The 72,089-nt window shown below is 37.9% G+C and overlaps 3 protein-coding genes and 1 pseudogene across 4 annotated transcripts; all 4 read right to left on the bottom strand.

The window, feature by feature from the left end:
* Positions 1 to 7,660: 7,660 nt before the first annotated feature.
* On the bottom strand, positions 7,661 to 8,551 carry LOC104233624 (uncharacterized). Its single transcript, XM_009787049.2, has one exon. It carries the CDS (start codon positions 8,549 to 8,551, stop codon positions 7,661 to 7,663), a length of 891 nt encoding a protein of 296 aa, XP_009785351.1.
* Positions 8,552 to 11,889: 3,338 nt separating this feature from the next.
* Positions 11,890 to 13,718, bottom strand: LOC104233625 (pentatricopeptide repeat-containing protein At2g17670). The gene has a single exon (XM_009787050.2). The coding sequence runs from the start codon at positions 13,592 to 13,594 to the stop codon at positions 12,167 to 12,169; it is 1,428 nt and encodes a 475-aa protein (XP_009785352.1). The 5' UTR covers positions 13,595 to 13,718; the 3' UTR covers positions 11,890 to 12,166.
* A 3,233-nt stretch (positions 13,719 to 16,951) lies between these two features.
* LOC104233627 (basic endochitinase-like) lies at positions 16,952 to 33,350 on the bottom strand (annotated as a pseudogene).
* Positions 33,351 to 53,082: 19,732 nt separating this feature from the next.
* Positions 53,083 to 55,585, bottom strand: LOC104233628 (protein trichome birefringence-like 34). 2 transcript variants are annotated; one of them, XM_070167421.1, is made up of 6 exons: positions 55,339 to 55,585; positions 55,159 to 55,269; positions 54,890 to 55,061; positions 54,596 to 54,786; positions 54,327 to 54,485; positions 53,083 to 53,644 (listed from the first exon to the last, which is right to left on the bottom strand). In XM_070167421.1, the coding sequence occupies exons 1-6, from the start codon at positions 55,509 to 55,511 to the stop codon at positions 53,293 to 53,295; spliced, it is 1,158 nt and encodes a 385-aa protein (XP_070023522.1). In that variant the 5' UTR covers positions 55,512 to 55,585; the 3' UTR covers positions 53,083 to 53,292. The 2 variants fall into 2 exon arrangements, with proteins under 2 accessions (XP_070023522.1, XP_009785353.1); XM_009787051.2 differs by having other exon boundaries at positions 55,159 to 55,585.
* Between the last annotated feature and the right edge of the window lie 16,504 nt (positions 55,586 to 72,089).

Raw genomic sequence — 72,089 nt, 5'->3', positions numbered from 1 at the left:
TAAGTTTTTACTTAGTCTTTTTAATTATATTAAGAAGTTTTGTTAGTACTTCAATGTGTTCTATTCCTGCCTTTTCCTTACTTATTTAGGACTTATAGAATAGTTTAGAATTTTTATCCTTTGAAAATGCTTTATGATTCTTCTCATGACTTATTAACATGAGGTTTATAAAAGAGGACCCTTTTATTTTATCGACACTTAATGAAGAAGACGTCTCAACTTCACAATGGTGTTATAATACGATGAAAGAAATAAGAATACACATGTTTTGTATGAAACAACTTTGACAAGTTTTATTCATGAACTTTAACAAGTTTTTTTTGACTATTACATGTATTAAAATCCATCTATGACTTTCTCATAACTGTTTTTTCTTGTAACAGATTTTTACATAATATAAAATAAACAAGGTTTTTCTTCATAACCTGTTTTAGTACATAGCCAAGACCCTATCTTTATATATTAAGAAGGATTTGAGAGGTGACTTCGTTTATGAGTTTGAGAGATGACTCTGTTGTTCTCATGGGAAAAACATTATGATGAATGTCTTGTGTTTGTTGAACACGATGATGAATGTTGAAGACTTCGTAACTTTTTCTCAACACTTGTCTCTTTGTGGATGACTTTTGTTCGATATTCGTATCTGTTTATCTACACATATCTGTGTATAATATGTAGTCCCCCAAGTATTTGAGCGTTGAAGTATGAAGCCTCGAGCACTTGTTTATTTCTTTCTATTTGGTCCTTTTCCTGAAACAGAAAAAGATACGGGACTCGGAGGTGTGATTATAGATGAAGACTGCCTAACTCGTGTGTATTTCCATCAGATTAATTGTAACCCTGGGCTGGGAATTTTAGAACACTCCATTTTGCCTTGCAGGTCATGACTCATCATTTGGCACGAGTTAGGGTTTTTGCCTAGCATCTAAAATCGTTAGTAAAACCTTAATAATTCAAAATAAAATATTTTAACATGGCGATACCTGACCGTGGGTACTTTCTCAGAAGTAATACCTCTTTAAATGGACGACATTCCAATGTGGGTAAAACTTTGCCGTCCATTGTCTCCAACTCGTATGCTCCTTTTCCCGCAATGTCACGAACTTTGTATGGTCCTTCCCACGTTGGACTTAGCTTTCCTGAATTAGCAGCCTTTGCAGATTGGAACACCTTTTTAAGCACGAAGTCCCCAATTTTGAAAAATCTGAGGCGTGCTTTCCTATTGTAATATCGTTCAATTACTTGCTTTTGTGTTGCCATTCTTATCAATGCAGCTTCTCTTCTTCCTTCAAGCAAATCAAGGTTGACCCGCATCTCTTCATCATTAGATTCCTCTGTTGCCCTAACGTACCGTGTGCTTGGTTCACCTATTTCAACCGGAATTAAGGCTTCCGCACCATAAACCATTGAAAATGGTGTTTCTCCAGTTCTTGTTTTTGTCGTTGTACGATAAGCCCATAATACTTCAGGTAATACCTCAGGCCAATTACCTTTTGAATCCTGTAACCTCTTCTTCAAGTTGTTGAAAATGACTTTGTTAGTGGATTCCGCTTGTCCATTACCCACTGGATGGAATGGCGTAGACGTTATCCTTTTAATCTGCCAACTTTGAAGAAATTCTGTGATTTGAGCTCCTATGAATTGTGGTCCATTTTCACACATGATCTCCTTTGGTGCTCCAAAACGGCATATTATATTTCGCCATATGAAGTCTTTAACTTCCTTTTCTCGTACCTGTTTAAATGCTCCTGCTTCTACCCATTTAGTGAAATAATCTGTGAGTACAAGTAGAAACTTTACCTGACCTTTTGCTTGTGGAAGTGGACCTACGATATCCATTCCCCATTTCATAAAGGGCCACGGGGCTATAACAGGGTGTAGTAACTCAGCTGGTCTATGCATATTATTGTCGTATCTTTGACATTTATCACATTTGGACACGAAACTGTTTGCCTCTTCTTCCATCTTAGGCCAATAATATCCTGCTACAATTAATGTTCTTACCAGCGACCTTCCCCCTGCGTGATTTCCACAATGTCCTTCGTGCACTTCCCTCATCACATATTCTGTTTGAGAGGATCCGAGACACCGTGCTAGTGGTCCACCGAACATCTTTCGATAAAGATTTCCTTGATAAAAACAATATCGAGCGGCTTTTTTGCGAAGCGCGTGAGCCTTCCCTTTGTCAATAGGCACGGTTCCGTGCTGTAACAAAGCAATAATTTCGTTTCTCCAATCCCATGTTAGATGATTAAAATTTACCTCATTCTTATCAGGTTCGAGAACGGAATGAAATAAATGTATGACTGAAGCATTTGCGTCGTTTGCTACGTCAGCTGCAGATGCGAGATTAGCTAAAGCATCTGCTTCCATATTCTCATCTCTTGGGATCTGCATTACCTTCCAAGTTTGGAATTGCTTAATTAGTTCCCGTACCTTTTCTAGATATTCTTGCATTCGAGTTTCCCTGGCTGTATAAGTCCCCAACATTTGATTGACCACGAGTTGAGAATCACTCTTGATTATAATTTGTGTTATGCCGAGTTCTCTTGCCAATTCCAAACCTGCAATTACAGCTTCGTACTCTGCTTCATTGTTAGTTATAGAATGACATTTTATAGCTTGCCTAATAATTTCACCCGTAGGTGGTATGAGAACTATACCCAGACCTGCTCCTTTTATATTAGATGAACCATCAGTGAATAAAACCCAAGTCCCCGGGTTTGCACCATTAAAAACTTGTAATTCTTTTTCTGCTTCTAAATGCATCCCCTGACTAAAATCAGCCACGAAATCAGCTAGTACTTGAGATTTTATAGCGGTCCTGGGTTGATAAATGATTTCGTATTCACTTAGTTCTATAGCCCATTTTGCTAATCTTCCTGACAGTTCGTGTTTATGCAAAATATTTCGAAGCGGAAAAGCAGTAACTACAATAATGGGATGACATTGAAAATAAGGTCTTAATTTTCTAGATTCCATGATCAAAGCTAATGCTAACTTTTCTAGTTGTGGGTATCGTGTCTCAGCATCTAATAAGGACTTACTTACATAATAAATAGGAGATTGTTTACCTTGGTCCTCACGGACTAAAACAGCACTTACCGCAACTTCAGATACAGCCAGATAGATGAGAAGCTTTTCTCCCACCTTTGGTTTTGCCAATAACGGTGGTTTTGACAAATAAACTTTCAAATTTCTAAGTGCTTGTTGACAATCTTCATTCCATTCAAAATGATCTTGCTTTTTGAGTGCAGAAAAAAATTTAAAACACTTTTCTGAGGATTTGGAAATAAATCTCCCCAAAGCTGCAATTCTTCCCGTTAATCTTTGAACTTCCTTTTTATTAGTAAGGATATCAGGAATTTCTTCTATTGCTTTGATCTGAGAAGGATTTACCTCAATACCACGGTTAGAAACAAGAAAACCCAAAAACTTACCTGATGCAACTCCAAATGCACATTTTTCTGGGTTGAGTTTCATATTAAATTTTCGCAAAATTTCAAATGTAACAGATAAATGAGAAATATGATCATGAGACTGATGGGTTTTGACGAGCATATCGTCTATATATACCTCCATTGTCTTTCCTAAATATTCTTGGAACATTTTGGTGACCAACCTTTGATAGGTTGCCCCAGCATTTTTGAGACCAAAGGGCATTACTTTATAATAGTAAGTACCCCTGTCTGTAATGAAAGAAGTTTTTTCTTCATCACTAGGGTCCATTTTAATTTGGTTGTACCCTGAATATGCATCTAAAAAACTTAGAAGTTCATGTCCTGCAGTTGCATCAATTAACTGATCTATATGTGGTAAAGGAAAAGAATCTTTTGGACAAGCTTTATTAAGATCTGTATAATCTACACAAACTCGCCACTTACCATTTTTCTTAGGTACAACAACTGTATTGGCTAACCAATTGGGGTACTTTACCTCGCGGATTGACCCAATTTTTAATAGCTTTTGGACCTCATCTTGAATCACCTGGTTTTTAAAAGCCCCTTGCTTTCTTTTCTTTTGCTTTATTGGTGTAAAGGATGGATCTTCATTTAATTTGTGAGTCATCACATCCGGTGGTATCCCTGTCATGTCAGCATGGGACCAAGCAAAACAGTCCACGTTAGCTTTTAAAAATTTAATCAACATACCTCGCATATCTGAGCTTAAATTGGCTCCAATGTAAACCTTCCGTTCAGGCCACTGTTCGAATAATATCACAGCCTTCGAGTTCTTCAATTGTTGTTTTGATATTTTCATTCTCTTCAGGTTCTTGAATTGTATCAGGTCTCGAGTCTAAATCCGTCTTTTCTTGTTCAACTGAGGTTTGATCCTTGAATCCTTCAACTGTTTCCTGTAATTGCTATTTTTTTTATTTACAGTGCTCGTACCTGTTACAGCGTTGATACTCCTAGCTGTCTGCTGATCCCCACGAATTTGGCAAATTCCCCATGGTGATGGGAATTTAATAACTTGATGTAGAGTTGATGGGACAACATCCATATCATGTATCCACGGTCTCCCCATGATCATATTGTAAGCCATTTCCATATCTACCACCTGAAATTTAGTTTCTTTAACAACACCTGCAGCAAAGGTTGTTAGAATTACCTCTCCTTTTGTTACCACACGTGAATTGTCGAAGCCTGACAAGGTATGCGTCTTGGGTATCATTTTATCTTCAGCTTGCATTTCACGCAATACCCTTAGTAGTATAATATTTACGGAACTCCCTAGATCAATCAAAACTCGTTTTACATTAGTATCATGTACAAGTAAAGATATTACCAGTGCGTCATTATGTAGAGTTATCACTCCTTCGGTATCTACATCATCGAATGAAATACTTTCATTTTCTAAAACCTGCCTTACCCGTTTCCCGTGTGTAATTGTTACTTTAGAAACCTTGTTGGAGGCTGTGTAGGTTATGCCGTGAATATCTTCTCCCCCACTTATCACATTCACTGTTCTCTTGGGTGAAGGAGGCTTTGGTGGCTCTTGCCTATTTTTCATATAGGCTTGTTTACCTTTTTCACTAAATAACTCAGTGAGGTACCCTTGCTTCAATAGATGGTCCACTTCACTCTGCAAGAATCTACATTCTGAAGTTTTGTGCCCGTGATCATTGTGGAATTCGCACCAATGATCTGGATTGCGTCTATTTGGATTTGACCGCATCTCTTTTGGCCACCGCACCTTATCTCTCATACTTCTCAAAACATCCACGAGCTCAGAGGTAGTGACATTAAAGTTATATCCGCCGAACCGTGCCTTTAAACTTCTGTCATCATCTCGTGACTCTTGTTTGTTCCGATCATTTCTGAATTTCGATGAAGAACCAGAGTTCCTATTCCTCGATTTTTTATCATATTGCTGGCTATCTTGTTTTGACCGTGGGTCTTTTCCTACAGGTCCCATATATGGATCGTACCTGTTTTTACCTGATCTTTTTTCGGTTTCTGATCTTCTGGAACCACCCCTTTCTTCATGATGAAACTTAGGTACGGTATCTTCTTCAATTTGCAGCTTCGTACTATACCTGTTGTAAACATCATTCCACGTGATTGCAGGGAATTCTCGAAGGCTTTCTTTGAGTCTTCTCGTGGCTTCAGAACTTTTGTCATTTAAATTACTTGCAAAAGCTATTGCAGTCCAGTTGTCAGGCACACGGGGTAGAGTCATTCTTTCACGCTGGAATCTATCAACAAAGTCTCTGAGCAACTCTGAATCTCCTTGTTTGATTTTGAAAATATCTTCCATTCTTTTCTCAACCTTTTGTGCTCCCGAATGTGCTTTAATAAAAGAATCTGCAAGCTCAGCAAAAGAATTTATAGAATTTTCAGATAAAAGAGAATACCAGGTTAATGCACCCTTGGTGAGTGTTTCTCCAAATTTCTTGACCAGTACTGATTCAATTTCTTGTTTGGTCAAGTCGTTGCCTTTTACGCCTGTTGTAAATGCAGCACGTGGTCACGTGGTCACGTGGGTCTGTAGTACAATCATATTTCGAGATGTCAGGCATTTTGAACTTTTTCAGAATTGGAAGGGGAGCAACACTTGGCTTCCAAGGTTGTTGTGAGTATTTGTCCATGTCAGCTCCTTTTATTACAGGCGGAACTCCAGAGATTTGCTCAATACGTTCATTTTGTTCCTTAATCTGTTTCTGCAAGGTTAGTACTAAATTTTGCAAATATGAATTATTTGAATTACCTGGTCCCCCTTCCTGTGGTTCACTGGTGGTTCTTCCATTTCCAGAATTAACAAGACCAGAACGGGGATTCTCTAATGTATTATTATTAGGAGTTGGTGTGGGTGGTGCAGCAGGCAATCGACTAACTAGAGCCTGAAGAGCTTTGCCGACCTGTGCATCAATTAGCTTTTGTAAAGCTTCATTTGCACCTCCTTCAAAATGTTCAGATTGTTCTTGTTGATCAGCACGGGATTCAGGAGTGCCTTCACGAGATTGACGTGGTGAATTTTGAGGGGAGGGAACCACTTCAATCTTATGTAAATCTCCTTGATTTTGATGGATTTGATTTTCAGGGTTTCCCAAAGTGTTTACATTGTTATTGTTGGTGTTGTTGTTTGACATGGTGATAACAATGAACAAGATGTAGCTTAAAAGAAAAGATTATCAGAGTCCCGACGACGGAACCAATTTGTTTAACCAAAAATCTGAGTCTTTGGTCAAAGCTATAAAGAAATTCGGGTTACTGATAATCAGGAGACGAAAATTAAATATTTTTGAGAATGATGATAAAGCAGTAAATAGTTTTATATTTCAGTAAGATCTCAATAGTATTTCGTGTCCTTACAGATGTTGAGTCTTTCCCCTTTTATAGTTGATTCTAGGAGAAGATATAATGTCTTTGTCTTAATGAGGCAATTATGAGCAATAAATGATATTTAAAAGAAATGTTACACAATCATTTCTATTTAATTCAGATTCTCTAACGTATTTGACATTTAATGCTGTATTTAGACTCTTTTACGTCATCAGATTCGTGTTTTCAACTTCTTCTGATCTTTGATCTTTAAACGACTCGAATAGGTACGAGACTCGTACCTATTTTAGTAACGGTCCACACCTATGTTGCTTTCTTTTTCCCCTCGCCCGTGCCTCTTGGCTATTTATTGCGTTTTGACCTTTTGACCAGTCCACGTGTCATGACACGTCATCTTCAATATTCTGACTCAGTTTTTTCCCAATACAATCATGAGCACTAACTTTGTTTTTTAAGAACATTGTTATCAATTTCTAATCATACGTACAGCTAAATAAAAAAGAGTGATATTAATCTCATTTTTTATGTTTTTAGTACTACACTAATTATTTCAGACATGATATTCAAAAAGACGTCCGTACTACTACTAGTCAGATCTCAAAGTAAAGATCAAAGAGGAAATTAAAATGGAAGGATCTCACAATTACATCTCTTGGAAAAACACGTACACTAAGTCCATTATATTCATAGATCAGTGCTGCCAAACATTAAATTCTGTTGGACTACAATGATTAACAAGAATGGTGCAAAAATTTAAGCTAAGATTTAATTAATATAACTTCATCGTGTCAACTATACTTCTTCACTATAACAAAATTTTGGTGTTTGACCTATATATAGCCAAATCCTTGTATATTTACAAGATTGTGTTATAATTAAAGTGCCAGAACATTAAGAAACGAAACTCTACTTTGGATCAATTTCTTGTACAAGCTTTGTAATCCAGCCTCAAATCCCTCGATGCTCATATCAAGCGTCTGTAATCTCCTTCGTGCAACGTTGCCATCAACCTTGGTTTCATTGTTCTTAATATGTTGGCGAAGAGAGTCAAGAGCTATATCAACACTGCCCATGTCACTGAAAATTTGGCCACCTTGAGAAGAAGCTGATGATTTGGTGATCATCAACTTTGAAATCATTAACCACCCTCTAGGCTTTATTTTTGTATCTTGGTATGACAAAAATACCAACAGGGCCTTAAACACAGATGTAGTAACAACTGTTACTTCTCTTAGCACTCGAATTACCATCGATAAGTGTTGTTCAATGTCCCAGAAAACAGAAGATCCAACTCTGTTTTCCATTTGCTTCAATCTCCTCAAGTTCTTTACTATCTCCTTCTTCATGTTCTTCCTGAAGTTAAGATAATTGCTAATATCCTTCTCAATGCTTGAATCTGCACCTTTTCGTCGTAAAGCTGACTGAAGATGTTGCATTTGTTCCTTAATCATACAAAATAAGTTTCTAATAGTGTCACATGACTCAAGTAACTCAAGAGATCCCTCTAGTGCCTCTTCTACTATGGCCCCATTTTGATGTTGGGCAAGAGCTTTTTGTGTGTTTGAACACTGAATTAGTTCCTGCACACAATTGTATAATTGTACAAGCCCAAGAACTCCAGCCTGAATTGTCTCTGCACTATGGGACGACGTTTCGAGGTTTTTCAGCTTGTCTAATTCAGCTTCAATTTTTAGTCCATTAGGATTTAACCTGGAAGGCAAGCTAATGGACCTAACAGGACAAGGTAAATTTTTAGACTTAGCCATTGGTTTTTTGAAGAAAGGTTTAGTTGATTTTTGAGGTGAAGCTTGGATGTAACAATGATTCAAGAATGTACTTATAGGGACATGACCTTTTTGTATAATTAATTTGCATGTGACAACAACGTAGGCAATCAAATATTTTTTTAGTAATCTTGTTACATCATTTACCAACAATATGCAATTATTTTACAATTTTATATCCTGCATCTTATGGCCTCAGAATTAGCAACGTTTTCGCATTCATTACTAAATTGAACGAATTCTGAATTCAATCATTGACTACAGAGTGCGCTAGAGCTGCATATGCCTTGGTTCCTCACAACAATTTTCTGCAAGATTCCCTTCTTTTGGATTTTAATCGTATCTTTGAAATAAGCCTTTTTTAACATACATAGGGAAAGGTTGATGTTTCTAGACATTATTAATCCATAGAGAATCAGGAAAATGCATTGAACCCATTGTCGTTTCTTAATTTCTAACAAATTTGGATTGGTTAAACAGCCTAGGGTTGAATTGAGAAAGAGCTAGACGTAGGGTTTTAGGTGAACAAGAATCATTTAATTAGCTGGAAAACATTTTGATTACAAGAATTACTCTATATATTTTGAATGGGTAATCGGTTGTGTTTTGGGTAGACAAAGAATAACTTTAGGTTGTATGTACGTAATTATCGTATCTTGAAAATTGAGCTAGGTTTAAAAAGATTATGGAGCACATGAATAAATAAAGATTTGGTATGGAGGAGGGCAGCGACTTGTTGGGTAACAAATGCAACAGAGAAAGATTAAACATTTGTTTTTTAATTCATGCTTCTGTGAGTGAATTAATTTGCCATTAATTCAGCTTTACCTCACTAGAGTACATCAAATTAGTGTTACTTCTAAATTTAGAGTTAGTGAATGAATTAGAATGAATGAGATCCAATATATAAACAACAACAACAAAAATAAAAAATAAAAAATCCAATTTGCAAATAGAGAAGGTGTTTTCGATAGACCCCGACTTAGGTCAGCAAACTCGCAACAATAAAGCAAAAGAAATATAGTGATGAAAAAATCATGAAAAAAGCAGTAACAAAACCGAAACAGAAGCAACACCAGATAGTAATATATATTTATATATTTAAATTTCTTTTGCATGCATATCGGTGATTCGAGCTGAGAGTAATATCTTTAGTTAAATACTTGAATTTGCTTAACTGTTCTTAAATTTGCGTCTAGTAAGAAATAAGATGAGAGGGACCAAGACACCCCATTGGCACAGAGGTACACTGAAACCTAGGATAATTAACAAAACATGTGATAACAGTGTCAGAAAATACAGAGAATAGAACCTTATCCATGAATGTACATACTGCAGTTTTGAATTTCTACAGAATTCTGCAAAGGAAACCAAGAGACAATCAAGCAGATTTCTTGTTCGCAATTTCTATCAAGGCAAGAGACATTAACATGTGACTGAGAGTCATAAGCACTCTCCCACTAAAGTGGAAATCTCAATCGGAAATTCATGAAATGGAGCAATACAGGATAATGTAGCCTATTCTGTAACCCGGCTCAATCTAATCGATTTACAAAATGTGGGCCATTTTTGTCATTTTACGGACATAATTCAACTTTCATTGAAAATCTCGTCAATAAAATGATCAAAAACCGTTTGCATCTACTTTAAAATTGATGTAAACTTAGTTGAGACCATTTTTGTTGGCCGGCCCGTTCTATTAATTTGACTTATATGTTACTTAAGGTAATAGTCAGAAGTTAAGTTTAGACATAAAATATCATGTCAAAACTTAGTTTAATCAGCCAAATCATTTTGGTTTCCAAGAAACTTGTACAAAATAATATTGCAAGTAAAATGGCTCTGAAATTGCTAAGCTTGTGCCTGGTAAACTGAGAAGGATATAGTAAATGTGCTATAGGAGCAAGCTCAATCATGTTTTAGTTTGCTCCTAGGGAAAATGCTGAGGGTTTCCATTTGTATGTCATCCCTTCAAATCTACTTACCTTCTGATCCATATGGCTACATACTGTGAACATTCAATTGAAACAAGCAACTCGCAGATACGATATCTTGTCTCACCCAAGTAATATATAAGACAGGGAGAAGCAGGAAATTTCAGACACAAAGAGCTACAACAATGCAATTTTGCAAGCAACATCCACAATTATCCTAAGCAACAGAGATCCAAATTGGACAATTTAACAGAGCTAAAATCGACTCCCCTGCTTCATTTCAGAAATGACACGGAGCATACAGAAACTGATGATGGTCTGTCGATCTATTCAATCAGCTTCATATCAGGATCCTTCTCAGGATAAAGGTTGTTTGTGGTTTCAATCTCTGATAGCACATATTCAAAAACAAGATGGTTTCTGAATTTAGTGTGCTAGGTGTACTCAGATTTCGACACAATTAGCAAAGTCAATATTGAAAAAGTTAATTAAGTTTCAAGTCAGATAAGCTGAGGCCTTGTGCCTTAAAATGTTGGTTCAACATCTTGGGATCACTTCCAGCAACTCTAACTCTTTCCATAATTAATCAGCTCCTTACTAACCCAGCTATTAACCTCATTAGACTATGAAGGAACCAGCTTACATTTGAAAGCACATCTCTTGAATGCCTATAGTGTATACCCAACTTCCGTTCATATGCTTCTAAAATCTAAACAAGTGCACAAGTGGCTAAGGTGTAAGTAAAAGCTATGAAATGCTTCCGAAAAACACAGGGAGAACAGAATGCTGGCAGATAATCTAAGCTTTAACGGCTGAGAAGTCATTCATTCAATCAATCGCTCTGCGTTTATGCCAGGCCAAAACTAATTGACACAGAGAGCCACTGTTCACATAATTCAAATGATTATTAAACCAGCATGGCTGACATGAAAGAGTAAAGATACAGAGTGTTTCAAAAGAATAAACTTTTGCTGGTTAAAAACTAGCACAATTCAGGTAAACACGAAAACTATGAAGAGGCAAAAGGATAGGAAAATCATGTTAAAAAAGGTATAAAAAGGCCAAAAAGACTTTTACTTCAGTGTTTGAGAAATTTCAGGACCCAAACTACTAATGACATATGTCAAGAGCCAGATCCCTAGGAACATAACAGTCTTGGGTACACAACTACATGTGTTTATATTGGCCTCTATTTCTTTCCCACACAAACAGAAAACAACATCATGTTGAAGTTTGCCTTTTTCATCTTCGTAGCTGCAAGGATAAAGCACCAAACATTTCTAGATGCTAAGATGGCCTTAGATTTTACAAACTGATGACAATATGGGTTTCAGCTCAGCAGTATACTGTATACAAAGAGAAATTTAGTGTAAATTTTCTAAATAATTTGGAAAATAGTAAATGTTCCATCACTCTCCCAGCTTGATAAATCCTAGTGATATGTAAAATTAGTTCCAACACATAACTCCAGCCATATGAACAACTAATTTTTTTTATTGGTGCCATATGTACAATTAATTCAAACGCTCTCCTGTGTATTTCTTAATATGAAAAAAGTACATAAAAGGGATCAAATGACAACACGTAAATTCTCTAAGAAAGAACAAAAATGCCCATGAATAAGTAAAACACTTCATATGAATCAGGATACCAGCAATGGGGGTCAAATGACAAGTCCCTGTTCTCTAGCTTTCTTAAGCCACTTCAACGTGCTCTCCAACGTAGTATAAGCAGCAACATCTGTCAAACTCTTGCTCTCTACTGCATAATCAAAAACTTCATAAGCTTCTGCTACTCTGCCATTCCTACAGAGCGCTCTGAGAAACGTCCCATATGACCCTGTCTCAAGCTTCATACCATTCTTCTTCATAACATCATACAGTTCCATCCCCTTATCCAACAACCTTGCCTTACATAACCCATGAAGCAACGTATTATATGTACACGAATTAGGAGCACAGCCCCGTGCTTCCATTCTCTCCAACAAAGCCAGCGCTCCTAATGGATCTCCTTCCCTACACATCCCATTCATTAACGAAGTATACGTTACTGCATCCGGAATATGGCCCTCCTCCATCATAACACTCAAAAACTTCTTAGCATCTTTCACCCTTCCCGACTTCGACAATCCATAGATCAATGTATTATATGTCACAAGGTCAGGCTTCACTCCTTCCTCCTGCATTTTCTTGTATACACTTAACACTTCACCCCCTTGACTTAACATACAATAACCCTTCATGATTGTATTAAAAACATAGCAATCAGGCTTATATCCTTCCTCACTCAACACCCCCAACAATCGAGTCGCCTCCCTGAGATTCTTACTGTTACATACATTATCGATCATAATAGTATAAGTAACAAGATCAGGCTTTATATCAAAACCCTCCCTCATTTCTTTAATAAAGCTATTCATATTACTCAAAGACCTGTTCTTGCATAGGTGCCTGACAATAAAATTGTAAGTATAGGTATCAGGTGGAGAGTCTTTAGAGGAAAGTTCTTTCACCAGCTCAATGGCTTGCTCTTCACGGTTCGAAGAGCAAAGGGTCCTCACAGCAATGTCTGTGGAGACCTTATTTGGTGGGAAACCATTGGAAGTCATGAGATTGAGAACCTGATGAACAGGGGATAAAGAATTGTCAACTGACTTGCAAGATTGGATGAGGAGAACATGGTATGTATATCTGTCTGGAGAAAAGGGTGGGTGAGTCTTGATCATGTGATTGAGGAAAAAGATTGAATCTTGGAGAGTAGAATTGGAGGAAAATGATTGGAGTATTGAATTATAAAACTTAGTGTCTGAAGGTACATTTTGGGGATTGGAAATGAGGGAATTGAAAAGGGTTTTAGCATCAGAAAGAGTTGTTGAATCAAAGGCTACAATAGATGGAAGCTGGGGTTGTTGAGTAATTGATGTGGGTTTTTTCTTGGGTGAATGTGATTTTTTGGGGAAATAATGGGGTTTTGAGGTAGGGGGTTGGGATGGAGATGGGATTTTTTGGTGAGGAACAGAAGAAGATGGAGTTTTAATGAGAGTGTTTACAGCAAAGTTAGCTGACCTTAAGGAAGGTGGTAGTTTCCCCATCTTCTCTGAGCTTGTTGTTCAGATTCTTTCAGTTTTTTCCTTCTGGTAAAGGACTAGATTAGGGTTCTGCAAGGGTTTAGCATTTTGAGCTTCTGTCGGTACAGTATGTATGCCAAGGGAGAGAACTACGCACTCACGCAGTACAGATTTGGGTGTCTTTCTTGGGAGACAAAAGAAGCCCAGAGATTAGAAAAGGCCCTTTGGACTGCAAACAGCCCATTTCGACTAAGAAGCCTGCAAAAGGGCCTCCTGGACATGGGAGATTTGCGCAAATAGCATACTTTGATGCCACTATTTATTTGTAAAAATTGCACGGGACGTCCTATTTCGTCGCCCTCATTTAACCTATATCCATTTTTTTAAAATTTTTTAACTTGTACCCACTTTTTAAACAACTTCAGCTCTCTTTCTCCTCCTCCTTCTCCTCCTTCATTTTCTTTTTTCTTCTTCTACAACGATGACTTCAACATTGCTTTCTTTGATTAATAAAGCTAAAGCAAATATACTGAGGACTTCCATTTGGATTATTACAACATTAAAAACCAGTTTCCTCATTGTCTGGAAACACAACTCCGTCATGAAGAAGTGAACGTTGTAAAAGGTTTGGAACTCCTTATCCATGTTCTAGAATTGTCAAAGTAACTGGTAGTACTAGTTTTTCTTTCTTTCTTTTGTGGGATTTTGTAAAATTCTTTTTAGCTATCACAGAATTTTCATATGGACTACCATTTTCAGTGCAGGTGCAAAAGTTCTCTTCTTTTTGTCCATTTCGAAGTTTTCGATAACTCCAAATTCCAATAAATGGATTGAATTGGGATTCCCAAGTTACAAAGACAAAAACTTCAGCTCTACAACTGAAGTTTCCCAGTTACAACACAAAAGCTTCAACTCTAGAGCTGAAGTCCCAGTTACAACACAAAAATTTTAGCTCTAGAGGTAAAGTTCGCCAGTTACAAAACAAAAACTTCAGCTTTAGAGCTGAACTTCAGGCCCGACTACTAGATTGCTGAAGTTTTGCGTGATTGTCTTTGCTACTTCAGCCCCGTGTGTTGAAGTTATGCGAAAAAGCGGGTACGTTTGCAATTTTTTTTGCAAAGCGGGCACAAGTTAAAATGTGACACAAAAAGCGGGTATAGATGCAAATGCCCCTATTTATTTTTGGAATTTTTACCTCCTATAGCAAAGGCTACCACCTTATCTATTTTAAATAAATACTATTTAAAAAAATTATATTCTATAGATACCTTTTAAGGTTTATAGCAAAATATTTAATTTTGGTTACCTCTTAACCCTAAGCCACTAAATACGCTATTCAGTCATACTATTTCTTTCTCTCTCTACTTTGATACATCCCATTCTCTTCCCCCATTCCCTGAAAATATGATGCTCAATCTCAAAATTCTCTCACCCACACTATTTTCTTTTCATTCCGATCAATTCTTGCACCGAATATTGAATTGCGATTTAAAAGCAAATCAAATCCCTAACCAAACAAAGAAACAACCGATGTCATGAACTATGAAGCACCTTAGATAGCAAAGAGAAGAAAGAGAATTAATTCAATCTGAGCACCGACAAAATATAAAGCCTTGGATAGAAATAGAGAAACAGAGAACTATGAAGAACCTTAGATAGCAAAGAGAAGAAAGAGAATTAATTCAATCTGACCACCGACAAAATATAAAGCCTTGGATACAACGACCGATGGAGCAGCGGCGATGGAACAGCGGACGACCGAGATTGAATCTGTTGGGTAGCAGGTAATGAAAAAAGGTGTCGCGTGTTGTACCTTCAAATCTTAAAGGTGTCGCGTGTTGTACCTTCAAACGTTGCTACGACGGATTCGCCGGAAATTAGGGTTTGTTCTTGAACAAAGACGACAGAGCTTGGGGTTGAGCAACTTGATTTTCTGTTAATATATTTCAATGTATTTTCATGTATTTCATTATATTCATTGTCTTTTTTTCCGTTGTAATTCAATGTATCTCGTTGTATTCTATGTATTTCATTGTATTCACTATCTTTTTTCCATTGTATTTCAATGTATCTCGCTGTATTCTATGTATTTCATTGTATTCACTATCTCGCTATATACCATGAATGTATTCATATTTTTTTTAATTAATATAATTTATGTATTCAAATGTATTATATAATTTCTCTGAAGATTGCTATGTTTTTGGGGTATTTTTCGGTTGAGAATCTTTTTTATAACTGAAAATACAAATTTTGTGTGTTATAATTGAGTTATATTAGGAGTCTATTATGTTAGTTGATTCACTTTCCGTTTTAAAAACAGTATAATCCCCTATTTCACGCCGTGAATACAGTCGAATACAATAATCTGTCCAGCTGTAATCCCATGTTTCACTCCATGAATGCAGTTGAATACGCTCGAATACAACAACTGATTAGCTGGACTTCCATGATTCACGCCTATTTTTGCTATTGTATTCATGAATACAATAGATTAAATATATCAAATACATCTTATAACCACAAAAAATGTATCTATAATCTGTAATATAGCAAATGATATCTATAGATGACTAATTACTACTAAAAAAATAGTATTTTATGAAAATTTCCCTTTATTTTTTGACCTTGATAAGAAAACATTGGGAAAAGAACCTCTACTCGAATTTTGGAAACCGCTTCTAGACAAAAAGATTATATAGTGATCATCAAGATTTGCTATAAAACATGGTAAATTGCCATAACTTTTCATATGGTGGTCACTAGAATTTGCCACAAAACATGATAATCGCCGGAAACTTTCATCGTAATCATTAGGGTCCGCAAAACATTGCATTCTCCAAAATAATTCTGGTGACATGCTTTAAAATTTTGGCAGCGGGTAGTTACCAACGCATTTCTTAACAGTGTCAAAGTATAAAAGGTTGTACTTTATATCTGTCGTCCATGTAATTAAAAGGATTCCGTTTTATGGTCATTGTGGATATATACTTGTGCTCTTATTAGATTGCTTTTCATAGCGAAATAAAAGAAATAGTACTGATGATTAATTTTGATAATACATTTCTCACCATTCACCAGGCCGCATTGATGATTAACTCATTCTCATATGCAAGACAAGAAACAGGAAGAGAACATGCATGAAACACAAAATACACTGGAGAGTATATATATATTATTCACCACCACGAACTCTTTTTTACGTTTACTCTTAGCTTGGATGAGCCAAACTTTATTATTTATATTTATACCTCATGATGCCACACACGATAGACGGTAGTAGTACATAGATAGACGGTTGGAACTTATTTCTATATATATATATATATATATATATATATATATATATATACTATAACTTATTAGCAGACTTTAAGGTATCTACTGCCCAAAAGGCCTTTGTTTAGCACAGTCCAAATTGTTGCCAGCGTCTCCAAGAATCTCACAGTATCTCCTGTAGAACCCAATTCTGTTTTCCATATTTTGATTAGAACCTTTTCCACATTCAATTCCTCCATTGATGGTGTTGGTGATTAAACCATAGCCAGGGACACGACCAGCAGATGAATCAGCTCCTGATGGTCTCCATTTACCAGTAATGACGTCGTGGGCCGATGGCTTTGGTTGCTGCGGTGTCATCCAGAACCACAACGCTGTCTTGAATGAAACCACGGCGTTATTTGCAACTGCATCTGGATTCTTTAACAAATCCACTCCTATGGCTTTTCCAGCTGGTCCATAGTTGTAGTTACTACATGTCATAATATTGATAGTTGACTACAAAATCATGTATTACATGGGAATTTTGTTGGGATTACGTAAGAAAGTTAGTAGGAAAGTAAGTTTCATGCGAATTTTCCTTCTGAAAAAATTTCGATGGAAAAACCTTTGTAGGTAACTATTATCTACTAATTGTAGAAATCCCTGGTAGTTTACTTGGGATTTTAAGTCCGCATAAAAATTAACTGGGTTTTAAATTCAAATATAAATTACCTACGAATTTTTCCATACGAAATTCTAGATATTCGCATGAAAGTTTTGGTAAAAAATTACTGGAACTTGGGGTTTTTCTTGCGGAGTTTTGTAGGGAAATAACTGCAAGTCCATCCCCATGAAAATTCCCCAGTGCATGTGCCGAAATTTTTAGACGAAAAATTTAGAATTGCTATATTTTTATATAAAGTCAACTCTCCTATATATGTATATTTTATATATAATATATAAGATATTCCCCACCTACAGACAAGATATATACTACAGTATCCAATCATATCATTTATGATGAAAAAGTAAAGTACTAAAAAACCTTCCCTAAATATATATAGTAACCCACCCTGCATATTTGAGGTTTTCTCAAGCCTTACCTGGGAAGTTATTTCTAGATGCTTAGCATATAAAGTGCAAACATTTACAATTCTTGGGCGATGTGGGACAAGAATATCCCACTACCGCTTCCCCATGTAGTACCATTTACTTACTAATGCTTACCTCTTATTTATTTATTTTGTTTTGTAAGAGGATGCATTAAGTAAGGAATCCATAAATCAAATGACTCTTTTCCAAGTAATAGCAAAATATATTTATATTACTTTCAAATTTAGGTATCCTTAGTTATTTTTCAAATTTTCATTTATATTTTTCGAATGACATATTAGTTTTTTTTAATATAAAAAATACATTAATTAACAAGAATTAAATACATTATACATGATAATTAGTAAGAATTATTTCACTAATCCTAATAAAATATATGTGATTAAATTATTTTAATAATGGTAGAATTTGATCAAGAGATGTTGTTAGAAAGTAGAGTTATAAGATCATTCGATATTAAGTTTCAATACTAACATTCTCAAACTATATCATTTTATATATGCTATAATTGAATTTTATGTAATCAAATACATGTGAAAAAATGACACAATAAAACTTAGTTGAATTATGCTTAGAAATTAAACTTAAATCACTACTAGAAATTTGGCAAAAATCGATCACAGTCGATCGACCAAAGTTGGTCGGTTTTTCAAAATATATTTTTTTTACGAAACCGATCAACTTTTCTTTGGCGCAAAAATGCGGGAAACTATTATTAAGTCCCACAAAATTTATTTTTCAAAAAATCGACCAACTTTGGCTGATTTTTCATTTAAAAGAAATTAAAATTAAAAATTAAAAATTAAAAAACCCGATCGAAATCGGTCGGTTAATTAGACCGATTATTTTAAAAAACCGACCAACTTTGGTCGGTAATTCTATTTTTTAATAAAATCGGCAAACTTTGGTCAGTTATTTTGGTGCGAAAATACAATTAAAGAGTATAAATGAAATAAAAGAAAGTCTTAAAACAAAATGCACCAACGGTCTAGTGGTAGAATAGTATCCTACCACAGTATAAACCCCGATTCGATTCTCAGATGGTGCATTTTTTAATTTCATAATTAAATACCGACCAACTTTGGTCGGTTTTTTCGTCAACTTTTTTTTGAATTTAATTGACCGACTAAAGTTGGTCGGTAATTTTCAACCTACTTTGGTCGGTATGCCCTTCCGACCTTCAAAATAAAGTCCACACATAAATGGTCGCGTTTTGGAAGGTTATTTGCCATTATCGAACAACTTTGGTCGGTTTTTTTGGTCGGTTTTGCCCGAATTTCTAGTAGTGAATAGGTGTCAATCATTTTGTTACACTTAGTATATTTTCTGATGATATTAGTTGAAATATGTCAAATGTAGTAGTATCATAGCTTTATTATGTCCTTTATGTTAACCATATTTAATTTTTAATTCTTAAAATAATTTACTTTGTGGTAATTATTTTGTTATTGAATTTACTGAAAAAAATAATAACCGACTACGTTAAGCTTAATGACTTATAATGCCCAATCCAAATATATATAAATCATTAAATTTTATATAGGATCAACAATTTACATTTACCTACACATAGATCGGGAACAAATTATAATAGATAAAATTAGTTCATATGGATATTTTTCACATATCAAGTTTTTGTAACTTTCAGAAAAAGATAGTTTTTAATGTAAAAGGTAACATCTTCTTAGAAATTTAAATAATATTTTAAAAGTATTTAAAGAATTTTAAACTTAAATATATAGTTATAAAATCCTCGGGTAAATTCCCAAATATTATTTATCAAATTAAAACAACAATAATAAAATTTCTATATAAATCCTAAGAACAAATCCCCAATCAAAACCGCATAATGAAATACTCAAAAAATAATTTTTGTTTAAAACCACACAAATAATCTCTAGTTAATTTCGTAGGTAATAAAATTTCTAGGTAAATCCCAAGCTATATTACCAAAAATAAATTTCTAGCAAAAATTACAATAATATAATCCCCATATAATTCCACCAAATAAGTAAATCCAAAGAAAAATAATTTAGAACTAAATTCGCATCAACCAAATCTCTAGGTAATTACCAAGGTAAGAAAATTCACACGTAAATCTCCAAGAAAATATCCCTAACTAAATTTGTAGTAATAATATCCCCAGGTAATTCTCCAGTTAAGATAATCCCAAGATAAATCTCCAAGAAACAATCTCCAGCTAAATCCGCAGCAACAATATCCCCAGATAATTTCCCAAATAAGCAAATCTCCAAGAAAATATCCCCAACTAAATTCACATGTAAAGTTACCTAGGGATTTTCCTTCCGATTAATATAGGATTTATTTTCCATTTTCTTTATTTTTTTTACCTGCGGATTTTCCTACGAAAATGTACTTGCCAATTTATTTCCGTTCGTAATTTCCCAGGTAATATTTTGGTGCATAATGGCGCCAAAGTTACCTATGGATTTTCCCAGGAAAATATTTATCGCAAGTAATATTTAACCAAAAAGTGAAATTTCGGTTAAAGCCTTAATTTAGAAGAACTCGGGTTACTGATAATCAAAGAATGAATAATGGAAAGTGATTTTTGCCAACAGTAAGATAACAAAGTAAAACCAATGTATTCAGATTGTATTTTTTGTGTGTTTACAATTGACCCATTCTTTCCCTTTTATAGCTATCTTGGAAATATGCGTTTTGCCTTTGTCATAATAAGGTCATTATAGACAATTTTAAAGACATTAAATGCTACGTTACATAATTATTGTATTTTAATACAGATTTTTTAACGTTTTTAGTATTTAATGCTCATTAAATACTGTATCTGTACTCTCTTGTGCTGTCAGATTCATTCTCCTTAATTCTTGGACTTAAATAGGTACGCGCGTTGAATCTTTTGAGTATCCGCTCGTGTCTCCTCTTATGCCTCTGCTCGTATATGTTGCAACTCGTGTCTCTTTGCCAATCATAACTCTTTGACCAGTCTACGTGTCATGACATGTCATCTTCCAATCACTTTAATATGTAAACTCAATTTTTCCCAATACAGATAGTCCCTCCCTACTTGCCATTTATTCATCAATTGAATATTTGGGAAGTGGAAATCATTAAACGGGAATTTTTGTCACCATTAATGCTATAGCAGAATCAACGCTTCATTTGTCACTTCCATTTAATGCTCTTCACGCGTGGAACCCCTTTTACTGGTTCTGCAACTTTGCAGCGCTTTTTAAGGTTTTTTACGGCTTCACTAACCACGAAGTGTCAGTTCTCATTACTACTTTTCCATCATTGCACTTTTTTCCTTTGACGGTTGCTTCACAGTATAAATGTAGTTTTCTTCTTTGTCTTTATCACATAAAGTTCTCAAAATATTCAGTTCTTGAATCTTTGTTTGTTTCTTCCTCGTACTATCATGTCTTCATCAAACCCTAACCCAAGAAGGGTCCCCATAGTTGATAACTTCTCTAATGCCCTCAGTAGGAGCAGAAAAGAAGGTAGGCTTCGTAATTTAGGATCTTCATCCTTGCATGGTTCTTCTCTTCCTTCGCCTAGTTCTGACCCTTCTTCTAGAACTAGAGGTTCTCTTTCACACATATCTTCTTCTAGATGTAAAGAATCTTCTGAACCTCTTCGTGAACCTCTAGTAGAGGAGATAGTTCCTGCGAAACTATCTTTCTATAAGGACAGAGAATCTCTTAGAAATCAAGTATCTTCTTTAGATCGTGCTGATATCTATCCCACTCAAATTACTAAAGGTTTGATTTCTTTAGTCCGTAGATACTTCCATTGGAATCATGACTTTCCTATCATTATTCCTAATCCGAATCAAAGAATTACCTCTTACTTAACCAATTTTTCCTTTGTCTATACGTACCCTTTCACATTAGGATTCAAACCTGCTATTGATCTTGTTATTCTCGTGTTCTGTCATTTCTTTGATATTTGCTTAGGTCAATTGGCCCAATAATATGGAGGGTTGTTTCCTGTTTGAGGCACTTGACCAACATATCCAGTGTGCTTTTTTACTTTCCCACATCTAATTCATCTTTACTCCCCTAGACTCTTTCGTAATGGTGTTTTTACACTAGTAGCCAGGAGCAAAAGAGTTCTAGTTAGCCCTAAAGATGACAAAGATCGTGGCTGTTATGCCAGGTTTGTTGCTGCCCCCACTGTTGGTTTAGTGGGTGATAAAAACGTTCCCTTCCCTGAGAAGTGGAATTTTGCACGTGAATCTTCTAACTTTCTCGTATCTTTTTCTTCAATTTTGTTGATTTTTCTAATTTTACTTTTCTTTTCTAGCAACCATGAGAGTTGTGGAAGATGTTCCCAGTTTCCGTGATTGGGTAGGAAGGTTGTTGAGTATTGCACCAATGGATGGTAGATCTTGGAAGACCCTTTCTCAACGTTTTGGTTGGAAAGTAAAAACTCATGGTAAGAGCTTTTATTTTATTTTACATATTGTTTTTTTCCGATACTTATCTCAATCCTTCTTTCTATCAGGATTTGCTATTCGAGGAGTTACTGCTGAGGCGGTTGCGGATTCTCGTATCTCTTTGGAAAGGGCTCAAGAAATAATTCTGGTCTCTTCATCGAAAAGAAAAGCCGTTGATGACCAAGATTCCAACGAAGAGGAAGACGGGGGTTCCTTGGTAGCAAGGCCACGGGCTCGTAGACGCATTATTTCTGATGATGAAGCAGAAGCATCCCCCCGTTGTTCTATTCCTCTTACCAAATCTATTGAATTCTTGGTAGTGATCCCTGATGATGTTGATGATGCTCCCGCTGCTGCTCATGATTCTGTTGAGCAACTTTTTGACCGCGGGTTTGGTAGTGAAAGTTTAGGTCCCGTTTCTGATGAAGCTCCCTTGGCTTCTTTTTCTTCTCCCGTGCATGTGACTCATACTTTGTCGATTATGGCTGCTTTCGTTCCTCCCCAGGCTATTTTTACTACTTCTACTATTCCTCCTTCGACAATTCCTCCTCCATCTGCTCACCGTACTGAGGTTGGCTGCTCAAGTAGGAGTGGTGCTATGAGGCAGGTGATTATTAAAGTCCCCGCTGACGGTAACCTTTTAAGGAAATCCGGTCAAGCAGATGTGTGGCTAAAGCCTTTAATTGGTCCTGTTGAGAGAGCTAAGCTAGAGAGCCATAGTTCTTTGACTTTGATGAATGACATTGTGCATGCTTCTTTAAAGGTATTCCTTTTTTCTAACTCTTACTTTGTCATTTTTCTACCTTTGGGATTCTCATTTCCTTCCCTTTCCCCCATTTTAGGCCAATCTCATCGGCACGAAGATGATGAAAAGGGTTACCCTCTCAGAGCAGTTAGTGCGTGATTATCAATTGGAGTCATATAATTGGAAAAAACAGTATGAAAGTCTTCAGATCGACGTGAAGTACTTAGAAGAAAGTAAAAGTACCTTGGAGAAGCAGGTGCGGGCTTTGACTTCGAAATTGGCAGTTGAAAAAGTCTTCCTCCAGTCAAGCAGACAAGGAAAAGGCTCATCTTGAAACTTCTTTTTCCGAGAAGCTTTCCAAGGCAAGTGAAGATATTAGAGAGTTGAAGGCTCTCTTGGATGCAAAAGAAGCCTATGCTGGTGAACCCGTGCAGAATTTGACTCAAGCCCAAGAAGACCTCTGGGTTTCTTCTGATAAGGTTTGCTCCTTAGAAAATTCCCACGCTTCTTTTCAAGCTATGAATCTGCCTTGGCTGAAAATGAAAAGCTAAGAACGAAATCGCTGACTGGGAAAGAGATTATGAGATCTTTGAAGATAAGTCTGCCATTGAAGTGAGTTGGGCGTTTTTGAATTCTCGCCGTGATAAACTTGTTAAAGCTAGCCAAGAGAATTTTAACTTGGAATCTGAGTTAGCTAAGATAAATGAAACTATTGAGAACACTCAGCAGAACCAAGATTTTCCTTCTCTTGTGGTCGACGCTTCTGCAAATGTTGAAGATGATACATATATCCTCACTCTTTCAAGCCAAGTTGAACCCGTTGTTGTTGATGTACCTACTTCAGTTCCTTCATCTACTCAGTGACAAGTTTAAGTTGTTTGAATTCCTTTGTGCCTTTTTTTTTCTTTTTGGAAAATTGTGGTTAAAACCCTTGGTCTTATTTGAGGGTTTGTTTTGGAAACTTAAGTCCCCAGACCTTTTATGGAGCAATATGTATAAACAATTTTTAGTTTATGACTAAGTTCATACTTAGTCTAAACTTTTAATATTAATAAGTTTTTCGTTACTATTTGAACTTCTGTTTTGTTTATTCTTGCCTTTATTTCTAAGGACTTACTGAATAACTTGCATTTTTACTCTTCAAAAAATGCTTCTGTTAACTTCATGAATACTTAAATTAATCATGAATTTTATAAAAGAGGGCCCTTTTATATTCGACACTTAATGAAGAAGACGTCTCAACTTCATAACGGTGTTAATATACGATAAAAGAAATAGGGATACACATGTTTCTTGAAATAACTTTGACAAGTTTTTATTTGAACTTTGTCTAGTTTTGAATAACACTTTACATGTATTTGAATTACATCTATAACTTTCTCGTAACTGTTTTCCTCATAACAGATTTAAAAAAGAAAAATAAACACGAGGTTTTTATTTATAACCCGTTTCAATACATTGCCTTTACCCTAGCTATGGTAAGGTCTTTCTTTAGGCTTAGATCGTGACTTTGCTCTGTACTTGACTCATTCATTGAGTGAACTTTTCAGGCTTGATCTTTGATTATTTCCCAATCTTCTTTGCCTTTTTTATACACATGCATGTGTATATTATATAGTCCTCCACGTGTTTGAGCGTTGAAGTATGAAGCCTCGAGCACTTGATTGTTCATCTCATTTGGTCCTTTCCCTGAAAAGGAAAAAACATATGGGACTCGGAGGTGCGATTATAGATGAAGACTGCTTAGCCCGTTTGAATTTCTATCAAAATAATTGTAACCCTAGACCGGGAAGTTTAATTTATTCCACGTGCCTTGCAGGTCGTGACTCATCATTTAGTACGGGCTAGCTTTTTGCATATCATTTAAAATCATTAGTAAAATTTAACAATTCAAAAATTAAATTTTAAAATACGGATACCTAACCGTGGGTATTCCTTAGAAATAGTATCTCTTCAGGTGAACAACATTCCAATGTGAAGGTAGTATCTTGCTATCCTTTGTTTCCAGCTCGTATGCTCCTTTACCTGCAATATCATAAATCCTATAGGGTCCTTCCCATGTTAGACTTAATTTCCCTGCATTAGCTGCCTTCATAGATTGAAAACCTTTTTAAGCACAAAGTCCCCAATTTTAAAGAATCTTAGGCGTGCTTTTCGGTTGTAGTATCGTTCTATGACCTGCTTTTGTGCTGCCATTCTTATTAGTGCAGCTTCCCTTTTCCCTTCAAGTATATCAAGATTTATGCGCATTTCTTCGTTATTAGACTCATCTGACGCTTGTGTAAATCTTGTACTTGGCTCTCCTATCTCTACTGGAATTAAAGCTTCAGCTTCGTAAACCAATGAAAATGGTGTTTCTCTTGTACTTGTTTTTGCTGTTGTGCGGTATGCCCATAAAACACCAGGTAACACTTCTGGACAATTACCTTTGGACTCCTCTAAACGTTTCTTTAAATTATTGATAATGATTTTGTTTGTTAACTCAGCTTGCCCATTACCCACTGGATGATAAGGTGTGGATGTAATTCTTTTGATCTGTCAACTTTGAAAGAACTTTGTGATTTGCATGCCTATAAATTGAGGGCCATTGTCGCATATGATTTCCTTTGGTACACCAAATTGGCATATGATATTCCGCCAAATGAAATCTTTAACTTTTTTTTCACGCACTTGTTTGAATGCTCCTGCTTCTACTCATTTAGTAAAATAGTCAGTGAGTACGAGCAAAAATTTTACCTGTCCTTTTGCTTGTGGTAGTGGACCCACGATATCTATCCCCCATTTCATAAACGACCACGGTGCAGTGACCGGATATAGCAACTCTACAGGTCTATGCATATTATTACCGTACCTTTGGCATTTATCACATTTAGCCACGAAACTTTCCGCTTCTTCTTCCATTTTGGGTCAATAATAACCTGGCCTGATTAGGGTTCTTACCAGTGATCTTCCTCCTGCGTGATTCCCACAATGCCCCTCGTGTATTTCTCTCATCATGTATTCTGTCTGAGAAGGTCCGAGGCATCTTGCTAAGGGACCACCGAACATTTTCTAATAAAGATTGCCTTGCTTTAAGCAATATCGAGCAGCCTTTTTTTGAAGCGCGTGAGCTTTCCTCTTGTCTTCATGAACGATTCCATTCTGCAAAAAGGCAACAATCTCGTTCCTCCAATCCTAGGTTAGGTTATTAAAATTTACCTTATTTTTATCTGGATCGAGCACTGAATGAAACAAATGTATTACTGAAGCATTTTCATTGCTTGCCACGTCTGCTGCAAATGCGAGATTAGCTATGGCATCCGCCTCAACATTTTCATCTCTTGGTATTAGCGTAACCTTCCAGGTTTGGAATTGCCTGATTAGATCCCGTACCTTCTCTAAATATTGTTGCATTCGTGCTTCCCTGGCGGTATAAGCCCCCAGCATTTGGTTAACAATGAGCTGCGAATCACTCTTGATTACAATATGATTAATTCCAAGTTCTCGTGCCAGTTCTAAACCTGCAATCACTGCCTCGTACTCTACCTCATTGTTAGTTATAGAATGACTTTTAATGGCTTGTCGAATGGTTTCACCCATAGGTGGCACCAAAACGATCCCTAAGCCTGCACCCTTTATGTTAGATGAACCATCAGCAAATAAGGTCCAAATTCCTGGGTTAGCTCCGTTGAGCACCTGCAATTCTTTTTCTGCTTCTAATTGCAACCCTTGGCTAAAATCAGCCACGAAAGCAGCTAACGCTTGAGATTTTATAGCAGTTCTAGGTTGGTATGTGATATCATATTCACTTAATTCTATAGCCCACTTGGCTAACCTACCTGGCAAATCATGCTTGTGTAATATATTGTGTAATCGATAAGCAGTTACAATAGCAATAGGATGATATTGAAAATAAGGCCTTAATTTTCTAGATGCCATGATTAATGCAAGTGCAAGCTTTTCTAATTGAGGATACCGCGTCTCCGCATCTAAAAAAGATTTGCTGACATAATAGATCGGAGATTGTTTACCTTGGTCCTCTCGGACTAAAATAGCACTTACCGCTACTTCTGAGACAACAATGTAGATGAGCAGTCTTTCCCCAACCTTTGGTTTTGCGAGCAGTGGCTGATTTGATAAGTATGTCTTCAAATTTTTGAGTTCTTGTTGACATTCCTCATTCCATTCGAAATGATCTTGCTTTTTAAGAGCTAAAAAGAATTTAAAGCACTTTTCTGATGATTTAAAAATGAATCTTCCCAAGGTTGTAATTCTTCCTGTCAACCTTTGCACTTCTTTTTTACTTGTAAGTACATCAGGGATTTCTTCAATGGCCTTAATCTGTGTGGGATTCACTTCAATACTACAGTTAGAGACAAGAAAACCTAAAAACTTACTTGATGCAACACCAATGCACACTTCTCAGGATTTAATTTCATAGTAAATTTTCGCAAAATCTGAAATGCAACAGACAAGTGTGATATATGATCCCTTGAATGTTGAGTTTTGACGAGCATGTCATCTATATAGACTTCCATAGTTTTCCCCAAATGTTCTTGAAACATTTGAGTCACTAGTCTTTGATATATTGCACCAGCATTTTTGAGACAAAAAGGCATTACTTTATAATAGTTTGTCCCCCTGTCAGTTATGAAGGAAGTTTTTTTTTCATCTATCGGATCCATTTTGATCTGATTGTATCCTGAATACTCATCTAAAAAACTTAATAATTCATGTCTTGCAGTAGCATCAATTAGTTGATCTATATGCGGTAGTGGAAAAGAATCTTTAGGACAGGCTTTGTTAAGGTCTGTGTAATCTACACAAACTCGCCACTTACCATTCTTCTTCGGTACCACAACAGTATTGGCTAACCAATTAGGATACTTTACCTCACGGATAGACCCAATCTTTAGTAATTTTTGAACCTCATCTTGAATCGCCTAATTTTTGAAAGTTCCTTGCTTTCTCTTCTTTTGTTTGACAGGAGGATACGATGGGTCTTCATTTAATTTGTGAGTCATTACCTCCGGTGGTATTCCTGTCATATCAGAGTGGGACCAAGAAAAAAAATTCACGCTAGTTTTCAAAAATTCAATCAACTTACCTTTCATGTCCTGGCTTAGATTGGCCCCTATGTAAACTTTCCTATCAGGCCATTGTGCAAATAACACCACAACCTCTAGTTCTTCAATTGTTGTCTTGATATTTTCATTTTCCTCTGGTTCTTGAATGGTATATGGCCTTGAGTCCACGTTTGTTCGCCCTTGTTCAGTTGAGGTTTGTGTTGTGGTACCCTCAACTGGATTTTGTGATTGCTATTTTTCTTTGTTTCTCGTACTTGAATCAGCTACAGAGTTGATGTTCCTGGATTTACGTTAGTCCCCACGAATTTGACTTATTCCCCATGGTGATGGAAATTTAACAACTTGATGCAAGGTTGACGGAACGGCATCCATCTCGTGGATCTGTGGTCTCCCAAGGATCATATTGTTAGCCATGTCCATATCTACTACCTGAAACTTTGTATCTTTGACAACTCTTTCTGCGAATGTAGTCAGTATTACCCCTCCTTTCATCACGACACTGGAATTGTTGAATCCAGATAGAGTATGAGCCTTTGGTATTAATTTATCTTCAGCTTGCATCTCACGTAATACTCTTAACAGAATAATGTTCACGGAATTACCTGAATCAATCAAAACTCATTTAACATTAGTATCATGTACAAGTAGAGATATTACCAGTGCATCGTTATAAGGAGATAATACGTCATCCGCATCTGCATCATCAAACGTAATGCTTTCTTCCTCTAAGACATGTCGCACTCGCTTCCCTCGGGTAATTATGACTTTGGAAATTTTATTGGCTGTTGTGTACATTACACCATTAATGTCTTCACCTCCACTTATATCTTTGATGGTCCTTTTGGGAGAAGGTAGTTTAAGGGCTCCTGCCTATTCTTCATGTATGCTTGCTTTCCTTTCTTACTGAATAATTCGGTGAGATAACTCTATTTTAATAAATGACCAACTTCACTTTGTAAAAACCTACAGTCTGCCGTTTTATGCCCGTGATCGTTGTGAAATTTGCACCAACAGGATTGCGCCTGTTTGGATTCGATCTCATCTCTTTTGGCCATCATACCTTGTCACCCATGCTTCTCAAAACAGCTACGAGCTCGGAAGTGCTCACATTGAAATTATAACCGCCAAACCTCGCCTTCAAGTTTCTATCACCATCTCGTGACTCACGCGTGTTTCAATCATTCCCAAATCTTGTTGACGAGCCCGACTCTCTATTCCTCGACCTGTGATCGTACCTTTGATTGTCCTGTTTTGACCGTGAGTCTTTTCCCGCTGGTCCCTTGTATGGTTCGTACCTATTTTTACAGGACCTTTTTTCGATTTTCGCCCGTCTCGAACTTACCTTTTCTTCTTTTTGAGACCGTGAGATAATATCTTTCTCTATCCTCAGCTTCGTGATATACCTGTTGTAAACATCATTCCATGTTGTAGCTGGGAATTCACAAAGACTTTCCTTGAATCGCCTCGTAGCTTCCGAGTTTTTTTCATTCAAATTACTTGTGAAGGCTATATCTGCCCAATTGTCAGGTACACGCGGTAATTTCATTCTTTCACGTTGGAATCTGTCCACGAATTCTCTAAGCAATTCTGAGTCCTCTTGCTTGATTTTGAAAATATCTTCTATTTTTTTCCCGACTTTTTGAGCTCCCGAGTGTGCTTTGACGAAAGAATCTGCAAGCTCAACAAAAGAATTTATAGAATTTTCGGGTAAAAGAGAATACCATGTTAATGCACCCTTAGTGAGTGTTTCACCGAATTTCTTGACCAATACTGATTTGATCTCCTGTTTGGTCAAGTCGTTGCCTTTTACGCCTGTTGTGAATGCAGTCACGTGGTCTCGTGGATCAGTTGTTCCATCGTATTTTGGAATATCGGGCATTTTGAATTTTCTTGGAATTGGGAGGGGAGCAGCACTTGGCTTCCAGGATTGTTGCGAATATTTATCCATATCTATCCCTTTGATTATGGGCGGCACCCCGAGTATTTTCTCTATGCGGTCACTTTGCTCCTTGAGCTGTTTCTGCAATGTTAGTACCAAATTTTGTAAATCAGAATTGACTAAGTTACCTGGTACTCCCTCTTGTGATTCGCTGGGAATTCCATCACTACCTAAATTAACAAACTCAGAGCGAGGGTTCTCCAAAGTGTTGTTATTTGGAGTGGGTGTGGGTGGTGCAGCTGGTAACTGGCTAGCAAAAGCCTCAAGAGCTTTATTGACCTGTTTAGCAATTAATTTTTCCAAAGCTTCATCGATAGCTTCAACATTTTCAAATTGAGCGTTTTCATTTGCATGAGATCCATCAGGAGTGCCTTCTCGAGACCGCCGAGTAGAGCTTTGTGGAGAAGGGACCGGGGTGTAATTATCCTGTAAATTTCCCTGAAGTTATTGGTTTTCTTGGTTTCCTTGAATGTTGTCATTATTGTTCGACAAGATTGATGCAACAAGGAAAGTTAAACTAAAAAAGAATAGATTATTAGATTCCCGGTAATGGAACCAATTTGTTTAACCGAAATTCCACTTTTTGGTTAAACAGGTAAAATATTTTAAATTTAGGAATTCTAATGTTTCCCATGAAAATCCGCAGGTATTATATAAGAATAAAATCCCATGTAATTAGCACTTTTCTTGTAGTATTAGGATTCTATAACTGAAAATTTCAAAATGTTAGCAACTTGAAAAATAAGGTTGGTAACCATGCAAAATGTTAAGTAAAATATAGATTGATAGTGTTAAGTTCTCTCATTGAGTTAGCCTACACCCTACAGTATAAATGATTTTCTGCGAATAGCGTAACAATTGATCAAGAACTTAAAAAATAAGGTAGGTAATCTGCTAAATTAACAAATTAAAACTAGAGTACTTACTAGGATATTTGCATGGGACCTCGACCGAAGTATTTTTTACCGGGAGCACAAGGCCATTGTTGATTTGCGACACAGTAATCTGGAGGGTTGCCTTGTTCCTGCTTGAAGCAGTATCCCCATGAATATGGACCATCCGGAGCTGTTGCCCACCCCCCTATTTATCAACATAACATTAGTATATATCTTGTGTAAGATTAATTTATAACTAAAGGTTGTCATACTAATGCATATGAAGAAATACCAGTAGTTTCATGAGAAGTTTGAGCCAAAAATGCAGCAATTTCCTTCTTAGGAGTATTGGGTCTCCAGTAGTTCCAAAAGCTCCAAAGGACCTAGCAGCAGCTATGAATGCATCGTAAGTATAGAATCCTTTAGCACAATTGGCATCGTTGCGGTGCAGTAGCAGTCTCTCAAACATGTCTTTACTAACAAGAGCACCAACATCTTGTGCCAATGCTCCTGTTACAGACAAGACACAAAATAAAACCACTGCCCAAAACTTCGTTCTTTCTAATTATACTACAAAATTCAGTGCGATATATATGAAAGTTGTGTGTTTTGGGAGTGATGAGAAGGTTGCTATTTATAGGGAGCAGAGTGAAGGGGTGTGCAGACTTTTCAAACTGAGTTTTACAGGGAATTAGTAATTAAATACCAATATGGCTGCTTAATTCCAACACTTCCACTTACACTTACGGTACAAACCGTACCGGGAAACCGCACCAAACTGAAATGTCAAACCAAACCGATTAAAAAACCCGACTAGGTTTGGTTTGATTTAATTTGGTATTGAGTAAAAAAATTCGAACCAAACCGACATATAAATATATAATTTTTATATATACTATTAAGATTTTCTATAAAATTTTTTTTAAGAAATATCAAAAAAATATTTACGATTCTCTTATGGGATGTCATATTTAGTTAAATATGAAGTGTTCCATATTTATTAACTTTAAATAATGGATTGTATGATCATTTTCTTATCAAGTGTTAGTGAAATGCGTCAATCTCTTTGTTCTGTCACAATCATATGTCAAAATCTATTAAATTCTTATATCTTTTTCGAATTTGAAATGGTATTTCGATAATTTAAAATTAAATAGAACATATCATTATATATATATATATATATATATAGGTTCATATTTATTTTTGTGTTTAATTATTAAATTCGATTAACCTGAAAATTATTGTCGAACGATTAAAGAATAACTATCATGTGTTACTAAGAAAATTCTTCTATAAGAATATTTTAATAGATCATATATTTATCAATTTGTTACTAAATATATAACAAAAACTCGAAAAATCCGATAAAACCGAATTAATCCAAACTGATACAATTGATTTGGTTTGGTTTTGTTTAAAGTCGAACCAACCCCGTCCATGTAAGTTTCGCTTATAGTATGACATTTGCTTACCCAATGGGTCACATTACATGTATATATTATAATAATCAAATTTGGATGAATTTTTATGGACTAAGTTGGGAGGAAAACACCTAAGACTGAGTCTTGGGTAGAATTCTTGCTAGTAGATATTCTTTTTTATTAATCAGCTGCTATGACTCATATATCTTGACAAAAGACTGCTGCTTAATAGTAAAACGCTTTTACCATTCCCTTCCCTGTTTTCCTAGTTCAATTTGCTTGTTCATTCAGTACAAATATCTAGTTGTAGTAGTATATGAAATTTCTAGTGAATTTTAACATGTGATAGTGTTTACCGTGAAAATGGTAATAATAATTAAATTTGATTTTGGGACTCTAAAAATACGTGATCTATTTTTATGCTAGTTGTTAAACAGATGATACTATGTGTGAGATTTAGAGACGAGATGAGGGTAAGGAGTAAGGTGATAACCAAACCGGTAGGTTAATTATTGGGGCCTCGAGCTTTGTCGATTCTGGGGCCTCGAGGTCGATTCCGGAGCTCGGCTGAGAGCTATTGAAGGTAGTCGAAGTATGACTAACAGTTATAATAAATTCAATGAAGGCTCTTTATAGCCAATGATAAGCAATAAATGATGAACAATAATGAAGATAGTAAATGGAAGCAATAATATCAAGAGAATATGTTAGAGAGTAGAGAGAATGTTCTTGTATACTTCGTATGGAGCAACTGAAGTAACTAGTCCTTACAAAATGACAAGGATCCCCTTTATATACGAGGGGAATTCCAACATAGCACAAAATGCATTAATTACGAAGATATGGAGATGGAACAGCCGGATGACACCCTGATTCAAGTTTAGAGTAGTCCACTAGGCTCTGTCAGTCCTAGCCGTGTACCTTGGGAACTCCCCATTTCTACTATAGCTGTGATCATTACTGCCCTAAGGTCGAGTGTCGACGACCCTCGAGGGAGGATATTCGGCTGCGGCCTCGAGTCGTCGAGGTGATCTCTCAAAGTGCCTTAATGATGAGAAATTGGACCCTATGATTTCACCGTATATAGATAGTCCCCGCGTTTCCTAGAATGAAGTGATAGGAAACGATTTTGAGCTTCTATTATGAGGGCATCATCGTCGTGACGTTAGCCTATCAGAGCATTAAATGCCATGCCCAAAAAACCGCACAATGTTCGCCGTCAAATGCGACTATCGAGAAGCCCATGAACCGCTATTAGTTCGTCCCTTCCTCTGCCCATTCAGCTCTTATAAATGCACCAATCGTTTGATAATTCTTACTTTCTCAACATCTTCAAATTTGCAAAGCCAAACCCATCCCCTTTCACATCCTTTCTTCTTACTTTCTTAGAGAAATTTCATCATCATCATGGCTAGAACCTCCAAGATGGTTCCTCGGAAAGACGAGGCTGCCTTTTCATATCAAACATCTAAAGGGAAACCCAAAGTGATACCCACATTGGGACAATGTACTCCCACCGAGCTTGCCATGTCGAAGGACTTTATCATCGATAAAACCTCATCCGCACCAGGCCGATGTGAACACGTGTCCTGGTATATTAGTATCATGACCAATATAGGGAAGGTGAAGAAAGACTGCCGATGGAGGGAGGCAGTGGAGGTGGAGATTCCAAGCCCGATGAGAACATAACGGATTACAAGGCTGGTTTTCATGTATATACTTACCCATTCACTTTGGGTCCTGTCGATCCTTCTAAATCTCCTCCCCCGGAGATAGATGCGATTATCCTCGATTTTTGTGACAAATACCAAGTGACGCTCGGTCAAATCTATCCTTATTTCTAGAGGATAATCTTGATGCTTCGCCATTTCTCCAATGGGGTTGAGGGCGGGACCTTTACCCTCAACCATTTGATTAGGTTGTACAACCCTCGATTTTATCGAGGTTTGATTAGGCTTCACCACCGATCCAAAAAATTATTTTTCTCGAACACCGACGAGGACAAGGATCGAGGGTGGATGAGTAGGTTCATCTGGGTGAAAACCTCGGACATCATTCCGACCGGGAGGATGCCTTTCCTGAAGAAGTGGAACGCACAGCGTAAACATTTTTTCCCTCGAACATGTTTTGTGATTTTCTTTCCTTTCTTCTGGAAAAATGACCTCTTTTTGGTTTCTGCAGCTACCGCTTAGTATCCCGAAGAGGTCTCGGATATGCTGGGATGGATCGAACGGTTGGACACCTCGTTCCCATATCTTGTTCAGTCTTGGCCCGACCTGGATAAAAAGCGGTGTGTGGCCAAGAATCATGGTAAAATTTCCTTGCCACCTATGTCTTAGCCTTATGTTTCTCCCCGTATCCTTTATACTGATAAGTTACGGTCACTGTGCTCGTGTAGGCCTCGGCGAGAGATGTGGATGAGGTCACCCCTGGCGGCGAGATGGAGACTTCAGAGCCTGCCAAGGGAAAGAAAAGGAAAGGTAAGGCGGTTGTCGATCCTCCCGTGGCAAAGAAACTTAAGTCACGCGAGCCTCGAGCCATTATTAGGACCTCAGATTCAACTTCCAAAGCAAGCCTCGACGTTGAGGATGAGGATGGTGACGAGGGCGAGTGCCGGTTGGTATGGAGAATAAGGTCGGGCGCGGGAGCCTCACAGGCACCTTGGCAGGAGGTTGCCGAATTGGGAACGGCCGATTCAGGTCAGCCCCGTGCATCGAAGACCTTCTAGGATGGTGTCAATGTGGTCTCAGATCCCATGACCGGATTTGGTGTAGTTTTCGCTGGGGGGACCGTTGTTGCTGGTCCTGAAGGGTCGGGACCCGGAGCTTTTCAAGGACAGGAATTGCCTATCGGGGACATCTATGACATAGGTGATTTCAGTTCGGGCCCTCAATTCTCGTCAAGGGAGCTAAGGGATGCGAATACCCCCAAAGTCGGGGGTCCTCTAAAGGGGGGAGGAGCGCTTGGCAACATTCTTGATGATGTTAGCGAGAACATCGATCTTGACACTCCCGACGCCGTCAAGGCAGTGGAGAGGTTCCAGTAGCAGGTGATAGCTATTTTATGCATATTTCCTTTAGTCTCGAGCATTTTTCTTCATTCTTCTAACTCTTTTGTTTTTCCATAGTGTATGGAGATGTATGATCATGCCCTCTCCAGGCTTCATGGGGAGCTTTCATGCCGTGAAATGGAGCTTGAGAGGCTGACCTTGGGACTGCGAAAGTCGGAGGCTTACTCTGCTCGAAAGGAGAAAGAGTCAGGCGAGCTCATGGCTGATTTGGAGGGAGCACTCCGAGAAAAAGCTGATCTTGCTGAGCAGGTATTTGCCATGCGTGAATTTTACCTTTGTTCCCATAAGCCGATACTAACTAGCTTATCTTTCCCCTTGTAGATCGGGCAAAGGGATTCGCTGATCGGGCAGATGAATGTGGAGATCCTCGGGCTGAGGGAATGAAATGGGCTAGCAGCTTCGGAGTTGGTATCGACCCATGATCTTCTCCAAAATGCTCGAAAGGAGGTTGTTGTGCTGATTGCGGCCAAGTCCGAGATCCAAGGAAAAGTTGCTACTTATCTGCAGGACGCAGCCACGGCGAATCAAATAGCCCGTAATATATCGATAGAGGCCAATCTGAAACTGGCTTGGGCTATCGACCATGCTAGAGCGAAGGCGAGGAGGGAAGCCTTGGAGGGGGTCAGAGCCAGAGGTGTCGATCTTTCAGCCGAGATTGAGGAGGCCCAAGAGTTGGAGAGAAAGTCGGCACTCTTGATCGCTCCATATGAGGATCCTGGAGATGATTCAGAGGATAGTGGCAATGAAGAGTAGACCTTGTGTTGCTTTGCTCTTTTTCTTTTTTCTTTCCGTGTATGTACTCCCGGGGGAATGAGTCTTGTAAAGACGCCCCTAGTAAATTTATTTTTGTTAATGCAAAAGGGTTTTTCTGCCCCAAGTCTTTCCATTCTTTATATCCCTCCCCTCTTGCGGAGTTAACCTTTGAATTTTAATATTAGCTCTTTGGAGCCCATATTTGGAACGATCGGGACCCCGAAATTGGGTCCTGTCTGAAAGTTAGATCGACAGCTTCTTTGGGGCCGGTGCTTGTGATATCAAGAAACCTTCAAGGTCTTGATGCCTTTCGACTTTCGTGGGATAGCAGCATTCGTATGATCTGATAAAGGGACCCCCGGGGTAGTCCTGTCAGTACATTTCCCAAGGAAAAGGTGACGTTATCATGACCATAATTAATTGGCTCTCTGGGTAGGCGAGCAGCCGCTGCTTTGCCCCTATATATTCATTCACTTGCTTCTCCAATGGAGATTCTGCTGCTCTGAGTAACTATTTCTTCCATAGAACTTGGTGTTTTGTGCTAGTTCTCCCGTCGCTTCAACTCAAAATCTTTGCCCAAATCTATATCCTCTTCCTCTTATTTAATCGTAGCCATGACTGCTACGTCGACATCTGCCCATCAAGGAGAGGGGAGTTCTGCCTCTATTCCGCGTCCCGTTGGTGGTACACCGCCGATGCCTGGTGAGCCAGCCTCAAGATGCTTTGTCTCGAGGAGAGACTTTATGTTGGAGAGACCTCCCAACGTTCAAAGACATCGGCAGCATGCGTCGAGGTTCATCTCATCAGTAGGGGAGGAACACCTCGAAATGATCAGAAAAGACTGTGGATGGGGAGAAGAAGTGATATTGCAAGTACCTTCCTCTGAGGAGAGCATCATGACGCACGTCGAGGGATATTTGAGTGTGTATACGCGTCCCTTTACATCGGGTCCCCCCAGTTGGGTCATGCTTGAGTTCTGTCGGAGACACCAGGTTACTTTGGCACAGGCTCACCCATCCCTTTGGAAGATAGCGCAGACAATAAGGTACTTTGCAGATAAGGGCGAGCTCGAATTTACCCTCAGTCATCTCGTGAGGTTATATCGGCCGCTGCGTTATCGGGGTTTGATTACTTTGTAGTGTCGATCCACCCGGTCTCCTGCCGTTGACGGCGAAGAGAACGAGGACTGATGATTGATGAGTCGATTTGTTCGAGCTGGACGATCGATATCATTCCTGGAGAGTTTCTGCCATTTCCTGAGAAATGGAATTTCACACGTAAGTGTCATACCTGTATTTTTAACACTTTGTCTAGAGGCAGGCTCCACAACGCCCTTTTTCTGTTTCATTTTTTGTAGCGACTCCTTGGTTGCCGAATGAGGTCCCTGATTTGGATGGGTGGTCTCATAAGCTGGCAGCTTGTTTGACCTATGATAAGTACAGGTGGAGATACCTATACAAGGGGAGATGGGAGTCAAAACATCATGGTAGGCGCTTGGTGGCTTATTTCCCCAAAATAGTATTTTTGTTTTTAGCATACTAACTTAGCCGCCGCAGATATTAGAGATTTTTTCGAGATGAGGCCGTGCCCTCTGGGGGAGGAGGAGAGACTGTCGACCTCGGGGTCGAGGGTCGATGATAAACGAAAAGGGTCTCCGGGGTGTGAGGAGGCTCGCAGCGGGGCAAGTCCTTCTTAGCTGTTCAAAATAGGTGATTCGACCGATCATTCGATATCGGAGGCCTTGGTTTTCGAAAGGACATACCCCGTTTCTGCTGAGGGTACTTCGAAGGGAGAGGAGCACGTGGTGCCTCCTTCTTTTCATACCAAAGGCGCTTCGGGGGACATTAAGCCATCGGACATTGGCTCGGCCTTTGGCGAGGCTCAGCGGCTCGGCTTCACTATGAGGATATGTTGCAGAAAGCTTCGGATAGGGAGAAATCTTGTAAGCTTCTTTGCACTGGAAAGGAAAGCGAGCTGGTATCCCTGCGGTGTGAGGCGGATCGAAGCCAGAGTTGCGAGAGCCGCTTTGAAAGACAGGTATCCGGTAGTTCATGGTGACGTATGCTCCTCCTTTCATTTTTGGAGATTAATGTTTCGATATTTCAGTTGGAGAGTAAAACGGAGGAGCTGGAACGACTTTGGTGTGAAGTTGGCCGAGCCAAACGTGAGTTTAACGAGCTACGGGCTCATGCAGATGCCCAAGTTGCAGCCAAAGAGAGTTCTTTGGCTAAGGCTTCTGCCCTCAAGATGCAAGTCCGAGTGCTTGTGCGAACGATTCTGTCCGAGCAAATATGATCTCAAGGCTCGAGTCCGAGCTTTCGAAGGTGAAGGACGAGGTGGTGAATGCCCGAGCCGAGGCTGTAATGAGTGGCACTAGGGCAAGCTAGAAAGTGGCGGCCAATTTGAAGAGTGTTGCCGCTGCTAGAGCTAAGCTAAGGAGAACCCTTGGTCGTGCGAGTAGTAGTAAAGAGTACATGAAGTGCAAATCTCAGTGGGAAACTCTTAAGGAAATTCATGCCATGAGGTTTCGATCTTTCGGAAGAGATCAAGCAAGCCAAGGCAGAGGAGTACGATGCCAAGTACCTTTTGTCTGATGCTGAAGATGGCGAGGATGGGGCCATCGTGCCATTGTCCCCAAGGGGGACTTTTGTTTACTTTCTTGTCTCTATGTATAGAACTTTCATAGTATGCTATAAATGGAGCTTGTATTTTATTACATGTATGTATAAGGGGGAAACCTCGCAATTTTGTATCTTTTGAGTTTCTGTTTGCTGAGATTTTAGCCAGATCAATTGGCCTTTGAATTGGTAGAAATCCTTAGACTCGTGATATGGCCCTGGGCTCATTAGGCCGGCCCGTAGGCTCTTACGCATTTGGTCGATGCGACCTTTTTAGTTAACTATTTTGGGTTCACTCTACAGTTCGGGTTTCGACTCGAGCTCATTCGACCCTCAAGTTTTGTATTTGTGCGGGCTGGCGACAATAGCTCTACACCTTGGGTCGAAGCGACCTTTTATATGTGTGGCCCTGAGGCTTATCAAGTTGGCGACAATGGATCTTACTCTTTGCTCTTAGGCATATTTAATTAACTATTTTGGGTTCAGTCTCCGAGTCGGGTTTCGACTCGAGCTCATTCGACCCTCAAGTTTTGGATTTGTGTGGGTTGGCGACAATGACTCTTACGTTTTGGGCCGATGTGGCCTTTTAGTGTGGGCTGGAGATAATGGCTTTTACACCTTGGGTCGAAGCGACCTTTTATTGGCTTTATTTTTTCCTCGTTAAGGACTTTTTGAAATAATTTTTGCCTGACTTTTCGACGGTTCGATAAAAAACCTCGATTATGAGTCGTTCTATGGCGATAATCGAGCACATCGGGAGGTTTGGATCGAAGGCTAAGTATCTCAAAGCCTGTTATTTGGAGCTGACATGGTCGAAGCTCTTTTGCCTATGTTGAGGGTAGCCTATTTAACCGGCTCTTTTCGAAGTAGATTCGAAGTAATTGAAGGCCTGTGATTTTGTAGCGACGGTCGGGCGTCCCCGAGTTGCGTTTGTTTGGCTGGTACAACCTTATGACCGGAGTCATTTGTGTTCGTCAAGAGCCTTTAAGTCCCGAATGAAGTAGTTTCGGCATCTATATCGAGGGTATGCCTTTTTAGGGGTCTTACCAGTTCGATATATAGCCGAAACTTTGAGATCGGGTTTATGCCTTTAGTAAGGTCTTACAAGTTTTACATGCCTTTGAGGTCTTACAGTTATTGTTGTTGCCTTATGTAGGTCTTACAAGATTGAGACTGCCCGCGTGTGGCCTTAAGACCTCGGGTTTTGATGAGTCAATGGAGGTGGCGCTTGACGGCAGTCCCCGAGTCGTCAAGGGTTTCTTAACTCGGGAGCCATTACTTGCAAACTTGGTATTGCCTCATTGAGGGCTTACAATTTCGGAATTTTCGACCCGGAGGTCATTTGAATTTTAGATGCTAGTCCCCGAGTGTTCGGGTTATCTTCTGGATTTGGAGCCGTAATGTGATCTCACTATTGCCTCATTGGGGGCTTACGAGCTCAAAGCTCCAACTCGAGGATCGTGCTTGTGAGTTGTTGATGCCAGTCCCCGTGTGTTCGGGTCGTCTTTTGGCTTTGGACCAGTTTTTTGCAAAAAAGGCCGAGCTTCCTTCTGGAGTGTGAAATGCTTAGATAAAATATATTCTTTGATTACTTGGTACAAGTGTACATGTTTTTGCCGTCGGAGGCCCGGATATACGGACACAGTTCGTTCGACCGTTTGGCTTGATACATCATTTTCCTATTGGGACCACATTTGGCATTTCTTGGTCTTTCCGAGTGGATGGATTTCCTGGGGGATGCCCCCCAGAGTTCGAGGTTGATTGCAAAAGAAACCTTGAATATTTGTTGAGTCTTCTTTAGGTAGCATATAGATGTTGCCTCGTTAAAAATCTTGCTGGTAAAACCCTTTTCGGGATAAAAACTTGGCCGAAGGAAAAGAGTACAACAGATGCTTTAAAACCTTAAGGTCTTCGAGATGGGTTAGCGTTTTGACTGCTTCGGTCTGGCGCCTGAACAAAGGTTAGCATGAAATATAAAATGAACAGGGAGATGGTTATACCTTAGTGGTGATGGTGCTTTTGAACCTCGACATTCGTTTGGAGGACGCGGTACAGTCCTTTATTCGGATATAGCCGAGGGCGTGTCTCATGTTGCTATCTTATCATTGGTTTATTTCTTAGTCCCTTTTGCCGGTGGAGACTTTGGTGTTTCGTCTAGCGGCAATTGTCTCAAAAGATCGTGTGGATGACATGTTGCGGCTCGTCCGCTTTGTTCTTTTTGGTTGTTTCTCTTTCTCGAAATTGATTTTTGGCTCTGTTGCTGAGGAATTCCCGAAGGTGATCATTGTCGAGTAACTGGGCCACTTCCTCCCGGAGTTGCCAACAATCCTTGGTCCTGTGTCCGTGTGTGTTGTGAAATTCACACACTAAGTTATGGTTCCTTTGTGAAGGATCTGATTTGTAAAGCCCTGGAAAATTTTTCCAAGTAATTTGAGATTTCATCGTGCCAAGGTAGGCTAATTATTTCATTTTGTGTGCAAATGAGGATTCATGATATAATGGGTATCAATTGGATATGTTAATAAGCATATAATTCATATTAGAGGTAAATTGGGGTCTAAGGAGAGGCCTAAGTCTAAGCCAAGTTAGAAAAGTTTCATATTAGACGAAATCTGTAAATGAGTGCGCACAAGACCTCACTTTGAACGATCATATCTCCAGTTCTATAAGGAGTTGTGTGATTCATAACCTATCCAATTAAAGCCCTTTGAGTCTAGTTTCCAACTCAACAAACCGTTCATTAATTGGAGGTGTATACGGAAAGGTATGATCATTTTACTGGGCAGGTGTCTCTAGCGCGAACATTAGCGCGAAGTCGCGCATTATGCTAAGTATTCTACCTCCCGCGCACGAACATAGCGTGAGCTCGCGAGCCTGGAAGGTTTTTAAATATCCTAAAGACCGTAAATAAGAGAATTTGAGTCATTTCTCAAGCTTAGGGCTTCCTCTACACCCCCAACTCGACCAAGGCATCCAATTGCACACCTAAGGTGAGTTTTTATGTGTGTTTTCATGGTGATTTCACTTCTCAATCACTAGTTACAACATGATTTTGATTGGGTTTCATAGGGTTTCTTCAAAATCTCAAGAACACCCCAAATTTGTCTTTCAAGATTTGGTCTACAAGAGGTAATCCTACACCTTAGACTTACATATATGGAGTTATTATGGAAATATGAGTATGGATTAAGTATTGTAACTCATGGGATGGGGATTGGAAGTCATAGGTGCCTAATCTAGGTTGTGTTAGTATTGTAGAGAATGTGAGGTGGGTTATTGGGGTATGATTCTTGGGGTAATAGTATTATGTATACATGCATGTACAAATTAGGTTTGTGGGAAGGTTGATGAATATAAATAAGTAAAGATTGGGTTTGGGAAAGAAGAAAAACTTGTAAAAGGAATTTAAAATCAAGATGCTCAACTAGTGTTTGATAAAATGCTCAAATGAGCTAAAACCATGAATACCTTCCTAATTTGTGTTAATTTTGTTATGTCTCAAGTAGATTGGGATTGCTAGAATTTTCGAAACGTCGTAGTAACTTAAGGAAATCTCGAATGAGGTATGTATGGCTAACTTTGACCTTTGTAAAGTCATTTTGTTTGGTGTACGAATATTTGGTATGTGATATCTATGTGGATTATTTGTGGAATTTTTGTGATTGGTATGATTTGATTGTTCGTGGTTAAGTCTCCCGATATAATAGTGTACGTAATTGGCAATAAACCAAATGTGTGATTGTGAATGTGTTATGTGGTAATAGTTGGGAAACAAATGATGGAAGGAAATCGTAAATGATGCAGTTGGAACAACTGTGGTAATAACATATATGGCTTGTATTGGCAATTATCGCGGTGAAATAAAATGCATATGAGTTGTTGAATATGATGAAAATAGTATTGATGGCTATAGAAATTCTTTGAGAATTGTTGTTGTTGTTGTTGTGTTGTTTGTGAATTGTGATTGTTCGATGGGATCGGGTTGCGCGCCGCAACACGAAGTAATAAGGTGTGGGTTGTGGTGATAAGGGTGGCCGAGGTAATAAGGGTGGAAACGTGATCGAAATCACTATTGAAATGAAAATATGAGAAAGTTGTGAAATCATTGATGTGAAAATGTTGAAAGGGAAATGGAGAGATTGTAACTTGTTTGGCTTGATGGTTTTCTTTCATGTTTATTTGATTGTTGGTTCCATTACTACTTGTTACTTGTGTATGGTTTGAGTTTACTTAGGGCAAGTTTGTTCATACATACTAGTACAATTCAAATGTGCTGACGTCCCTTTTGCCGGGGGCGCTACATTCATGTTATGATTGTAGGTGGATCCATAGCAGGTACTCCAGTCCATCGGTAGTAGCACCTCCTCCACTTTTCGTCAGTTGTATTGGTGAGCCCCTTTCCTCTCGGGGCCCTGCGTGGCTCATGCCGCTTTTCTTCCCGGAGTTTTATTTTGGTATTTGTGTAAGGTACAATCGGAGCCTTGTTGCCGGCATTTCCGTATTATTCTTCAGTTGTATTTAGAGGCTCCGTAGACAGGTTGTGGGTAGTGTCGGGTGTTGGAATTTAAATAGAAATATTGATGTTTGGCAAGGATTTATGAAACTTGTAATATTTTGATAATTATGATTTAAGTTGCTAATGGAAGTTGTTAATGAAATACTTACTAAATCTGATTAAAGGAGTCCATCTCCTATTTAATCATGAAGTTGTTTGGGTAGAATGAAACCTATCAGGCTTGCTCAGTCGGGTTTACTCGGTTGAGCGCCGATCGCGCTCTTCAGATTTTGGGGTGTGACAAACTTGGTATCAGAACCTAAGGTTTAAAGTGTCCTAGGATGTCTCGGAGCCGTGTCTAGTAGAGTCCTTCTTATCGGTGTGTTGTCGACCACATCTATAAGTTGGAGGCTATTCGGACATTTAGGAATTTCACCCTTCTTTGATACTCCAATCGTGCGATAGATCTCAAGTTAGAGAGCTGAATTCCTCTCTAAGTCTTATTCTCAAGATTGGTAACCTTGATACCATAATCCGCGAATTAGAAGCATGAAAAGAGGGATTGATCCCACCATTGAGTCCGAGTGGATTGCCCAAGGACTTGTAGGAGAATGTATTGAGTTATGGACGGATTGGTAAAACATATCGCTAAGAGGGGACTGTCCTTGTCCCTATTGATGTCTCTTCACCATCAGATCATATAGTATATCAGTATGTTACCTACGTACGTTAGGGATGTGGAGTCGATGAGTATCGATTAAGCTATTGCCCTATCAACCTAACGTCATTAAGGGAGTCAAATGAAAATTTCTACTCATTGTATATGTACATCCATATTGAAGAGTTCTCATAAACATGGTCTTAACAAGGTGTTGAATAACAAAACATTGCGTGTATCGACTCTTTGAACGAGACGCACTATTCGTGAATCCACTCTATTATGAATTCTCTTATTTACATTCTTGTGGAATTAAGTTCTATAATTATGCCCTTGAATTGAGTTATAACTCTAAGATTGATACTTCCCACTTGCTTTTCCTAAATTCTCACCAAGGGACTATATCCGATGAATTTCTTATAGAATCTTTTATTTAAATGGACAAAATCTACTCATTTGTGCCTATATTTGCACTGTCGTATAGTTTACCTATGTGGTGTCAAGTTCCATGCAAAGCGTCCCAGCGTTGCGATCCTGCTCGAGTCACTCTTTTACTCAGTTATGTATATGGCTTATATGGTTTGAACAGTCAATCTACTCTCTTGTGAATATCATCATGAAAACTTCTCACTGCCTGGTAACATAAGAGCATACCTTAACACCTCACGTGAGTGCATGTCAATCGAAATGGTCACCGTGTGCATAAAGTCTCTCTGAAATTTGAGATCCTCATATCCACGTCATAGGAAGATCATGTGTCGCCATAACTTTCATGTCCACTTGGGACGTGCCGTAGTAAGTAGCTCATTTTGTCCTAGTATTGTGGTTGCTCATGGCATGGTCGTATATTGCAGTTGGGAGTTAATATAGCAGAAGCATGTCCATCTCATAACAAATGTTTACCTTCTCCTTACACCTCCATAACATATGTTCATTGTGTTCTTTAGTTAGTGAATTCATTGTGCCAGTTTCCCTACACTTGTTCGATAACCATGAGAGAACATATCCTTCTATGAGTCATTGTAACACTTTCTATCTCGTAAGGACCCTTACTAGGCTCTCCGTCAAGACCAAGCACACATTTGGGGGTTATTATAGCACAACGTCTATTTCTCATATTCTTCTGTATTTCATTAGCATATGGGTAGTTCTCAAGTTAAAATCCATGAAGAACTCATTATGAACATCTGCAAACCCTCAATGATTATTCTATACTATCTCATTAGGATCTCATATCACTTCAAGTTCATCAAGGGTTGATAGCATACCGCAATTACTGAAATTGAATGATCTCTTTCCGATAATGGATTATCTACACTTGTGCTAGTCCAACGATCTGCTTATCAGTCTAACTCCCGCCTTTAGGTTTTGGGTTGACAAAGGAGAAATACACCTAGTAACACATTTATATGTCAAAGCCTTTCTCTCCGTTAAGTCTTATAGCATCTCCCAAAGTGGTTTGCAATAGCTGGTTGTGTGGAAGTGTGTTGTAGTGCTTCATTATGAAGTAGATTTGCTAAACATAATTGGATTTTATAATTCCAGAGCTATACATTTGCTACACTAATATCTATTTCATCTGATTAACTCTCATTGTAAAATTCATTTATGTTTCATGGCATCAAAGAGGAAGTCTGGTAGCATTAAGGAAGGGGGCATATTCCTTTAGTTGGAATAAGTAATTATTGTTGGTATTCTTTGTAGGTGTTCTTCTAACAACCATTTACCTGCTCTGCTTATCCATGTGACTAGATAACCCAGGTTACTTCTCCTCGATAAATGCATTAAGACGTCTTATTCATTCGAACTTATCCATGTGGGCACTTTGAGGCCTTGTTTCATACCAACTCGTAATGGTTTTAAGTACTTTATTGCCATTGTTGACGATTTTCTAGGACTACGAGGGCTTGTCTCTTGGATTTCAAAAAAAAAGTGAGTAATGATTTTCCTTAAAGTTCGAGATTTAATTGCCATAATTTCAAATCAAAGTGTATACCTTTTTCTAAAGTCTTAAATGGGTCGGATTGGATGGGTTATGTGGCTTTCTTCTCACTCGACCTCTAGAATAATTGACTATATCATTGTCATGAGAGGGGAGTTTTGCTACCCTTGGTATTACACCTCCTTGGGTGAATAAGAGTGTCATTTGTCTTTCTCCCCGGGGCATCATGTTTACTATTAAAATGCCTCTAACCAGTACATGATTTCATCCCAACATTTAGATGTCCGAGCTATGTGGTTTTACTCGTGAAAGAGGGGTGAGATTAGATGCCCTCAGATTTTTGCACATATCATGAGCATATTGATTTGGAAGACAAGTTGTCGTATCTTTAGTTCTATCATATAGGATCAACTATCAGGATGGGTTAAGCTGTTTGAAATATGGCAATCTCATAAGTGTTCAACTTCATTTTCATTCTCATGGGCTTACGACATAGATTCCTTGTGTCAGCTAACGTCAAGAGTGTAATTCCACTTCATGTATTTTGAATCCTATATCGCATTCAAGGTACCAGAGAATGAATTGATTTTCCCTTCACCCTAGGAAACGACTGGGTCATGTACTTGAATATTCCTCCTTAATGATTCCTATTACCAATGTATTACTTACACCTATGCCTCATTTGTGTAATAATTGACTTCGTCACAGTAATTAACCATGTTAGCATTATTAGTCGTAACTTTCGTGTCCCTTAGCATATAACCTCAAAAAAAAAAACTCTACTCAGTTCATTAATGGATTCCTGAATAGCTCCAGCCTAATCTTGAACTCTATTGTTCCTCATTATATTAGGTCCATTGGGTATTGTAAGATCATACAAGTCAAATAGGAAGCTTCGCAGTGTGATCACATATATATTTGATATGTATTTTTATGGTCAGTTTATAATAGCACATCTTAGAGTAATTGCTGAAGGTCATCATGGGTTTAGTGTGAGTGTTCGCCTAGGGATTTAGAGTTTGGAGGGTGAGCAGGTTATTCTCAATATTTTCCCCTGAAGATGTTATGTGAGAATAAAGATTGCATAAGTGTATTCCACATTAGGCCGCACTAGGAGTATGAAGTGTTCCCATAATTGTCTGCCATATATCTTGTGGATTCATATGTCTATGTCTAAGAAGGTAGGTGGATATCATTGTGTTTCATTCCGGTGGAAATTATTGAAGGTGAAGTTAGTGGATGGTTAGCTTATGCGAAATATCTAATTGTTATCCTTGTTAAGTAAGTTTAGGGCTCGAAATTACTCTCGTGAATGTGTTCTAGCGAAGTCTGTTGATATGAGAGGCCATTGAGGGCCGAGAGTGTTGTGAGAATAAAATATTTTCTCTTGATTGCATAGTAGTTGGTTTTGATTTGAAAGGTACCTTCTAGGTGATATGATTTAAAAATGTGCAGTCCATGCCCAGGTATCATTGTGATAAAGTAGTGTTTGTAATGCTGAGATTCTTGTCATTGATATATACATTATGGTGTTTTGTCGAGCTATGGATGAGTTTTTAGGATGGTTTTGGGTGATTCTCTGACAGGTGGATAGGCCTAGTTACAAAGGGAACTCTGCCGAAATTTTCGAAAATTTAAGGAGTTAGCCAAATTCGGGGCTGTTGATATATTTCATAATGCGAAAAAGCAGAAGTTATATAAGGATGACTAATGAGTGAATCTTGATCCTCATTCGAGGACGAATGATCCTAAGGGGGGGGGAGAATGTAAAGCCCCGGAAAATTTTTCCAAGTAATTTGAGATTTCGTCGTGCCAAGGTAGGCTAATTATTTCATTTTGTGTGCAAATGAGGATTCATGATATAATGGGTATCAATTGGATATGTTAATAAGCATATAATTCATATTAGAGGTAAATTGGGGTCTAAGGAGAGGCCTAAGTCTAAGCCAAGTTAGTTAAGTTTCATATTAGACGAAATCTGTAAATGAGTGCGCACAAGACCTCACTTTGAACGATCATATCTCCAGTTATATAAGGATTTGTGTGATGCATAACCTATCAAATTAAATCCCTTTGAGTCTAGTTTCCAACTCAATAAACCGTTCGTCATTTGGAGGTGTATACGGAAAGGTATGACCATTTTACCGGGAAGGTGTCTCTAGCGCGAAGTCGAGCATTATGCTGAGTATTCTACCTCGCGCGCGCGAACATAGCGCGAGCTCGCGCGCCTGGAAGGTTTTTAAATATTCTAAAGACCGGAAATAAGAGAATTTGAGTCATTTATCAAGCTTAGGGCTTCCTCTACACCCCCAACTCGACCAAGGCATCCAATTGCACACCTAAGGTGAGTTTTTAAGTGTGTTTTCATGGTGATTTCACTTCTCAATCACTAGTTACAACATGATTTTGATTGGGTTTCATAGGGTTTCTTCAAAATCTCAAGAACACCCCAAATTTGTCTTTCAAGATTTGGTCTACAAGAGGTAATCCTACACCTTAGACTTACATATATGGAGTTATTATGGAAATATGAGTATGGATTAAGTATTGTAACTCATGGGATGGGGATTGGAAGTCATAGGTGCCTAACCTAGGTTGTGTTGGTATTGTAGAGATTGTGAGGTGGGTTATTGGGGTATGATTCTTGGGGTAATAGTATTATGTATATATGCATGTACAAATTAGGTTTGTGGGAAGGTTGATGAATATAAATAAGTAAAGATTGGGTTGGGGAAAGAAGAAAATCTTGTAAAAGGAATTTAAAATCAAGATGCTCAACTAGTGTTTGATAAAAAGCTCAAATGAGCTGAAACCATGAATACCTTCCTAATTTGTGTTAATTTTGTTATGTCTCAAGTAGATTGGGATTGCTAGAATTTGTTAATTTTGTTATGTCTCAAGTAGATTGGGATTGCTAGAATTTTCGAAACGTCGTAGTAACTTAAGGAAAGCTCGAACGAGGTATGTATGACTAACTTTGACCTTTGTAAAGTCATTTTGTTCGGTGTACGAATATTTGGTATGTGATATCTACGTGGATTATTTGTGGAATTCTTGTGATTGGTATGATTTAATTGTTCGTGGTTAAGTCTCCCGATATAATGGTGTACGTAATTGGCAATAAACCAAATGTCTGATTGTGGATATGTTATGTGGTAAGAGTTGAGAAACAAATGATGGAAGGAAATCGTAAATGATACAGTTGGAACAACTGTGGTAATAACATATATGGCTTGTATTGGCAATTATCGCGGTGACATAAAATGCATATGAGTTGTTGAATATGATGGAAATAGTATTGATAGCTATAGAAATTCTTTGTGAATTGTTGTTGTTGTTCTTTGTGAATTGTTGTTGTTGTTGTTGTTGTTGTTGTTGTGTTGTTTGTGAATTGTTGCCGGCATTTCCGTATTATTCTTCAGTTGTATTTAGAGGCTCCGTAGACAGGTTGTGGGTAGTGTCGGGTGTTGGAATTTAAATAGAAATATTGATGTTTGGCAAGGATTTATGAAACTTGTAATATTTTGATAATTATGATTTAAGTTGCTAATGGAAGTTGTTAATGAAATACTTACTAAATCTGATTAAAGGAGTCCATTTCCTATTTAATCATTAAGTTGTTTGGGTAGAATGAAACCTATCAGGCTTGCTCAGTCGGGTTTACTCGGTTGAGCGCCGGTCGCGCTCCTCAGATTTTTGGGCGTGACACGATTGTACAGGCCTGGGCCATCTGGCGTCTCTGATTTTACTGATGGCAAACACGATGTCCGATACATTGACATTGAAGTTGTATACTGATAAGCGAGGTGCCCCTGTTGGCCCTGCATTCCTATCGAACCCGGCTCTTTTGATGAGTCCCCGAGGATTCTAAGATCGGTCTATCCTTCGATCGTTATGAGGTGGGTTGTGCCTCGGGGCAGTCCTTCTGTCTTCGGTGTATGGCTGATATCTTTCTTTTTTTGGCTTTGGCTCCTTCACCAGGAGCCTGCTTGGGTATACTAAGCTCGGGGTGAGGGGGAGGGGGGCTCCCAGGTGGTCATCTTCGACCCTGATTTTTGACTGGTATCGGTTGTGGACGTCCAACCAGGTCACGGCGGGATATTCGACCAGATTCTCTTTCAGCTGCTTCGAAGCCACTGAGCTTCGCTCATTCAGACCTTGAGTGAGGCCTGTACCGCCCAATCATCAAAGACCGGTGGTAGTTCCATTCGTTCTATTTGAAAGCGAGATACAAATTCTCGCAACATCTCGTTCTCCCTTTGATTGATTTTGAAGACGTCAGATTTCCTTGTGGCCACCTTGATGGCTCCGGCGTGTGCCTTTATGAAGGAATCTGCTAACATGGCAAATGAGTCTATAGAGTTTGGGGCCAAGTTATGATACCGCATCATTGCCCCTTTAGAAAGTGTTTCTCCGAACTTTTTCAGCAGGACGAACTCGATCTCATCGTCCTTCAGGTCGTTGCCCTTTACTGCACAGGTGTAAGCAGTAACGTGCTCATTGGGGTTCGAGGTACCGTTATATTTCTGAAGGTCTGGCATTCTGAACTTCTTCGGAATGCATTTCGAGGCCGCTTCCTGTGGGAACGCCTTCTGTACAAACTTCTTTGAGTCTACACCTTTCAAGATCGGGGGCGCCCCTAGAATTTGGTCGACCCTGGAGTTGTAAGTCTCGACCTTCTTATTGTTGGCTTCGATCATTTTCTCGCTCGATTCGATCCTTCTTGTGAGATCCTCAATCATCTTTACGATGACAGGGTCGGCTATCGACCCGTTATTGCTCGATATCTTTGGTACCTATTCGGTCGGGGGAGCTGTCCCTGGTGCTACTGTGCTGGGAGTTTTCTGGTGACTTTGCAGCTGAGCAATAGCCAGCTGTTGTGCCTACAACATTTTAAAAATAACATGAAGGATAACCTCCTGTTCTTCCCTGGTTGGGGTTTTCTGAGCTTCTTATAGATCTCCTTGGTGTATACTCCTGTTGGTATGTGAGCTTATTTCAACCTATTAGGCGCCGCGCGAGACCGCATCCACGGGGATTGATTTTGGTACATTCACAGGGTTTCGTGGTGGCACACCAACACCTGAAACACCCACATCGTTTTCTCCGTGGTCTTCAAGATTGTCATTTTCACCTCCGTTCACTGAGTTAGACATTTCGACCTAAAATCGAAGATCTTGGAAAAGAAAAAGCGTGAAAGATAACTTGCGTTATATAGTAAAACCAGCAAGAAAATAATCACTATTATTTTTAGCCCCACGGTGAGTGCCAAACTATTTACCGTGAAAATGGTAATAACAATTAAATTTGATTATGGGACTCTAAAAATACGTGATCTATTTTTATGCTAGTTGTTAAGCAGATGATGCTATGTGTGAGATTTAGAGACGAGATAAGAGTAAGGAGTAAGGTGATAACCAAATCGGTAGGTTAATTATCGGGGCCTCGAGCTTTGTCGATTCGGGGGCCTCGAGGTCGATTCCGGAGCTCGACTGGGAGCTATCGAAGGTAGTCGAAGTATGACTAACAGTTATAATAAATTCAATGAAGGCTCTTTATAGCCAATGATAAACAATAAATGATAAACAATAATGAAGATAGTAAATGGAAGCAATAATATCAAGAGAATATGTTAGAGAGTAGAGAGAATGTTCTTGTATATTCCGTATGGAGCAACTGAAGCAACAAGCCCTTACAAAATGACAAAGATCCCCTTTATATACGAGGGGAATCCCAACATAATACAAAATGCATTAATTAAAAAGATATGGAGATGGGACAGCTGGATGACGCCCTGATTCGGGTTTAGAGTAGTCCACTAGGCTCTGTCAGTCCTAGCCGTATACCTTGGGAACTCTCCATTTCTACTATAGCTGTGATCATTACTACCCCGAGGTCGAGTGTCGCCGACCCTCGAGGGAGGATACTCGGCCGCGGCCTCGAGTCGTCGAGGTGATCTCCCGAAGCGCCTTAATGACGAGAAATTGGACCCTCCGATTTCATCGTATACAGATAGCAAATCAGTTAGTATTATTTTTATCTTTACTAATTTATGGGTATCACAAAGATTTATTTGTAATATTTTATTAGTAATCTGGTTATGTAAATAAATTAATTTTATACTATCGATGCATACAAATTAAACAGTAAATAAATAAAAGAAAGCATGCTGGGATTGACCATCGGATTAACTAATTAATTAATTAGGCAGAAGTAGAAGATAATGGTCTTTGGTATGATAAGAAAATGCTAACGTGTCTGCATTTTGAGTCCTATTAGGTCGAACAATGACCAGACATGGCGTCCCAGATTTTCCATCACTTCTGATGGACAAGTACAAGACAATCTTCCTGTTTACACTAGCTACCTCGCGTCGATTTAATTTTCAACATGCAAGTGTAAATTTTGACATTTTATTGTTTTAATAAGCTTTGCATCTGTGTTATTATAAAACAATTTGAGAGTTAGAGTACTTTACTTTAAGTCTTTAACACATCTCAACAATCGTACTTCACTAAAACAGTCTTTTGCTTTAGCAATTTCACATCAATTTATTTTTTGTATGAATTCGTACTTTGATTTCTTAGCTCTTCTAAAGTTTAAACAGATTTAAGAATTACATGAAATATATACTACAAATCACAATTTTTATAGTTGAAAAGGTTTAAAAAATTCTGTACTGAAAGAAAAATTATTTGACTCCCGAAATAACAATGGTGTCATTCTTCGGATAATTGACACATGGATTGTGAATTATTCAATTCATTAAATACAATACTATATGTAAACTACAAGAGACCCAGAAAAGGGAAGAGGGGTTATGTTTTCTCATCTATATACTAATCTGCAGATTCCATTCTCTTATTTAAAAACGAATCTAAAACATTCGATATGTTTTCTATGTTGGAAAAACATACAATGCCAAACATGGATAACAAATAAGCCATCCATAAGCTGATTTGAATATTATATAGATCATTAATACACAGACCTTTGACAATTCACAGATTGTTTCTCAGTAAGTGTTTCAAATGAAATGTGGAATGCGTACTCTCTATCCATTGTTGAGTCGTGAGTGCTTAACAACAACAATAAAAAACTTACTCACTCGCTATTTATACCAAACTGATCCATTTAGCTATAAAAGTCACAAATTAAAGTGAGCACAAAAGCAAATACATCTTGCATTCATTGATTTGGTATAAACATGTATAGGCTTTTTCCCTTCAACAGCATGGTTTATCATTTTAGCCAAGGAATGAGATAGTCATTCAGTCCTTTCAAGAATAAACTAATTCTACATTTTTACTATTGTTGTAACAATTAGTCTCGTTCTGTATGGGTCACAAGTAAAGAAGGTATACATATAAAAAGTGATTCCAAACATCAGGAACACCAGGAAGGCACCAATGTATACAGTCTGCATAAGTACTAGGATTTGCCAACTGTTCTTTTGTCAGAGGATCCCAGTGCTTTCTATAGATAGATGAATGGGCTTCCTTTCTATATTCAGAAAGTTGAGTAATGTTCAACAAATCTATTTTGAGACCACTCTTCTCTTTCAATTTCTTGATTGCTACTTCCACTAATCTCATCATTTCAGGATCTGATTCTGATCCCCAATACTCTGCATTAGAAATTGGCTCTGTTTCACTGTAGCAATTCTGACCATTTGCTTTCCCCCAATCTTCTGCCCTGCCATTTTATGTTTGAAATGTTTCCATAGTGAATTAGTACTACTATTAGTCAGTTTGTGTAAACCCCTAAAGTATTTGAAAGTTAAGATTCAACTAGTTGTATTTAAACCCGAAGTCAAGAGTAAAAGATGATTCATGACATGATATCATAACACAAAAGACTTGTTCCTAAATGGGGCTTGACATCACTCCAACTAATTTATTCTTATTTTCTTGGACTTTCCATCCCACCACCCTCGGTTCAGCTTAGAAAAAAAAAAAGGAAACTGTATGAATAAGACAGTCTGCTGTCATGTTCTAAGTTAAATATTGATGCATTCAAAGATGCAATTAATATATACTATTTGAAAGGGTTGATGGGGGAGCTAAAGTTGGAATGGTTCTTTAGAAATAGCCAAGGCATTTGTAAAAACGATGAGTCGATTATGCTGCTTATGGACTAGTGATTTTAGCACACCCGTCAAGAAAGATACTAGTTAATAGGTTTAGTTGTAAGGTAGTTGTCTAAACTACCATTTATCTCCCAATATGCAACACTTATTTATCAATGCACTAATTCGAATTGCAAGAGTAAATTGGAGAAAAAAGTACTAATACAGTAACTTCTTGTTAATGTGTTGAAACAAATTCAGTTTGCTAATCGACTAATATTTGGGACCGGATGAAGCAATATTATATACCTGTTGTGAGTTGGTGCCAAGCTAACAAAGAAAACTCTAGTCTTGGTGCGGTTAACATGAGTACCCAACCAATCTGCCCATGTTTGAAGCCCCAGCTCGTATGTACGCAGCATCCCCAAATGTTCATACTTTGCATTTGCACTTTCAAAAGATCCCCACCTGAAATTACAAAATCCTAATCATAATTAAGAAGCACCTTATGCCTAAAGTTCTAGAATTAAGGAACATAGTTTCTTATGAATGGCCAAAGGTTGCAAAGATGTACTCACAGAACCTTCAAATTCAATCTCCACCATAGATAGGAATTAAAAACAAGCACATCAGCATCTTGCCAAATTCTGGCATGTTTCTCTATATTGACTCTCACTATGCGCTCTTCCACACGATGATACGATGGATCGTCACAGTTTGATTCAACTAACAATGGTGCCCAGTAGAAATCAATAGTAGCATTGTATTCCTTCACCAATGTTCAAAAACAAAAGCTAATAAAACTCAGCTGCAATCAAAATTCAAAGGAAAGAGCAAAATGGGGTTTTGAATAATAGATTTTTGAAACTTACAATAGCTTTAAAGGTGACCAAAGAGTCACTATAATGAACATATTTGAGATGATTAGGGATTTCTGACTCTAATATGCAAACCATAGACACCCACTGATTCCTATTGAGTGAATCTCCAACGTATACAACCCTTTTGTTCCTTAACTTCTCCAACATTGCTGTGGCATTAAATCTTTGCAAAACCAAAATTACAATCAAAAACAATAAACACCCAATAATCCCAAAGGAGAACAAATAGAGGAAAAACAGAAAGAAAAAGAAACTAGTACCTAGGAAGGTCACAATCATTGGGTTGCCATTTCCAGTAGAGATAGTCAAGATTCTTCCTCCCATACTTTTGACAAGCCATTCCATCATCCATGAACGAACAATTCGTCCCACTATAAAGAGGGCGAGACTGGTTATCAAAAACCCATTTGCCAGAATAGAAATTGCAGCTAAATAATGACCTTTTTTGAGGCTGCTTCTCAACTAACTTTGGAGCTTCAGTAATCCCTCTGGAGATGGACAAAGCCGTAATGACTAGAACTGCAACGATAATTGCTACCAGCAACTGAAAGCTTAGCTGAATACCCATTCCCTTGTTTTTCAAAAAACTGCAGGATATTGGTCTTCCATTCATTTTCTTTCTCTGCCTTTTCAGACTTTTGCTTTCTGTTTAAAAAAGGTGGGAATATGTTGGTGAGTTCGTAAGGAAGCAACAACTAGCCTGATTGTTTTGACCCCAACAACCTCAAGGATGACATATAAGTGTTCTTAACACACAAGCGGAAGACAATAACAATCCTAGACATATCTTTTTGTGTTTAAAATTTATTTAAATGTCAATAGATCGGATCTAAGACGTACCTGGTGAAGAAAGTCTCGTTTAAATTCTTCGATAGTGCGAAGACTCTATGCGTATCCACACCGAGACCGACCCTTGCTATCAACTCTTTGATCAATGAAACCCGCGAAGAAAATTGAACGAAGTATTGTGTTGAAATTTTTCTCAAAAATCTCAACTCAAATTAAAAGAACAAGAAACACTTTTCTTGTAATTGTATTCTCTCTCTTGGCTTTGTATTGCACTCTCACTTTCACAAAGTGTTTTTCTTCTCAAGAAAATATTGTGCAAATTTTTGTTCAATCACCCTTTATATAGCATCACCTATAAACCCTTTTTCCTATTTGATTGAGGTAATAATTTATTTAGGGTAAAAGTTTATTCCAAAATAAACCAGAATCGAATTGTACAAAAATTCTAAAATCACGTCTTAACTAAACGTGACTGCCGAAGCAATCCAACTTAATATTGGAGTTGTGGTCAATCCAACTTATTGTTGGATTCAATTCATACGTCCTTTTATGAACTTTACCTATCCAATTCCAAATTGGTAAATTAATTAATATTATATATATAACTTTTATATAAATCAATATTAATATTAATTCATATTATATATATCTCAAATATATTTCAACCAAGAAAAATAATTTATTTTCTATTCTAAATAGAAACTTCAATTTGTTCACAATATTAATTATATCCTCTGTGCTAGCAAAGAATATAATAATATTTCATTTGGACTAATAACTAAATTTATTTGACTAATTAAATTCTTTAATTTAATTAACAAATAATAAAGTAACTAATCCTTTAGCAAAGATCAGAACACCTATTAGTGTGCGACCCCATAGGTTCAATACTAAACCGGTAGTAAATTGATCACATCAATATACTAATCAAGGGTGACGTCTAGCAACACTCCTTAACGATCGAATATAATGAAATATACAATTTACTCTCACGAACCAGTAGAAGAATAATGTAGTAATTCCTCATGTCCTTATAGTTCTGGATCACCCTAGGATATGGTTCAACTGTCAAATCTTAATAGACGATCAACTATGTGTTCATGTCAGATATAATCGACCATTGAATGACCTAGGAAACTCATTTCTTCTTTCATTCAATTGCCCTGGCCAAGGTCTTAGTTTGGTCATTTATAATTCATGACAACATGGAGTTTAAACTCATTACCAAGAGTTGACAGATTTCATCTTGATCAATCACGAATTCTACAAGTATTTAATCGTACCCAATATTCTTTCAACTATCGCCCTGGGGCCATAGGTGTCTGGTATCAAAATACAATAAATAACTTGTCAATTACTATGACGATCTCAGGTCAAAGGAAACTCTTACATCACATTCTTTAAGAGAATATCCTATTGACAGTTTATGGTAATTCTAACCATTAGGAATTATCCAATGAGTCGGTTCAATGATCATATCTCTATATGCATCATCTATCTATGTGATTTAGTTAATGAGATCAACTAATCTTTATCCAATAAAGACGATCACATAAATATTGATCTAGCCGCATTACTAATGTCCAAATTAATAATCCTACAATCAAGAACAAATTTAGATTAAATTGTAAGAGACTTTGCTCTTATTATCATGATCTCTATCACGATGACAAATCTCAAAATTTAATCAAGGACCTTATCAAATTAATCAAATAATTAATAATAACTATGATATATAAAAGAATATCAAATGACACATATTTTTATATCAAATAACATTCACAAAATATGTTCAAATCATCAAATATGAGATTGGATCTATGACATATCTACTATATCCCTAACACAACCCAAATTTGGGGACTGATGGATTTTGGAACCTGGTGGCTTTTATGTCTCTGCAGCGATAACTAAATTCCGTACTAATTTAATAATTTTATCATTCCCAATTTATTCGACATCCTCTTTCTTACAGCATAAAATATGCTGATACCTTTTCTTTTTTGTAATATAGTAATACTTACAAAAGAATTCAAAATCACTAGCCCATCCAAGTTTTAGGTTTAATATGATGATTTTTCTAAAGTACTATCAACTATTATTTTAATACTTTAATTTAAAATAATATTTAAATTGCATAGCAAACGAAAAAGAAAAGAAATAATTGTTGTCTAAACTTAAGTGAAAGCATGAGGAAGATCGAGGAGGGGCAAGTGCTTTTGAATTTTACTGAAAGCGAAAGTATCTCCCCAATCTGAATATTTGTGTAACTTATTATTCTCATTTGACTCAGCACGGAGTTTAAGAAAAAAGAAAAAGAATTTTGAAACTTGTGGTCTTAAAAGCTTAAGGGGTAAAAAGTTTATAGGGCCATGTCATTTGTATGACTATAAAAACAAATGAGTAAAATAAAAGAGTTTAAAGTTAAATTATTTCCAAACTTAAAAATGTATCATTTGTTTTGAAACAGACTAAAAAGGAAAGTACCTCGTTTAATATGAAACGGAGGGAGTACTTATTAATGACGACTTTCGACACAATACCTTAGTCAAAGTGACAAGGATGCTGGTTTATTCAATTTGCTATATTACTGAAATAAAAAGGTATTTTCATTACTTTACTCCTATTAATAAAAAGTTGAATTATATTGTTTTTCTTTTGTTTTCTCCTTTTAATGATTTTCGACATAAATTTTGAACAAATACACATTTGACTCTCTAGGTTTTAACAAAGACACTCTACGTAGGCTGGAAATTAATTTAGAAACCCTTAAATTAATCAAAAGTCAAAAAGTCTTATTTATGCATTGAAGTATTTAACTCAAGTAGTCCGTTGAATTACTCAAGCCATTCTCACTGATTTTAACGGATCAGAGACTATCAAACTATTAGATTGTAGCTAACGAAGAAGAATGAGAAAGGAGAGAAATCAAATCTGTATTGTCAAAGAGAGGGCACAGTCGTTTTGATAGAATTGGTATGAATGGAACCAAAAGCAACCCGTTCACGAACAAAATGAAAATCAACAGCTAAATGCTTTGTGCGTGAATGGTAGATAGGATTCATGGTCAGGTATAATGCACTAATATTGTCACAACAAATAAGAGGAGGGTCCAAAAGATAAATATGAAGATCACACAATAACTGCTGAACCCAAAGAATATCAACAATAATGTGTGTCATGGCGCGATATTCGACCTCTGTGCTAGAGCAAGACACAGTGTGTTGCTTCTTAGAAGACCAGGAGATTAGATTATTACCAAAAAATAGAAGAGAACTAGAGGTAGAGCGTCGAGTATCAGGACAACCAGCCCAATCAGCATCAGAGTAAGCAGTTAATGAGATAGAATTTGAAGGACGTAGCTGTCACGCCCCAAACCTGGGGAGGGGAGGCGTGGCTGGCACTCGGTGCCGTGCTGGCCCGAGCGAACCACCCTGCAATTTTTTTTCTTTATGAATATCGTGTGTCGACATGGCCACAACTCGCAATGTTCAACTATAAGTGGGCAGCATTGTATTACTGAACCATTTTTCTTAGAGCATAAATACATATGGGCCGTCAAGGCATCTGACATACTGTACAAAATAAAACTCTGTCTACAAAGCCTCTAAGATTTATCTGACATCAAATGGGACAGGGTACCGGCCTACCCGTAAATCTGTAGCAAATCTCTGACATAATGACTCATAGACTCGGCTGCACTCCGAATGAGGTAGAGTCTTACCGATCCTTCGCTGAATGCCAATCTTGTCTACTATGAGGGCTCGTCAAACTGATTATCTATACTTGCAGGCATGAATGCAGCGCCCCCAACAAAAAGACGTCAGTACGAATAATGTACCGAGTATGTAAGGCGGAACTGAAATATAATAGTAAGTCAACATTAGTTAAGGACATGGAAGAACCATGGAGTAAAGGACTCAACTTATAAGTCTGGATAACTCTGTAAATCATGAAATGCTTATAGTGTCATGCATATGCGTATGAATGTCATGTAATGCATAGGTCTGTACGTACATAACATCATCAAGCCTATGAGGGCATCCCATCATATCATTTCAGCTACTGTGGGCAATATCATTATCGTATACTAGCTGATCAGGTGGTGGTGCGTATATAACGCCATAACTTCTCCCATATCCCATACACACACACACATCATCACGCCTCTAAGGGCATCCTATCATATCTTCTCGACCACTGTGGGCAAATCACCAACGTATACCAGCTGATCAGGTGGTGGTGCGTATATAGTGCCATAACCTTTCCCATATCCCATATACATATATATATATATATATACGCATATATAACGCCATCTGGTCATGGGTCAATGTGCATATATGTCACGACCCTAAAACCGACCCGGTCGTGATGACACCTATCGCAAAACTAGGCCAGTCGATGCAACTCCCAAATTAACCATTAATCAATATAAATCATTTTTAAGCCTTTAATTAATCAGATATATCATAATATAAGTCTAATGAAAAGTGCTGAATAAATATACAAGCCCGACATCAGGATGTCACAAGTCACGAGCATCTACTAAGGTCTGAATACAACAAAGAGTCCAAAAATGTACTAAATACAGTCAAAGGAAAACAAGAGGGAGGAAAGCAGTGCTGCGAACATCGGGCAACTACCTTGCTAACTCCAGTGACTCTGCCACTGAGCAATATCAACACCTGCTACCCGGGTTCGGAACTACCTGAATCTGCACACAAGGTGCAGGGAGTAATATGAGTATGTCAACTTAGTAAGTAATAAAGGTAAATGAAAGCTGAGCAGTAAAAAAATACGTAAACCACGTCAAAATGCTATAACAAAAGCATGACATTTCCAACACAGTACAAAAATCATTTACTTCAGAAATCATGCTCAGTTTCGGTAAAAACTTTTTAAAACAACTTTCAATAGTTTCAAATGAGTGATAAGACAGTGAGTAAAACTGATAGAAAATGTAAACAGCCCCTCGGGCAAAACATGTACCACAAACCGCCCCTCGGGCATAATCTCAACAGCACCTGCCCCTCGGGCTACCTCATAATCACTCGTAATTAGCCCTTAGGGCATAACATGAATCAAGAACCTCCCCTCGGGCAAAACATGGATCAAGAACAACCCCTCGGGCAACAATATGGAATAACAACAGCCCCTCGGGCTATATCATATCACTCACACTGGGTATCCGCGCTCACTGGGGGTGTATAAACTCAAGGAGGGGCCCCTTACGGCCCAAGCGCAATATCAAGCCATCTCGTGGCATAATCAAACAGGCTCTCGGCCTCATATCAAGCAACCTCATGGTGTAACAAGGCCCTCGGCCTCATAATCATGAATCAATACAAGACTACTGCGGCGCGCAGCCCGATCCCATAATATCCTCACAACACAGGCCCTCGACTTCACTTAGTTAGAAATCTCTCAAGCCACTCGGGCAACAGTAAAATATGATGCTCAAACCAAAATATTATTTAAAAATATAAAAAACGGAGTAAACATGACTGAGTTATGAAAATAGTAGAATACAACATGACTGAGTACAAATATGAAGTCAAATCAGTGAGAAATAGTAGTAAAAATCCCCTAAGGGTCTAAAACAGTTGGCACGAAGCCCAAATATGACATTCAGCCCAAAACATGACAATAATTTCCAAAACACAATGATAATCAAACAGTTTCCAATCAAATACGCGACTTAACAGTCATACGAGACGAACTAAGTCACAATCCCCAACGGTGCACGACCCCACACTCATCATCTAGCGTGTGCATCACCTCAAAGTAGCACAACAATGTGAAATTCGGGGTTTCATACCCTCACGATAGATATTTACAATCATTACTTACCTTAATCCGGTCCAAACTCTAGCCTGCGATGCCTTTGCCTCTCGACTCGGCCTCCGAATGCTCCAAATCTAGCCAAAGCAGATTCACGCCATCAAAATATGCTAAGGGAACAAAGCCCACTCTGAAATATTCAATTTATACCAAAAATCCCGAAATTGGCCAAACTCCGTCCCCCGAGCCAACGTCTCGAAATCCGATAAAAATCACATCAATAGAATCCTTACACTCTCACGAGTTCGTACATACCAAGAACATCAAAATCGGACCTCAAATGGCCCCTCAAATTCCTAAATTTAGGTCTCCAATTTCCAAGCCCTAAACCCCCAATTTTACTACTGATTTTCCATAGATTTCAAGCTTACAAATGTTAAAATTCGTCATAGAAACAAGTTTAGGGTCCAAAAACCTTACCTCCACGGAACCCTCTTGAACTCTCTCTTCAATTTGCTCTCCAAAGCTTTCCCCCGAATGAAATATGGTGAAAAACCACTCAAAATCGCGAAGAACTATATATATATATATATATATATATATATATATATTCTGCTCCAGCGAAACCGCTTCTGCGGTACCAAATCACGCACCTACGGACCCGCACCTACGGTCCCAGGTGAGCTTCAGTGCAAATCACTTAAGCGCCCCAGATCGCACATGCGATCAAACTCCCGCACCTGCGCTACCGCAGGTGCGCTCAATCTTCCCCATTTGCGTTCCAGCACCTCTTGCCTATTTTCGCATCTGCGACCCTAATTGCTCTTTTGCGGGCCCGCACTTGCGGTCCCCAAGCCGCAGGTGTGATTATGACAGAACTTCAACAGCTTCAGCTGTAAATTTCCAATTCTAACTTCCCGTCAACCATTCGAAATCACCCCGAGGCCCTCGTGACCTCAACCAAATATGCCAACATATACCATAACCTCATTCAAACTTGTTCGAACCTTCATAACGCTCAAAACAACATTAAAACACCAAATTGACATCGGATTCAAGCCTAAGGATTCCAAAAACTTCCAAATTCCGCTTTCATTCAAAAAGTTGATCAGACCTCGTCCGAATGACCTAAATTTTTTGCACACACGTCACAAATGACACAACGGATCTACTCCAACTTTCCGAATTCCATTCCGACCCCTATATCAAAATCTCACCTATCAACTAGAAAACGCCAAAAATTTCAATTTCGCCAATTCAAGCCTAAACCTTCCACGGACCTCCAAAATACATTCCTATCACGCTTCTAAGTCCTAAATCACTTAACGGAGCTAACCAAATCATAAAAATTCCAATCTGAGATCATATACTAACAAGTCAAAACTTAGTCAAACCTTTCAAATTTTAAGCTGCAAACTGAGAACTATTCTTCCAAATTCATTCTGATTACACTGAAAACCAAAACCGACGATTTACATAAGTCATAATACATCAAACGAGGCTAGTCATGCCCGAGAACTGGCGACTGAAGTGAAAAAGCTAAAAACGACTGGTCGGGTCGTTACAATGTATAAATGCATGAAATGCATACGAAATACGTTAATAAAATCTCTCAGTACATCTTAAGACCGTTATGCCTCTAATTAATATCACGAAACAAACTTTATCAATTTACTACTTACTACTGGCTATAGGTCCATCCCAAATCAAAATTAACACAGAAGTTACACAAGGGGTCAAAAGATAAAATCAGACAATAATTGGTCCATAATTAAAGTGAAAGCAATACCATAACAGCAAATGCTACAGAATTGACACAAAATATTCAAAAGAGCACATGCACCAACCACATATCCTGCAATGTACTAGTTTTTTTTCGTTGAACCAAAGCCTTGGGAATAATCCCATGAAGATTCATTTTTCATTGTGATTGCAGGTATGCACACAATCAGATTTGCAACAAGAAGAAAAGGAAAACAATGAAAAAAAAAGCCAACAAAACTTCAGAAGTAAACATCAAGGACATAGGACATACAGACACATATGGTTATATGAATAAAGGTGTCTTGTGATTATATTGCCACATAATCCAAAGTGACTCTTAGTCACTTGTTTGGAAAATGATTGCTTCCACGTAATCCCAAACTTTATCGAATAATCAATTAGGTAGTGTCCCGTTACCCAGTAATTAATCAATTACCCGCATAATTAAGAATTGTCTCAAATTACTTAAAATACTACTTATTTTTAATACACTTTATACACCGTACTATTACGTTCATGTGGTACCATATAAAATTAATACATACACTATTATTTCATTAAAATATCCATGAAAAAATACATATATTTTCTTAATTTCTAATTTATCTAATCTTATATAAAGAGTACAAATTTTCGTATGCTTAATTCTTAAAAAAATGGTAAAAAATAACCTGAGAAAATAATTTATATCTTTACAATAATTCGGTATGTTTTTCTAAAATAAGGTACTTTCATCAAATACTACCATAACCGTATACTGTTCTGTTTTAACCAATATAACAAAGCTATTTTTATTTATTAAAACTACTATACTAAGTGAACGAATCTTCTAGAACAATCACATTTAAGTGTATTCACAGAAGTCCAAATTTTACCATTGTAAGCACATCTTCGTTATCTAAACAATGTGAAGCTTTAAGCTCTTGATCTTTATCTTTGTAACTAGTCTTTGATCACGTGCATTGCACGTGTGTATCATGTGTTAAAAGTATAATGTTCTAATATGGGAGGATACTTTTTTAGTATAAAGTTCTAATATAACGTGTATATTATTTTAATTATAATATCTTTTCATAAAAGATTTGTTAAAATAATATAGGACATTTATAAAAATAATATAGGAGATCGTTAGAGTCATTTTCTTCTACTCAAACAAGTTAGTTAAGAAAGACAAAAACTCTCTATCTCTTAGCCTAATTTAGAGCCCATTTGGATTGGCTTAAAAAAATGGCTTTTCAGTAGAAATAGCTTTTGAGCCAAAAAGCAATGCCCAACTTATTATTTTTGGCTTGTTTTAAGTAGTTTTTTACTTATTTAATTTTAAGCACTTTTTATTTGTCAAACACTGAAAAAAGCTAAAAACAGCTTAAAAACTGATTTGACTAGTTTAAAAGCCAATCCAAATACCACTCGCTAAATTAAGCGTGACATAAAAGAGAGAGAGAGTGAGATGATATATAGATGGCTAAAAATTGTGGCAACCACATTGCATATATAAATGGTCTCAAACTTTGTTTATTTTTTGTCCATTTTCATCTTCTTTTCCTAAATGTATATTGTTCTGTACTATCAGTAATATAATTATTTGTGAAGTCAAACTATTCATATTAATAAAGAATATGCAATAATATGACCTATATGAGCAACACATATACGGAGAAAGAATCTTAACTTGCGACAAAAACATACCAAGTCGTGAATAACTAAAAAAGAATGAGTAAATATCCAATAGTTCATTCTTAATTATGGTTTAGTATGACAGAGGCTAAATTCTTCCATAAAAACATTTGTTTGGATGTCATCAGTTAATTATTTCTACATCATATCACTATATACTACATTTCTTCTAGCAAATTAAATAAATTGGCTAAACTATTTGTTATCGACTCCATATTAAGGCTCGAGAGCTGTAGTTAAGGACGAAGAAATTATTAACTCCCCACAACCCTTGTTGATATAAACTATTTGTTATCAAACACATTACTAACTCTAGTTTTCAATTTCAAGTTTTGTCCTCAACCAAATTGTAAGCACGTAATTTTTGACCCGCGCAACTTTTAAAAATAGTATTTTTACAGAAATATTTACTTATTTTTTTTAGGATATTTATTGGGTTTATTTCTATAGGATTTTACTTTATTACTGATTTTAATTCTATTTTTAAGGCACAAAAACTAATATATATATATATATATATATATATATATATATATATATATATATATATATATAGTTTCATGTTTTATCTTATTTCTATTTAGTTTAGGTTATTAAGATTTTTATAGCCATATATTTTGTTTTTACTATGATTTTTACTCTTACTTTTAATTTATATAAAACATATATATATTAAAAGTAAGAGTAAAAACTATATATATATATATAGTTTCATATATTTACATAGTTTGTTTAATTAATTGAAATTAGTTTTAATTTTGAGTTGGTTATTTAACGGACTTTTAGAAATTGAAGAAGTACAAATTTTTGGGCCCAATTTTACACAAGAAAAGACCCAAATCTGGCAGCCCCAACGACCCGCACCCACCCGCCCCGCCCCGTTTTTTATATTAAATCCTGGTCATCCAACCCCTTTTAATCCAACAGCCCAAATTAATTCCCCACACCCCAAGAACCTTATCTCCCAAAAAAAAAAAAACCCCTAGCCCTAATCTTCAAGACCTAAGTAGCCGCACCACACCCCTTTCCCAGCCTTCTGCCCGCCTCCAACTCGCCGGTTTTCCGGCGAGTTCACTCAACGAGTCCCATGGTCCCCCCTCATCTTCTCTTTCTTCCATGTCATCCCTTTCGTACCAAATTTCATCATTTCAATCCGATTCACGCGGATTTCTTCTTTTATTTCTTTTGTTTAAACAAAAAATCCGAGTCCTTGAAATAAATGTTGGAAAATGGGAGCCGTTGGATTAAATTTTGATCCAAGACTTCCATTTTCTAATTTTTGTTAAAACTGGGATTTTCGGATCTTGTTGGAGCCCACACATGATTTCTTGCTGAAGAAGGAGAAGCTTCGAGAGAGAGTTATATATCGGAGGATTTTCGGACAAAAAAAGGGAGGAGAAAAAAAGAAAAAGGGCGGAGAAAAGGTCTAGGGTTCTTTGAGTCTTGAGATTTTTTTTAGTGTTTGCTTTGCATTCCAGAAAAACGAAAAAAGAAAAGAAGTTTAAGTTTGATTTTTATTCTGAGTTTTGTTTCATTTCGAAAAATCAGAAACATATTAAAAATCTTAATTCATTTTTTTGGATTTCGCTTCAAATATGGACCTTGATTGAGGTTGGTTGAAGCTCGTCGGAGTTGAAGTTCATTTGCCGTTCGGGTTCCTATTCGAAGTTCTTGTTCTTGTTTGCGATTCACTTCAATTCCTCGTCGCTGAACTTTCTTGTCCTCGCTTCTGGAATTAATTGAATTCTGAATATCCAAGTTCATTTCTGTCTCCCCTGTCATGTTTGATTTTATTAGATTTGATCCCCCTCCGTTACTTACGTTCTGATTTACTTCTGTGTTTAAATGTTTATGGTTTCGAACTTGTTTAGTTTGGACACATTGGACTGCAATATGACTTAACTTTGTAATCGCTGATTTGGTACTCGATTGCGTCGAGTTTACATAAATGGGCAGTGTATTCAATTGGCCTTCTTGCTTAAATTCCAGCTGATTTGTCTGCTCGGCCAGTTGATGGTTGGTTTTGTTCGCCTATGCTTCGATGTTACTAATGTTGATTAGCTCAGTTTGAATTCATGACTAAATAATTAATGTTTTGTTGAAGTTTAGCGGATTCGCCTTTAAACTTAAACCAACTTGATATCCTTTTACCTTGGGATTGAATTGACAACTCTATCTTTCCCGGATAATGATCTGAAAGTGCAACTCTTTGTTTTGTCTACTGTCTCTAAATGTTATTCCCCTCATATGTTAAGTGAGTCACTGGATTATTATGTCGTCTCGGACAGTTTGGGACATAATCGATCCTTGAAGCCAAAGAAAAATCAAAAATCAATTTTCTCACGAGATGAGTTGCTTGTTCTTGTTTGTAGACCGTTCTCTGTGCCGATATATAGTGAAACATGTTTTCTGAATGTTGTCTAAGCTAGTTGTGTTCTGGGTTTACTTTTGTCCTCTTAAAATAGTTTAAGTATTTGGCAGAAGCCTGGTCATTATTTGCATTACATTTCATCCATGTTCACTCCTAGAATTGTTTAAATTAGCTTAAATGGTTTTTGAAAGTTCATGTAGTAACAATATCAAGGAAAATGGCATATTAACTCCTAAACTATTCGTATAGGACTTAAATCACGTTGTCCTCTTCTTTCTGTGTGTATTGGAGCGTTATATTGGGATAGGCTTTTACTATTTTTATTACTTTTTTAACGCCGAATGCTTACTGCCTTAGACGTCTATTTGTATGTGGTTGTTTTGGTTGATTGGATGAATGTTTGGTTCACGCTCGGGCTGCGGGAAGTTGGGTTGGCCGGACAAATGAATGAAAGAAGAAACTCAAAAGGGAATGAGCATGGAATTAATTTCTATTTCTTTTAGTTTTACTTTGTTACTTTTATTACATCTTCCGCTAGGAGCATGCTTAGGCCGACAACATTTGGGTAGGCAAGCCTTAGGATTTTTGTTAGTTCTGAGGCGAGAGGTCGTTCCTTTAGTTAAATTTATCCGGGGAATGCCCTGAAGGATTTGTATATATTTTATTCCGGGAATGCCCCGTAGTACTATGTAATTGGAGGTCATGGCGAACATCGTAGAAGAAATATCATAGGATAATTTAGAACTTTAGTTTTTCTTCTTTTAATTTTCTATCATTTATGTGGGGATAACCTCGAGCCTCTTTTGTGTTTATTTTTCTTTTCTGTGATTTTACCTCAACTTGAATATTTTAAAAGCCGACTAGATCAAGTATGCAACCGTACTAGTTACGAGACTTGGGGAGTGTCTAACACCTTCTCCCCGAGTTAAATGAACCCCCTTACCCAAACCTCTTGTGCGGACTTATTTCTGAGTCCAAGTGTTTTAAAGGAAAAATATTTTCTAAAAAAACGGTGACCTGACACACCGATATCAAATATCAGGTGGCGACTCCGAGTTAATCCTTTTGAACACTATCTTTTGTCACTTTCAAAATTGAAAAACCCTTTCGAGCTTCACATAATCCTTTTATTATTTTTTTAAAGAGGGTTTTGAGGTTTGGAATGAAAAAGGGGTGTGACATCTCTAACGACTCTGCTTGGGACTTGCAGGTTCGAGCCAGTACTATGATCTTGTTGGCTTTTCTATGCCTTTTCATTAGCTTTACTTGATTTTTATTATGTTTTTATATTTGTCTTATTATTTGCTAGTTGTTTATGTGTTTACAGTTTTTGCTTTATGTATTTACTGCTTTATAACTGTCATCATTTGCATAACCCCGAGTCTTCTTTCTGCAACAAGTCTTCCGGAGTACGTTTGAGCGTACACGGTCTTTTCGTGAGTCACCCGTGTCTTTAGAGGAGTGGCGTGGGAGCGTGGAGTGGGCGGAAAGCTAGAGCAGCTGCCATCGACCACGTGTCGCCCCGAATTGCCTTGTCTAGTGAACCCCAACCGTAGGTCAGCTTTTAGGTCATATTTATGTGCATCATATCATTCAAACCTAGCCGGGTTCGGTCCCAGGCACCGTGTCCCGTTGTAGGAGGCCTACCCGAATTATATCAAAATGGGCTCATGGCCCAAAAAGACATTTAGTCATCCCTATATGCTACATGTTGCATCTCTTTAGGAGTAAAATGGTCATTTGGCGGACCAAGGATATTTGAGGGTGAAATATAAAATGAAGTAGGTGATTTTACACTTTCCCATTATTTTCTAAAAAAAAATGAAAAAGAAAATCCAAAAAGATTTTACACTTTCCCCATTATTTTCCAAAAAATTAAAAAGAAAATCCAAAAAGATTTTACATTTTCCATCATTTCTCAAAAAAAATAGTTTTCCCAAATTAGTTATTTTTTTTAAAAGCTTTTCTCCATGTCCGATCTTCCTGAACTACGCGAACCTGATTCTCGTATTTTGAGACGAGATATGTAGGCAACCCACATAGGGTCCGGTCTTCCTAGTCTCTTAGGTTCTTGGCTTTGCGGGGTCTTAGCCATATCTTGCATTTCTAGCCACTTCTGGTCACATCGGCCATTCTTGCAAGTTGGGGTCATTTTTGCAAAGGTGGTTCAATAACCCATGTCTTAGGATCTTGAGTCCACAACTAGGTGTCATATTATTTTAAGGTCCGTCCTTTTCAAGTTTGCATCTTTAGTCACTTCTGGTCATATCGGCCGTTTTTGCAAAACGGGTCATTTCTGCAAATTAATTTTTGGGCCATGATTATTAGGAGTTAGAATTCATATAAGCTTTAGTGAGGTATTCCCATGTCTTTGAAGTCACCTTTCTCGAGTTTGCATTTTTAGCCACTTTTGGCCCCTCAGGCCATTTTGCAGAAATAGCCCAACCGTCCCCAGAATATGTTGTGGTGTCACATAATGTCTTGAGTCATTAATCATATTTTTCCCATTCAGGTATGGATCCACTCACCAATGCTAGAGTATCAATGGTGGTCAAAGTCCCTAGAAGGCTAGTAAAATGGTGGAACATGTTCACATTACTTGAGCAGCATGATTTGATGGGAAAATTAGGGACTCTTATTTCTTTGATAGACACCACTCCCCGTCCCGACCTTGTAGAAGCAATGTTGGAATTTTGGGACCCGCAGGGAATGGTATTCAAGTTTGGGGATCTTGAGATGACACCCACCCTAGCTGAGATAGCCGGGTTAACCCGCTTGCCATACCTAGACAAGGATTTGATTTACACAAGGGCTCATTCAAGCAACAAGTTCCTTAAGATCATAGGGATGGATTTGGAAGATCACATGGGGTGTCTAGATCAATCTTGAGTACCTTTGGACTTTTTATTCGAGAGGTTTGCTCGTCCTACTGGGTGTGAGACCTTCGTAGATGAAATCATATCATATGATTCTTGGAAGAAGAGGCGCCCTATGGTCTTCGCTATTGCATTGTTGGGTCTCCTGGTATTTCCTTTGGAGGGTAGACATATTAGCACGCGTCTGGGGTCAATAGCCTTTGCACTTTTCCATGATAAACACAGTAGTAAGGTCACCTTGGTTTCGACAATTTTGGCAGAGATCTATCGTGCTTTGACCAGGATTCGAGAAGGTGGGAAGTTCTTTGAGGGAAACAACTTGTTGCTACAGTTGTGGATGATGGAACACTTATATCCCACCACCATATTTGAGAAAGATGTGATTGACCGCTATCTGATAGATCGAGTGAAGTGCATCGAGCATAGGATGACATTCGATAGGTTTGCCTTACCACTCGGAGTTCAGGATTGGGTTGATTATTTAGGATCCTTGACTGAAGAGAAGATTTTGTGGTCATACCTATGGATTGATTTGGACATGATCTTAGCAGGATCTCGCGTGCAAGACTTTTTGGTACTGATTGGACTTTGGTGTACTAGACCATATACTCCTGCTAGAGTGATGCGTCAGTTAGGGAGGCGGTAAGAAATCCCCTACATTGCTGACTCTCGTGACTTCATTAGGGAATTTGATACTATGCCATATAGGAAGGTCGTCATCCAGACCTATTGGCGTCATGCAATGAAGATGGGTAGGGATACTTTAGCTGCTGACCCACATTCACCTGGGTATACCCATGAGTACTTCATATGGCTACAGTCTACTCAGCGGGGGGTTAGCAGGCCATTGCCCCAACATGTTAGAGGAGTATTTGACGAGGAGGCCACCTCACGGATATTGCTTAGACTATTGATGGATCGGTTTACCCAGGCAGAGGAGGCCCATGCAACAGAAAGGGTTGGGGTTCGAGCTACACTTCAGTCATTGAGATCACAGTTGGTAGGGTTGGTAGAGAACAAGGGACAACACCGTGAGTACCTTACTAGAGTCAGCCTTCCCGATGCAGGCGCGCATTCTAGGATTCTCATTCCCAGCTTCGAGGTGTCCTTGCAGGGTATAATACAGAGCTTAAATTCGACAGGATTGACGGGGTCATCCGGATCTTCATCGGACCCGTCCCAGCCAAGACCGTCGCATTCAGGAGCATCTTGAGGAGTCATTCTATTTAGATGTTTTAAGATTGTCTTACATTGTCTTTTACTTTCGCGTCTTGTCTAGGAGTATTGAGTCCTTTAGGTAGTGTCAGAGTCTGTTATAGTGTAGTCGAGTCTGTCATGTCTTTCATTATCGTATTTCCCTTTGTATTTTAATATCGAAAAGTTTTAAATGAAAAAGCCCAAAAAGATTTTGTTTTTAGTTTATTTTCCATCACTTTTCTAGAACTACGCTTGGTATGATTCATGAGGGACATGATATGTAAGCAACCTACATCGGGTTCAATCAAATCATTTTTGGTTCAAAATAAAAAGAGAAAGAAAGAGAAAGGAGTGATAAGAGGTGTTGGAAAAGAAAGAGAATGAAGGATTGAAATAAGCAAATTGGGATGATGCCATATGACCCTACGACCCTCAAAGCCATTTTAGAACCATTAATCGTTGCCAGGTGCATTGCACGTAATGTGATATTATTATTTGATAAATGCTCTAACGCTAACATGGTGGTTTTGTGTTGTTGTCCTCTGTTATCTCTATTAAGTTTCAGGAAGGTGGTTAGTTTGTTGGCATCCTGACAAGTCATCCATACAACACCCGATCAAAGCATCAAACAGTCATGGCTAGCAAGGAAATAGACACTAGAGTTGTAGACATCACGGGAGATTGTTGAGTCGGAATCTGAACTGCAAGAGGAGGTCCGGAGGTTGAAGCATCA

Source organism: Nicotiana sylvestris, chromosome 2 (genome assembly GCF_000393655.2).
Source record: "Nicotiana sylvestris chromosome 2, ASM39365v2, whole genome shotgun sequence".
Lineage (NCBI taxonomy): Eukaryota > Viridiplantae > Streptophyta > Magnoliopsida > Solanales > Solanaceae > Nicotiana > Nicotiana sylvestris.
The sequence above is the reverse complement of the archived record's forward strand: the minus strand, read 5'-3'. Positions and strand labels throughout refer to the sequence as shown.

Bases quoted from the DNA above. Each gene is read 5' to 3' on its own strand.
- LOC104233624 (XM_009787049.2), bottom strand. From the start codon at position 8,551: ATGGCTAAGTCTAAAAATTTACCTTGTCCTGTTAGGTCCATTAGCTTG.
- LOC104233625 (XM_009787050.2), bottom strand. From the start codon at position 13,594: ATGGGGAAACTACCACCTTCCTTAAGGTCAGCTAACTTTGCTGTAAAC.
- LOC104233628 (XM_009787051.2), bottom strand. From the start codon at position 55,511: ATGAATGGAAGACCAATATCCTGCAGTTTTTTGAAAAACAAGGGAATG. The intron at 54,787-54,889 runs GTAAGTTTCAAA...ACATTGGTGAAG, and splicing joins TGGTCACCTTTAAAGCTATT to GAATACAATGCTACTATTGA. The intron at 53,645-54,326 runs GTATATAATATT...ATAAAATGGCAG, and splicing joins TTGGCACCAACTCACAACAG to GGCAGAAGATTGGGGGAAAG.